The 72,089-nt window shown below is 37.9% G+C and overlaps 1 protein-coding gene, 1 long non-coding RNA gene and 2 other non-coding genes across 5 annotated transcripts; 1 reads left to right on the forward strand and 3 right to left on the reverse strand.

Moving 5' to 3' along the window:
• Positions 1–9,597: 9,597 nt before the first annotated feature.
• On the forward strand, positions 9,598–10,206 carry LOC141632961 (uncharacterized). Its single transcript, XM_074445460.1, has one exon. The coding sequence runs from the start codon at positions 9,598–9,600 to the stop codon at positions 10,204–10,206; it is 609 nt and encodes a 202-aa protein (XP_074301561.1).
• Positions 10,207–10,788: 582 nt separating this feature from the next.
• TRNAS-CGA (transfer RNA serine (anticodon CGA)) lies at positions 10,789–10,870 on the reverse strand. The gene has a single exon. It is a non-coding gene; the product is annotated as a tRNA-Ser (tRNA).
• A 15,721-nt stretch (positions 10,871–26,591) lies between these two features.
• On the reverse strand, positions 26,592–26,698 carry LOC141634573 (small nucleolar RNA R71). Its single transcript, XR_012539300.1, has one exon. It is a non-coding gene; the product is annotated as a small nucleolar RNA R71 (small nucleolar RNA).
• Positions 26,699–27,425: 727 nt separating this feature from the next.
• Positions 27,426–29,702, reverse strand: LOC141627218 (uncharacterized). Of its 2 annotated transcripts, XR_012536779.1 has the most exons (5): positions 29,596–29,702; positions 28,902–28,953; positions 28,715–28,774; positions 28,491–28,589; positions 27,426–27,661 (listed from the first exon to the last, which is right to left on the reverse strand). It is a non-coding gene; the product is annotated as an uncharacterized LOC141627218 (long non-coding RNA). The 2 variants fall into 2 exon arrangements; XR_012536778.1 differs by lacking the exon at positions 29,596–29,702 and having other exon boundaries at positions 28,902–29,170.
• Positions 29,703–72,089: the final 42,387 nt, after the last annotated feature.

Raw genomic sequence — 72,089 nt, forward strand, 5'->3', positions numbered from 1 at the left:
ACATCCCACACGAGGCTAGGCCATGGCTCAACTTGGTCACACCTCAACCCGCGACTAGGGCTACAATCATCCCTAGCCACAACCCGTGCCCCAGCCAAGCCACTGCCCATGCCACGGCTAGGCTACACGGCCACTGCCCAGACCCAAACAGCCCCTACCCTTGCCCAAACAGTCACCATTACCCACCAACTCAGCCGTGCTCAACCCGACTGCAACCTGTAATAAAAGCACGCCGTGGCCTCTGCACAACCAGGCCACGCCGCCCAACACTCTCCCAAGCCGAGGCCAACACCAAGCCAAAAGACGGGTTTAGCAAATACTACAACGACCTAGCCAATATGAAATATTAACACGACATTAACAAGGTAAAAGCACGCAAATATATACATGAGACGGAAGTTCAACATCTTACAGACCGCAACAACACCCAACACCATCTAAAATGGTCTCCAAATACCGCCCAAAAACAGAGTTCAAACACCCCTTCCACGGCTCCCAAAAACAGAGTAGAAAACAGTCTAATTGATTCTAAATTAAGACGGAAATGAAAGAAAAGTTGAGACGAAAACAAGTACGACTAAAACGTGAATAATAATCATTTAATTCATCCTAACCATACTCGAAAAATGTCATGTAAAACAGGTCGTTTCTAAGACGGAATTTCAGTCACTAATATACCCTTCATACCCGAAATCATACCGAAACAACTATGGAAACTTACTTCAGCAAGCATGTGAAAGGCTAATAAATCCACATATTCAACCACACATACGAGAAAGACATAAAGAACTAAACTTTACGACAAATAAGAGTATAAAACCAAGTAAAAAGGGCGAAATATCAACACTTTGTCGAGTAACCTATCACCGTTACCTCGAAAGCTTTTTAATCTTTAAGTAAATGGTCCACAAGGCATGCGTTTTTCTCCGGGTCTTCAAATTATTCATTAGAAAGTTGAAGGACGGAAAGGGGAAAAGAATGGCGCAAAAATCAAAGGAAACGGTTGAGAAATGAGGGAGAAATCTGAGGTTGAAGGAGGACGATTAATGGTGGTGGTGTTGTTTTGATTGTTACTGTGTGCTTGTTGCTGCTGCATTATTGCTGATTTTTCGAAAACAAAAGAAAGGAGGACGGAGGTAGGTACGGGAGTGTGTGAGGGTGAGAGTGAGAATAAAGAATCAATTTAAGTATAGAGTGTGAGTGAGTGGTGTATGTGTTGTCGATTTCCGATTGGTCCACAATTTACCTAGGTTCAAAAGTGAAGTGGGACGGTCTTTTACTAGATATCTGTCGGAGTACCTAGATAAGAACCCATAGTTGCCTTTGAGGACACATTAAAGAGCTTAAAACACTTTCTGCCAAAATGCCAATTGGACCCCGACTTACAATGATAGCCGATTTTTTGTCGTTGATCACCTGATCTGAAGCTTTACCATATCGTTTAATAATACTGCGGACTACCTTACATAAAAAATATAGAATCATCAGCAAATAGGAGATGGGAGACCGCTTCCACTTGTCGACTAATTTTAATACGATTGATGTTACTGAGTATTGTCTCATATATAATGTTCTGAGACCAAACTTCCGTACATAACGCAAAAATATATGGGGATAACTGATCTCCTTGACGTAATCCACATTGCGTCTTGATCTTTTTTGTAGGAACACTATTAAGGCGTAATTCATCAGAAACACAAGAAATACATTTCACAATAAGAACAATAAGACGCACCGGAAACCCCATTTTTGAAAGAGTAGCTCTAATGAAATTCCAATTCAACCTATCATAAACCTTGCTCATATCGGCTTTAAAAGCCATTTTGTTCTTCTTTGCAAATTATGAAGAGTTAATCTTGTGGAAGATTTCATTAGCAATAAGGATAATATCAGCAACACTTCTTCTAGATACGAACGCATTTTTGAAATCACCAACAAGTTTGTTAATCTTTGGTCGTGATTAAACTCGTTGTCAAAAGTCACCTAACCAAAACAATATTTGTAACTTTACAGACTACTCTTGGTAAAGAGGCAAGTAAAGGTCGAATTCCAAGGGACGGGTATTGATGTAGGATTTTCAATTGCAAATGGTTGTGTCTAAGGGTGTCACAATTAGGGTTGAGATAGGAGATCAACTAAAATAATCAACAATATAAAAGTAAAGTGATAAAAACAAGCAAGATGATTAGAATGAGATGTAAAAAATTGATTAAAAGCACTAGGGATACAAACATGTTCTCTACTAGATGCAAGCACTTATTATTGTGATAGGATCGAGTTAGTGTATATCTTACAATCCCTATGAAGGTTTGGGTTCCGGAGCCGAATCGATTAGATTGTACAACACCTACAAGTCGACTTAGTCCTTCCTATGCAACTATATTCATTGACTAATGAGACTCGAGTTGGTTTATGTTTTACTAGTCTCATTTAATGGATAGGTGATGGGTAAAAAATGCAAGGTTTCATAGGCTCGCATTTCATCAAACATAACATGTGCATAAGTTGGAATCACAACAAGCAAGCAAATTAATTATGAAAACATATTAGATTAAGCATGAATCAATATCCATGTTGGTTTCCTCTAATTCCCCATTAACCCTAGCTAAGGAAACTACTCACTCATTATCAAGTTTAACATGCTAACAAGGTTGTCAATCACATTAACAAGGCAAAACATGATGAATGAATGAAAATGATTAACAATAATTAAAGCAAGGATTAAGAGAATTATACCTATGGAGATTCCAAATAATAAAGCAAAGAATAATAGAAGTACTTGATGATTGATGGAAGGTTGTCAATCCTCCAAATAAACCCAAATAATCTTCTAATTACCCAAAATAAATGATGGACAGTAAAGAAATTAAGGAAAGATTAAGTATTGAGATTTGTATTAAGACTAAATTAAGAGTTGATTACAAGATTAAGGAATGATTACTAATTGATTAGAATTTGATTAAGAGAGCATTAAGAGAGCATGCTAATCTAAGTATTACAAAGGGGTATTTATAATAAAGATTAGGTACATAAATTAGGGTTACTAAGGGCTTAAATGACTATTAAGTCCTTAAGAAAAGTTGAGGAAATGCTCATCTCCAAGGAGATGAGCATCTCCGTTTTGCTAGTCCCGTATGGATATGCTCGTCCGGAGCGGCTTGGTGCTGGCACGGTGGGTTATGTTAGGAGATCCGAGCGGATCATTAGGGGAGACGCTCGGATTCTATGGCTTCAAGACGAGCGTCTTACGCTCGGGACGCTCGGATTGTGGTGCAGAGAGACGCCCGGATTGCTGGCAATCCGCTCGGATCTTGGTCAGACACTTATTTTCTCTTTAATCCTCAAAAATCCGCGGGGATCTTGTTGAGGATGCAAGGATCCTTTCATCATTTCTCAATCTACTTTATTATCTACATAGGCTTTCTAGTATCGTCTTCCCTTTGATGCTTGGTCATTAGATGCGATCAATTTGGCTCCATTTCGCCATGTAAATGCAAGGTTTGCACTCCTCTCCTACCAAGGAAACAAAAACTCAAAGAATATGCAAAATGGGAAACTAAAGATAGTAAATGACCCAATTATGCACTATAAAGCATAGGAACGAGGCTAATTCGGGGACTAAATGTGCTCAAATATGAGTCACATCAAACATCCCCAAACCAAACCTTTGCTCGTCCCGAGTAAAGAGGCGACAAAAACTAGGACCCTTATTCAAACTAACCTACTAATATAGCCGATGTGAGATAATTATCGAGTCTCACTCCGCCCCTTCAACTCACAACAAGACAACCATTAGGTAGGGTGCCTTCTTGCAAGGCAAGGTGGGGCTTGTCAAAATGGCGATACATCCAAGCATTAAAGCACACAAAACAAGTAACGGATGCATCTACAAAAATGAATAGCCACTTTCCTCATCTAAGTGGCGGAAATTATCTAAAGGGGAAGCAATCTAAGGGTACACATTACATCATAGATACGGTTTCTTCAAACTACTAAGCCTAGAAGGATACCAATAAATCACCTCCAAGTTGTGTCAAGCTAGGGAACCTTTGTCCTCAATCGTTAAATGCTTTCGTCACGAGTAAACTCCCTATGGTGTTAGAAACACTGGAGGATCACGAAATTCCCCTTCTTGTCTAGACAAGATGAAGTGTCGTCCCCTCTCTGCCATGCACAAAAGTGGTTACGATGGAAAAGGGATCAATAGAACTTGAGTTTCATATGAGAGTTTGCTTTTTGTTGTTGGTTCCCCCCCCCAATTTGTGGCATTTGACATTTTGAGAACATTTCTTTGATGTTTGGCATTTTCAACACTTGACAATTTCAACTTTTTCTTGCATTTCTTTCGAACATTTTCAAAGTCGCCCCAAATTTTTTTCTCGGACTTACGCGTGGTACTTTTGTTTCTTTTCAGGTACCTACGGTAGCACTGCTGGCTACTGAAACCTCCTAGCTAACTCGGGTTTTGGGAGGTTTCCTGCTGTGCCTAAAGTCTTGTGAGTTTCCGAGTCCTTCTTTTATGTTAATTTTAGTTATAATTTCGCAAAATCCCAATTTCCTTTGCTTATCTTTCTTAAATGATTTTGCACAATGGGGACATTGTGTGATTTGGTTTGGGGAAGGGTTTTGCGTTGCATTCATTCTGCTTTGCATTCACGTTTACACTTTTGTCTTGCATTGTTGTTTATTTTCTTATATATACAAGATAAATCCAAAAAAAATTCAATTTCAAAAATCCAAAAAATGCATGTTTATTTTAGCATATAGGTTGAGTCGGAACGGTAGTATTTCAATGATGACATTGCATTTTCATCTGTTTATGCCTAAGCCGTGCTAAATTGACATGTTATTCGTAGAATCTTTTGCATAGTCTACGAGTTTTCGTTAATTTATTCGCTGAATCTTGAGACTTCACTAAGATTTTTGGCAAACTACATTATATTCTGAGTTTTAGAGCCCTATAGCTGGTGACATCCATGACCAGTTCATTTATGAATGTGAGTAGTTACTCCTTATGAGACATGTTATATCAATATGCATAAATATGAACTTAATCTGCTTAATACCTGTATGCATTCGGGTTTGTGGTCAGTTGACACATGTGGAAGAGGTTCCCCTTTTATTCATTTTACCCATAAGCCCCAAAAAAGCCAAATTTGCTTTTTTTTTGTCCCATAAGCTACATTCCATATTTAGCCTACCCTTGCTGAGCTAGTATTGGTAGTCGTTCGGGAATATCTTATTGCATTTTGGTTTTTATGTCTCGTGTTGAGAATATGTTGGTGAAATGTTGAAGGGAAAGAAAAAAAAAACAGAAAACAGGAATTCGGAAAAAAAAAAGAGAGGATCAGTCGATCGACCGTCCCACTTGGTCGATCGACTGCTTGCTGCACTAGCGGATGAAAATTCGAAAAATCACATGGTTGAAGTTTTGAGTAGATGGTGATTTTATTCCCATGTTTTATTATTATCATTTGGGGAATTACAGTTATTATTGGAGATTGTGAGAATTGTGCTAGTATAAGCACCGTTTTAATTTATTTTGAGTCTAAAGTTGGGATGTTGTTATAATTTGGTTTTCAGTAATTACTAGATTGGCTATAACTCTGCTTTCCCAAATTCATTTTAGCCCCTTCTTATCCATACCTCACATATCCAAAATTGCCTCGGCATGTGTCATGGTCTTTTATGGTTGGAATGCAAATGTACGGTTGTAGAGATTATTTTCATATTAGATTGCAGGCATGTTCTTATAGGTCGTAGTTGGGTGAGTGTCATTACAAAATTACTTCTTTCTATCTTTTACATATATTCACCTGTGCTTATGTGTGATATGAGCGACCCGTGAGAGTCCATAATGATAAGTCTCTATAGTTGACAGTTCAGCAATTTTTAACGACTACATAACTCGTTTGCATGATTCATATTGCTAATTGATTGTTAGTTGTTGCATTAAACTGGTTTAGGCTTTATAGTTGCATTTCGCTCTGAGATTGAACTCGTTCCATTAGGTTTTTGGATCGAGTCTAGTTCTTGCTTGGGGACAAGCAAGGGTTTGGTTTGGGGAAGTTTGATGCGTGTCCTAAATATGATGTTTTACACCCTATTTCACACGCATTTAAGAGCTCAATTATGTAGTTTATGCTACTATTTTCCCTATTTCCGTCTACTTTCGTGTTTTTGTGTAATATTGCAGAAATGTGAAGAATCTAGCGGAAATCGAGCCGAATCCGTCCCTAAGTGCTTGGCATAGGATTTGACATGAAGATTTGACTCGGGAAATGAACTTGCTGCGCGTAGCAAGGCCTGAAAGATATATTTGCGAGAGTTTCAGAAGCGGATTACCAGCTAACTTAATCTATAGACTGAACTACATGGTCTATAGACTGTCAGAATGCTCAACAGTTGACTGCAGAAAGAGCAGCCAGTCGATCGACTGGTCCTAGTGGTCGATCGACCACACCACGAGACTGACGCGCAAATTAAAAGACGAGAGTTAGAAGCCCACTTGTAATTAGGTTTTAGGAATAAGAATCACGCTATATTCCTATATAACGTGAACCCTATGTTTCAGAACGGGCATCGGGTTATTTTCGGGATCGAATGAATTAGGGTTCAATACACAGTAGTTGAATTTTGGATTATTTCATTAGTCTAGATTAGTTTTCATCAATAAAGTTTTCTTTTCGCATTAGGTTTTGGGCTTTTCTCTTCAATTCTTCTTTACGGTATTCCACTGTTCCTTTGTTCAATTTCGTTGCTTTAATTCTTCCGTAGTTTAGAATTGCGAGTTTAGATTTCCCAAAGCCAAATCCTCGTTTCATGTTAGTTATTTATTTAGTTAATTCAATTATGAATTCAATTGCTTTATTTGTTAATTCTATTGTTGTTATTATCACCATCATGAGTAGCTAAATCCTATGTGCTAAGATGTAGGGGATCTGTAGGTTAGACGGTTTCAACAATAGTTAACCTGTTATCGGGCTCCGGTCGATCGACTGACTTCGTTGGTCTATCGACTGGGTCCGTAGGTCGATCGACCGCCCTGCATGGTTGATCGACTGCCACGTGTTAGATTAGCTTCGATTTAATTAATTTAATTCCTATATTTGAGGAATCGAGTGCACGCGACTAGTTGAATGCTTAGGAATTGACCGACCCGATAGATCGAAAGATAGTGGAGGGAAATAGACTACTTAATTAAGACGACTAAATTAATAAGATCGAGAGATAAGTTAATTTAAGCTTTAAGTATCATTAATCAAGAACGAAAGTTAGTATTAGTGAGACTTAGGGACCCGTAGCTTAGGCCGAAAGGTTGTTACCTGTTAAATTGGACCGAGAGGACTTTTTATTTTCCCGTCTAACATGCTTAAATCAGTTTACTTAGAGTTACTGCCGTCGAAACTACAGTGAACCGACCATATTAGCATCCTTTTAATATTTGATTCATTTATTCTCTTTAATTGCTCATTTATTTGCTTTAGTTTAATTTTAATTTTATTGCCCTTTAGTTATAGCTCATTCAAATCAAACCCCCCGAAACTGTTACTTTAGACTTAGATTAGACAACTTTAAATTGCTTGCCTCCTTGTGGTTCAACCCTGACTGCCACTATCTATAGTAGTAGTTTGGATTATAAATTTTTTTTTTGGTACTCTACGACGGTATCATGTTTCATGGTAGAAGACAATCAACAAAAATGCAAGGTCGAAGAGAAGAATCTCCAAGATGCAATGTTTATATCTACCCAGGTAAATTTCCACGTTCTCGTGACGTGAGTGTGTCTTGTTGTAGGTACTCTCCTAAAGCTCAATTACTGAAGAAAAGAAAAGGACCAACATCCTCAATGTGTTACTCCAACAACAACTCTTTGAAGAAACCTCGTGTGTTAAGTAACCCCACCCCAAATTTAAGTGAATCCGTTTTTAAAATAATGCTCAAAAATAAAATATTTGTCGTTTTGGGTCGGTTTTGAAAATATTTGTCAAAATGGTGTCCACGTAGGCTCGGGTTTTCAAAACCTAAAACACGGAACAAACACGCCATTACCAATGGCGTGTTTCAAGGGAGCAAGAAAGGCAGACTGGCAGAAAGTGCATCAAAACAGACACGCCATTGGGACTGGCGTGTCTATGGTAACACAAACGCCATTTGCAATGGCGTGTATCATAGACGTTAAAATCTGATGCATAAATAAATGAGTCTCTCACTTCTCATCTTCTAGTACTGTCCCATATTGGATCTTACCCATCAAAAACCACTTTCCCCTCCCCCTTTGAATTAAGGTTTGATGTCAGGGAACAAATTACACCTAAAGTGGGTGAATTTTGTTCCTTGAATTTCTCTATTATGTTGTTGTAATTTGTGAGCTCAGTGATGATTAAGACGTTGAGGGCCAATTCTACCTTCGATTACTCGCCGTCACCGCAATCGAGCCACCATGGCCCCACCCTAAATCAACCACAAGCGAACCACCAACCGTTCTCCTCTTGCCAATTTTCGGATCCCCAAACTCGATATCAATCAATATTTCGAATCGACATCAATCACCATTTCCAATCGCCATCAACTTGGTCTGGTGGCCGGATTTATGAAAAGGTGAGGTGTTTTGGTTTGTTGTGGAAGTTAACAGTAGATGAAGGTATGAAGTTGAGGATTTATGGAGGTATGAAGTGGTTGAGAGGATGAATTGAAGAGAATGGTTGATTTTTACACTTTGACTTGGTTTATTGGAAAAGTTGCAGTATACTTTATGAGGGACGGTTTGGTTTTCATTGCAACTGAACAAACACGCCAATAGCCTTGGCGTGTTTCTTGGATAAAACCCGCCATTCGTAGTGGCGTGTCTTGCTTTGTTATTTTATTTTACGACTGACCTTCTTACTAACTTATAACACGCCATTGTCAATGGCGTGTTTGTTCCGTATTTCAGGTTTTGAAAACCCGAGCCTACGTGGACACCATTTTGACAAATATTTTCAAAACCGACCCAAAACGACAAATATTTTATTTTTGAGCATTATTTTAAAAACGGATTCAATTTAAGTTTAAGTTTTTATATCAATAATGTAGTATTAGCACCGGACCTATCGAGTCTTATGTGCTTTATGTAAAAAACTTTCTTTACGGCTATAAAAAAAAATAAAAAATAAAAATTATTCGATACAACCTGAAATTATGGCCATTGCTACACTAACAGTCAATTTATATAATCGGCATTGATTTCTTAAAATCAGGTAATTGATTTACACAACTTTGACAAATAAAATCATTATTAATTGTACTTCTTCTCAACCACAATTAGCTACTGACAACTGAGGTTCTTTTAAGCTATGCATCAAGTTAATCACATGCGACGTACCAAAAAGTAAAAAGACTCAATTATATGCACGAGAAACCATAGTTTCATGTCCTTTACAAATAAACTGATATAACCACCTTATTTATTCATTTGTCATCAAACTGCATAAATCATACTTCTTGTAAAACAAAACTTAGTATAGGGTTGAAATGAAGACAATCAATACAAAACGACCGAGTAAATTAGATCTCGATGCTCCCCTTTTATCAGCAAGACGCTCCAACCTCGCAGCCATGGCGAGTCTTAAAATTTCACGCTCAAATTCGCTGAATGACTCTTGTTATAGAGTGCCGTTTCTGTGGGAGCAGAGTCCTGGGAAACCTAAACACAATGCAAGCAGAGAAAGTATAGTAGTAGAAAATAAAGGCTTGCCTCTTCCAAAGCCACCGCCTATTCGTTGGCAAGTAGTCCCAGATAATGACGAGGAAGAAGAAGACGACATTGGCATAGACTTGTTCTCCCTAGTCGGATCACTGAATACGACTAGTGAAAGAGATGATGTAGATGAGAACGAGAGCGACATTGATGATGAGAAGAATTATGGAAGTTTGTCACCGAGTTTCATGATTGAAAGATTTCTTCCAGCAGCTGCGGCCTTAGCTGCATCGTCATTGTCTGGCTTATCGGATGACAATAAAAAGAGGAAAATCTACAGGGGTAGTAAAGTCAGTAGTATCAGTAAGGAAGGACCATGTACTCCAAGGGTGGCAGGTGAAGCATACTCTTCATCAAAGGGTTGTGGACTTGAAGTCTTGTTTCCTTGGCGAGTGAAACACAGGGTTTGTGGAGTTAAGAGCCCGGTTCGAGAACCTCGTCCTAGGCTGAAATCTGATAGAATTTAAGACGGGCAAATATTATCTCATTCACTGAGTTTCTCCATGCTATATATGGATCATATATCTTACATTTAATTTTGTACACAACCCTTAAATCTTATATTTCGATATCTAAACAGATACAGTACTGATATATATTATTCTTAATACCCATAGTATCACCATTCTCGATTGGTTATCCGGAAACAACCTTTTTTTGTCGGTTTAACATCTAGATAAGGCTGCATGACTGCGTTCATCCAAGCCTCGTAGTAGCAGTAGTACTTGTATTCACAGTAGAGTACTATACTATCAAGTATCAATATATTCAATAATAAATGATTCAATATATGTAGTTCCTTACTTGATAAAATCTTAATTTAGCCGTACGAAACCGTAATCACAGGCCACATGGGCAACTTCTTAACTCCATAAGTTGTTATGTGATTATGTGACATTAGAAATAGTAGCAGTAGAACCATAATGAATACCTCTGTACTAGCTCCAGAGTGCTAGTGTTGGCCGTATCTAAACGAAATTGGTACAAAAAGAAATCTAAAAGCGTCAACAGCAGGATTCGAACCTGCGCTACAAAAAGAAATCTAAAAGCGTCAACAGCAGGATTCGAACCTGCGCAGGCAAAGCCCAACAGATTTCGAGTCTGTCTCCTTAACCACTCGGACATATTGACTTTGTTGTTAAATATCTTATTTTTGTATATATAATATCAAAATTATAAAGTGTGATTACCAATCTTTTTTTTCTAAAGGTTTTTTTTGTCAAACACCACCTTATAAAAATGTGTTTTGCGAGACACCACGTTTAATAATTTTTTTGGTTTTTTGCCACCTTTAAAAATAAATAATTATTTAACAATACCAAATGGTCGGAATCTGGGCAGGAATAAAAAAAACTCCGACATTGACTTGCAAATTTACCCTCCATTTAGCAGATATTGAAGAGATACAACCCACTTCACTCTTGCTTCTTTAGCTTTTGATAGATTAAACCTCAAATGTAAGAAGTGGACTAGTGAATTATAAGATAAGATGAATAATTTTAACTTTTGGTATTGAATTAAGAAATTGGTGAAGATAATTAGGGGAAAAAGAAACATTAGATACCAACACAAACTCATAAGAAAAGAGAAAAAGGTGAAGACAAATGAAGAAGGATGAAGGAGTGTCGAGGAAGGAGGGTGATAATGATGAGGAAGGAAAGTGACGGAGTGAGGAGGTAGTCAAATATGAAGTCAATGCCGGAATTATTTTAATTTTAGTCAATCTCCAGCCATTTGGTACTGTTTAACAAAAACAAAATTTAAAAGGTGGTAAAAAATCAGAATTTTTTTTAAGATGGTGTTTTACAAAGTGCCTTATATTAAAGGTGGTGTTTAACAAAAAATCTTTTTCTAAACTATTGGTTGCCCAGTCGGTTTGTTTGAAGATCTGCCCAAATTTACCATATTTTGAGTGTCTTTAAACTCATATGAAATTAGTATAACACCTAGAGGTGGACTGTGGGCCGGTTCGGTGCGGGTCGGGTCGGGTTGGTAGAGAGGGTGCCCGACCCACACCACTGGGCCGAGGTGTGTGGTGGGGCGGGCGGGCTCGGAAGTGATGGCTCTGAATCGGCCGGTTGGGAAAATGGGGAAAGAGCGGCGGGCCGGGCGGGGTGGGCGGGTTTGGGTAGTGTGTCTTTGGGGTAGAGGAGCCGGGGTGGCCGGAGTATAGGGACGGGCTGGGCGGGCCAGGGGAGCGGGCCAACGGGCTGAGGGAATGTTGACCCGATTGGGCGAGTCGGGCCAATGCGGGCCGAGCTGACCCGCACCAAAGTTCACGTCTAATAACACCCGTGAAAATTCACAGGATTGTTTTAATTTTTAGAAATTAAATCTATTTAGTAATTTTTTGAAAAAAATGTTATATGATATATTTGATCATTACAAAATATATAATTAATACGTTTATATATATGGTACCCGACCCCTGTCGACATATCTATGTCCAATTTCTAAATTTTCTTTGTATCGAATAAAATTGTTTTGAGTTCTTTAATTCACAAATTTACAATTTACGATACATGTTACTTTCGTCACGGATATTTTTTACTCTTCAACTTTTATCACAATTTTAAACTTCACCGTTGATCATTTTTATGACTCATTAGTATCTTTGAATGAGGAACGATGCTTAAACTTGGTTTGGAGTCTAAGCAATGGTACTATGAAAATGTCACTGTGTGGTTAATGAAGGAGATCATTGTATGATAAACAACAACTCTCCTATGGTCATGCCTAAAATAAACGTAAATAATTCATCGTAACGAATAGGTAACATTTTCAATTTATTATCAATATTTTATTTTTATTTTTTTGGTCGGCAAGAGAGGCAAAGCCCCGAAAGAGAAAACGAACTAACTAGCAACTAAACGAGAGAATGCAACCCCCAATGAATCTTCTTTAAGTATAGTACGAAAACCGTAAGGTAGATCGTCAATGAACGTAGTAGAAGTAGCAGAATGAATCTCAGCATTCGCTAACCAGTCCGCTGCACGATTAGCTTTCCTAAAGACATGATCAACATGAATCGTCCAGCCGTCTAAACCAATGAGGTCTTTGCAATGAAGGACAAGGGGTCGCAAATTGTTACTAAGAAGGTGATCTTGTCGAAAAAAATTAACACAGGTTTTATTGTCCATATGGACCAAAACCTTCAGGAATCCTGGCATACTTGCCTGTTCCAGCCCGACGACAAGAGCACGCATTTCAGCCCGCATAGAAGTGCAAATGGAAATTAAAAAGATAAAAGCTGAAAGAAAATTACCCGCATCATCTCTAAATAGACCTCTGCTTCCTGCTAGGCCTGAGTTTCCTTTGGAACCTTCGTCGGTGTTGAGGAGAACCCAACCATGACGAGTACTCCACCGTATATAACGTTCCACAAGTGCAGATCCTGGACTCGGGATAAATAAAAAAGGGGTCGCATGCCTTTTTTGACATTTCAAACTGTTGGTTTAGGAAACTGATCGGGTCAGTTGGATTATCTTGTGCTTTATTACCAAAAACGTTACTGTTCCTCCAACGCCATATTTCACCAGCAAGAGATGGCAAACTTCATGACCAGATTGAAGAGGCAAGGGAAGAACCATTGCTTGCATTTTTTGAAACCCAAACCGGGAATGGATCTATACAAAAGGCGTTATTAGAAGCCTAGTCTCCAAATTGTGACCATATGTCATCCGAAACCGGGCATCGACGGAGAAGATGATTAGTATTTTCATCCTCCAAATTACATCTTTGGCAAATAGGATCATCTGTCAGCCCACGCCTTACTCGATTAAAATTTGTCATAAGACGACCATGTGCAGTGAGCCAAATAAACATTCGAATACGTTGTTGTACCGGTAATTTCCAAATAAGGTGCCAAGTTATAGGATTTGATTCCGGTGGAATATTTGCATGTTTAAGTAATACAAGAGCGAATTTAATAGAAAACTTGCCATCAGACGTACCGTTCCAATAAAATTCATCTTCCACATATGGGTCTGTAGTTAGGGAATAAGCAACAATTTTCTTCAGTTCTTCTTGAGGTAGGTAATTTGAGAAAATATCTCATTTTCAATCTGAATTTTCATCCCACATCTCATTAAATATAGCTCCAAGGATAGACTCAGAATTGGGTTGTATCATTTTATCCGATAGACACCCTTTATCCACCCATGAATGATCCCAGAAAAGTGTTCTCCGCCCATTTCCTACAACTAGAGATGTACCGTTGTAAATATATTTGGCATGTGCTGTAATTCCTGCCCATACATTCGATATGTTTGTATTAGGCTTGAACATGTCGATATCACATCTCCCATTATAGTACTTACTACGTAGGACACGCGCCCAAAAGCTCGTCGACTCCGAGAGGACATTCCAGCGAAGTTTAGTTAAAATGGCGGTGTTGGCATGGCGAGAAGAGCGGAACCCAAGACCCCTCATCGACTTAGGTTTCTGTAAAGTTTCCCAAGAAATAAGATGTACCTTTTTCTTCTCGTCATTACCGCGTCTATAGGAAACGCCTAGTCTTACGATCAATACTATATTAGAGTGATCGTGGTAGCTTAGCGATTTGCATACGATAATTTGCCATGGACAATAATGTAGATTGGACAAGAGTACTCCGATAAATTCTTTGTTTGCCAACCTGCTAGTCTCTTATTAAAAGTTTCTTCAAGATGGGCAAAAGTCTCTTTAAACACCCGACCATTAATGCTCAGTATACCCAATAGGTGCCAAGGTCCGGAGTAAATTCAAAGACTAGGATATTCAAAATTTCTTCTCTATTTGTCAATGATGTATTAGCTGAAAAGAAAACTTTTGATTTAGCTACAATTACTTTTTCTGCCGAAGCACGACAAAAATTATCAAGAACATATTTAATAACATGTGCTTCACCGGCTCTCGCTTCCGTAAATTAAATCATATCGTCAGCAAAGAAAAGGTTGGATATCTTGGGACCATTTTTACAAATAGGAATTGGTAACCAATCGGTGTACCTGACCCGTTCATCAATCGCTTCCTATAGTTTCTCCAAACACATGACAAGTAAATAGGAAGATAGAGGGTCACCTTGTCTAACTCCCCTTGTAGGAGTAATTTCTTAGTAGGCTCGCCGTTCCATAAAATTTGCATAGTCGAAGTAGTGATGCATTCTATAATCGTGTCGATGATAAGTGTAGGAAAACACATGCCAATAAGAGTTGATAAAATCCTATCTCAGACGATCATAAGCTTTTTCAAGATCGATTTTAATAACAATATACCCTTTACCGCCCTTTTCTTGCGCATAGTATGAATGGCTTCTCGAAATACTACGATATTATTTGTGATTTGATGACCGGGTACGAAGCCGCTTTGATTTTATAAAATCGGCTGTGGTGGGACCTTCTTAAGCCGGTTAGCAATAGTTTTGCTCGCAATTTTATAAGCAAACATTGCAAAGGCTTATAGTGGTAAGTATGATTGTGGTTGGGTGGTGTTGATGGTAAAGTTGATGATGGGTGTAACACACCCCCATCTACTAAAGTGTCTTAAGAAGGACCACTTAGCACATGAAAGTGATACCATCTCGGTTACCCGGAGTAGTATATATCAAATAGACCATGATAAACCATTTATTAAAGTAGAATAAAGTTTAATGATTACGTTGTTCCAAAATCCTCAAAACAAAGTACTAAACTACTACCAAAGAATAACTGTTTAAGACTCAGCGGAAGCTAGTAACGGAAGGGTTAGTACAATTAACACCTACTAATCACACTACTCCCTATTTGCCAAAAATATCAAATGGTTCACAATAATTTTGAAAAAAAAGAAGGGTAAGTACAATTACACGATCAACTACAACCACACAAACGGAGTGCAACACAAGATACACAATCAGATCTACCATCTCCAAACTCCATAGTTATCATTGGCTCTCATCGAAACGAGGCCCTACCAGGTTACCCATCTCAACAGGTAACCCACCCCTGCCGATGCCAAAACGCAGCGTGGTAATCAAATCCCCGCTCATCGCAACGAGCGAACCAAAGCTCGTTAATGTAAACATCCCCCTTTGTGACGGGAGTTACAAGAGGCGAAACAAGGGGGTGAAACCATCTCCCGACATGGCTCACAATATTCAAACTAAAGTCTCCAACAATTACAATCACAAAATACAATACTATAATAACAACAATCACCCAATGCAATTAACCACATAATTGTACTGTATAGGGAAACCCTACCTTATAACTCCAAAAGTAAAGCAAGACGGTCTAGAACTGCTCTTCTATGAAATCGTCACCAATACAATGATATACATGCAACTCAATCAAGGTCTATAACTAATTACTCCAAATCCCCCAAATGAACCCCTAATTAGGGTCTACACAAACTTTTAACGATAAAAAAAACCGATTAACAATAATTACAACTTACAGTAGATACCTCGTTTCTACACCTCCCGCCAACCACCCAGTGATGATTGGGCCGCATGTTTAATTACGCTAATTAGTATGAAAAGAGGCCTCTGCCTCACATATTTCTCACGTGAGTGTCCGCCCTTCTCTTCTCCCTTTGCGTTCTAAGACCGCGCTCTTAGTTTTCGAAGCCTACGTGCTTGATCAATTCAACCACGTAAGCTCAGTTCGTACTGAGTACCAGTCACGTTTGCTTGACCGACCAATTTGACCATTTTGCTTTAATCAACTCAATCAATTTGTTCTAAATATTATTTAGAGGGCACTTACATGTTACATCGAGTTGAGCAATCACTAATACGACAACTTAGTTAATCTCGCTTCGTCAAACATGTAAGTCCGAGGGTGTAAATCCCTAATAATTTACTGTATTTTATTTTGTATCAATTAATATACGAGTTTATGTCATAAGCACGCTCAAAACAGTTTTTAAAATCACGTTTTAAAACCTTTTTAACGGAACAGTACAAAGGTACCGTCGGGAAGAAACGCAACAGCTGTTATGCCTCCAAGAACATTTGCAGCGCCTGTTGCGCCTATTCTAGAGGCTGCTTAGCCGTTGTTGCTTTTCTTCTTCTTTTTCGTGTTTCTTCATTGTTTCATTCGAGGGTCTTCTACCGTTTTATTCCTTATTCCTTTTAAGTTTTCATCCTTTCTCGTTTCAAAATTTGTTTTATAAAATACTTTTCAGTAATTCCGACTTAAATCCCTTATAATTGATATTTGTGGGTTTTCGTCATTAAATTCAAACCCGGATTTAAGAGGCTCGATTTGTTCATATCAAGTCCCTTGAATTTGTCTTTGATACATAATTTTGGTTCTGTTTCTTCATCAATTTTTATCTTCCCCTTTCCGTCTTTAGTTCAACTTATGTATATAAATCCGTTTCCGACATCGCATAACAACTTGCTTATAATCTTTCGTTTCAAATTGGTTTTTATCGCTTTATGACGGTCCTTAATGCATGTAATCTGATTAAATCACTTTCACTCGAGTTGTATAACAATAATCAACTTTAATCAACCAACGAACGATAACAATTAACGAGTCTGACTTTCACAGTCAGAGCCAAACTCGAGATGAGATGCACGGTTTGATGCGCCTCTTCTAGGGGACGCAGCAGATGCTGCGCCTGTTCTGAGGTGGTTTCTGCCTCTGAACTCATCTCGTTCACACGTAGGCTTTCTAATTAGGTTTTACCGGCTATTATTTGTATAATCACTAATAATTCGACATATTTTCATACTTTATTTGTTTTATTTTCAAAATCCTTCTTTTTTCGATCGTGCTTGTGACGTAAATTCAAGTTATTCTATTGTAACTCAATTGTAACTTTATTTCTTCTTGTATCTATTTATTTATTTCGTATTATGTATGATTTATTTACTTGGAAATCGCATGTAATTAATCTAACCTCCTACTTTGACTCAATTAATTGCTAAAATTGTTTGTTTACCGACTTAGTCTAATCTCGCATGCTAGTTAAAACGTTGGATATAGCATAGCATGCATATAACTGACGATATATCAAGTATAAACAACTTCCCCGATCATTAGTAGAGCCCGCCATCGAGGTGGGCGGGTTTAGGTGTTCAAATAAACGAGCTTCCTAATACATATACTCTCACCCCTTACTCAAGATCTCTGTGAACATCCGCGTTCATTGGCATCACGAGAGTCATTATAGACATAGAATGCTAAGGGTAACGAGTTTCTTAGTGTTCATGTCACTACTTTGTGTCTTGACATGACGCGAAATCTTCGAACGGTTCCAATTTTCCATAAAAATTGGTGGTGACTTCATAAATGCAGGCTTGTCAAACCTTTCTCCGGTTTCAATGCCTTTCAAATCGGTAACGGCCCATGAGGTGCCTCGGCCTCGTGTCGGAGTTCCATGGGAGAAGTGTCGCAACCTCGAAACCAACGCGCGAGTAGACGCGGCACGGGTGGCTGTGTCAATAGTTTGGCGACTTCGCTGGGGATGATACACTTAGGCTAAGTCTAGTATTACCTAGGGTGAAACTTGAACAAGGTTAGGGAATAGGTTATAAGAGACAGTTGTCAGTTTTTATTACTCGACCTTTTTAGATCGTTTTAGCCAGCCTTCCTAGGGTTTTAACCCAAACCAATTCGACCAATCGTCCTGTCTGGACGGTGCAAGTTCCTATTTGCATCCAAAGATGGATAGTGATTGACGTCAACCATACCACGATGCTTACTCATGTTCGCATCAAGGGCTTTGATACGTGCCTAATGTATAGTCTTTTTGGCCTATTTCAGCACGTATTTCTATGCATTTCTATACTGTTTTTATGGTATTTTGCCCCGAATTGGCTACTTTGGTGTATTTTGTCCTTTTTGTAGGAATGATCGCGAAAGTAGTGGAACCATACCCCTTTCTGTCCTTTTTGCATGCATTTAGAGGAGACGGGATTGTCCGCAGTAAGATATCGCACTTGGAAGCGTCATGGCACGCATTACGAGGCACTTGGGTGAAGACGAGAGCTGAAATGAAGACATAATCACTCGATCGAGAGGTTTCCCGATCGATCGAGTGGTTCCTACACCCTAATGCTCGATCGAGAGGTTTCGATCGATCGAGTAAGCCGCACAGAGACAAGTCCTCGATCGAGTAACCTGATGGTCGATCGAGTAATGTTTGCTGAGAAGTTGGTCGATCGAGTGTATTAATGCACTCGATCGAGTGGTTTCGTCCTAATGGGCTTTAATTCAGTCCGTGTGTTTAATTATTTCGCTAAACATTGTTTGTTCTGCTATTTAACCTATGATTTATTAGATTATTGGCATCTCTTTTTACTATCTTTCATACTAGAAAACGACGGAAACTTTAGCACGTTACTTTATTCTCTTCACTGTTGCTTTGCTTTGGGTTATTGTTTGCTCGGATTCAGTTGTTCTTTACGCCGGATTCGCACTGATTGTAATCTTTTCTCTCCCTTTATTAACAATAATCATTTGTTGCTTTAATTTCTCTTTTATGTTCTTGTTTTCCTTTGCCCTAATTTCCATTATTGCAATTTATTGTTATTTCATTATGTCTTCTGCTGGGAATTTAATTGCTGTTAGTTTAATTACGAACATGAGTAGCTAAACCCCTTCATGTTGGGATTAGCGGATCTGCGGTATAAAGATGACGATGTAGTGAATGAATTAGATGAACTGATTAAGAGACTCTGTCACTATAGCAATTTAACTGTAATTCCCGACCTAGTTGAGTGCACGCTTCTATGTCACCCATTAAACTGGCTAAAATTAATCCTGGATCGAAAGATTGGACTAAATAGGCCTGCTATAAACAGTAGACTACCCTAATGAGGACGAAAGTTAAGTTAGTGGTATTTTAGGATAGAAAGTGGACCGAAAGGACCTTTTAAGATCCGTCTCACATTAGTTCGTCTGAGTCATTTACTGCTGAGTTATTGGACTACCGTAGTGAACCGAAATCCCGACATGTCCCTGTCTTCTTGATAGTTTAATCATATTTTATTGCTTTGTTTACTCTTTGCCTTATTTCTCTTTCCTTTCAACTTCGTAGCTTAGAACCAATTTCAAACAAACCCCCAATTGTTACCATAGGATTAGAAATAGACAGCTATAGTTGCATTACCTCCCTGTGGATTCGATACTCGATTGCCTCTGCTACATTTTAGTTGAGACCGTTAGGTTTTATCTTTGATAGGGTTGCGATAGCCGTGTCAGGCTTTCACTACTCGTGCGAATGGACTAGGAACCGACCCGACTCATGTTTGGCACGGGCCTCTCCACAGACCATGGTATGATGGCTTGGTATGACAACCCACCCTTTAAACTAATATCTTCTAAAAGCACTCAGCATATCGTTATAATGCCTATGTTTGTGTTTGTAACTTGTATGTTATCACCTTATGTAAACAAAACCATGATGAGATTTTCAAAAAAATTTTCTTCAAAATAAAAAAATCTTTCTTCAAAATAAAAAATGTAAATCTTTCAAAATGGTCTAAAAAGCTCAAAATCAACAAAGTCAAGTCGAAACTTTGTCAAAATTTCAAAAAAGTCAACCATTTCAAAAATCATATTTCAAAGTCAACACTCCTATAATCACACACAATGATTGTTTAGGACAACATTTCAAAATCAACTTTCTTTCAACTCCCTTGACACACACGTGTCTTTTTAGTCAATCCACGAGTCTAGCCTTGTTTGGGTAAGTGTGCGAAGTAGTCGAATGTGTATTAATTTGTCGTCGATTCTTATCCTCAGTCCAATATGGTCAGAACAAATGAAAGCGTAACAAGCGTCCATGGTCCCGAAGAAAATGGTAATAGTCAACTCCTGGCCGCACTACTCTGTCGTCATGCTAGTAAGGATGTTGCCTATACTCGTCTCCAAATGATCGAAAGTCGCATAGTGGCCGTAGAAGTTAGGCTCCCTCCTACAGAGAATCACACTCCCAATGTCCCATTGAATGATGATCCTGCCCCTTTTGTAAACGATTCTTCCCTAATCCTCACTGAAGCTGAAAAGCGTCTTCAATACTTAGAAGAGCAACTGATGTAGCTCAAAGGGGATGACATTTACAGGGAAAATAACCGAAAGTATGAAGCAGTAAATGCCCAACTACAAACCAACTTCAACATGACTCACATCCCAAGCTTCAAGGGGCACTAAAACCTTCTGGCTTGTTCTTAAGGATTTTTCGTTCATCTCTTGACACCATTCCCAAACAGTGGTTTTACTCTTTAAACCATAAGAAGATATCTACTTGGGATGATGCGGCCATCGAGTTCACTAAGAAATACGCAGATAATGCCGAGATTCAAGTCAACGTGCGCACTCTAGAGGTTCTTACCCAAAATGAAAAGGAAGGGTTCACCGACTTCCTAAGTAGGTGGAGGAAGACTAGTACCCAACTTATTGAGCGTCCAGACGAGGCCACTCTTGTGGAAAATTTCGTGATCAACCTAAGGCCTATCTATACAAATCACTTGAGGTACCAAAACATCAAGTCTTTCAAAGACTTAACAGTGTTAGGTACAAGAATCGAAGATGATATTCGGAAAGGAATCTTGTCCAAAACAGTAGGACGCGGATATCAAGGGTCCATATCAACCGAAAGTCGTTCCTACGGCTCCACCAGCAAGACTGACGATGTCAACCTCGTCGAGTCATCCAAGAAAAATAATACACCAAGGAAATTCACCGACATCGATGACACATACACAAATGCGCTGAAAAGGTTGATGAAGCAAGGAATAATTCAACCAATAGGACCTACACTTGACCCAGAAAAAAGTCCAAATTCTGGGATGATAATGCTTATTGCGAGTATCACAGGGGCAAAGGACACGACATAGAAAACTGTTATAGGCTGAAACATGCCCTCCAAGATATGATTGAAGATGGACGTTTGCCTATCTCTCCTGCAAGTAAGCCTAACAATACAAAGAATCTTTTTGGGATTCTAACGATCTCGGATGAGGAATCCACTTTGGATTGCTCACACCTTATCTCTTCAGTCGAAGATGAGATCAATATGGTCGACCATGGAGAAGCCTACTATACCATTGCAGAATTTGTAGGATGGGCAAGAAATGTGAGTAAACAGGTTGCTGAACTAGAAGATGTCGTATCATCTTTGCGAATGTCAAAACTCCCAGCACCAAGAACCACACAAAATGGACATCACCTTATCCTATGAATCTACAATGCAAGAAGTCATCATGGTAGTTGACGATTTGGTTCAACAGATTATCCATCTGGAATCCGAAATCCTATACCTCAAAGAGCTCAATACTCTCAATGGTGTTTGGGCCGACGATGACGAAGATTTTTCCTGAAAGTACATCCCTTGGTCAAGACCTTAGGGGATCCTGACGTAGATCACCTAAGTCGATATGGTCGCCGATACCAAAATGTGACTCTAGTGCAAATAAATAATTCAGCTACAAATGGGAATGTCATATCTCCAAGAGAGAATAATGAAGATTCAGCTACTGACCACCTTATGAAGCAACTATAGAAGACAAGGCTGATCTTTCAGTCTGGCATCCAGTTGCTAGTTCATTTCCACATCGACAAGCTTTGCTACAAGCATTGGCTAAACTCAACATAGCACATGACTCTACTCCAGATGATGTGGTCAACCTAGTCCTCCAGGACTCAATCAAGCTAAGTAACCCAGTTACTTTCTCAAATGAAGACTTGCCACCTTTCGGTGTCACTCATAATCTAGCCTTGTACATTACGGTCACATGTCTAAAAATGAATGTACCCATGACACTAGTGGATGATGGTTCCGCAATCAACGTCATAACACTGAAGACAGCTTACAAGCTAAGCATGAAAGAGCCCGAGTGGACTCTAACTAATCAAGGTGTTCGCGCATACGATGGGACGCAGGGCAAAGTGATAGGTCTCATCACTCTTACTATAGCCACTGGACAAATCAAAAGAAAGGTCAAATTCCAAAAATTAGACATCGTGGCATCCTTTAAAATACTCATAGGAAGGCCATGGATTCACGCTCCAAAGCTGTAACATCCACGCTTCATCAAAATATCAAAATTCCTCTATATGGCCGAATAGTGACGATCACTTCGTCGCCTATCAAGGCAGTCATCGAAAAGATGTCCAGCAATTAGGTCATGTCAGACCCATTGCACGAGTTAGGAGGATTTCAAATCATAAACCTTGTGGAAAGTGAATTGGCACCTCTATACTTCAACCCCTATTCTAAACTAGTGGTTAACCATATACTCAAATCCGAGCGATACTTCCCAGGAATGCCACTAAACCCTATCCGGAACAACACTTTCCCACCATTCAAAGAAGGCCATTCCCAGAAGATACCACAAGGTTTGGGATACAACCCTACCATAGCTGAGGCTATCGAAATGCTCACTCAAGTCCACGATCGCAAAAATCGAGGAATACAAATGCAACCATATCACCCAACACTGAATGGGTACTTCGTTAAGGAAGGAGACCATGAAGCTTTTCACGGATTTCCAGAACCTTGGATGTTCAAAGGCAACAAGGTAGATTGAATCGAAGTGTTCCACGATTGCTATTTCATTCCTCAGGAAACGGTTCCTACCGTAAAAAATCGTCACACACCTTGTCTCGACGAACAAGCCATTAGCCTCTTATTTGGAGAAGATCGATTCGTTAAGGTAGCCCAAGACATGATAATTACCATGATACTTCGGGATGACCATTTCAACCCTGCAGTACTCTATCACGAATGCAAACCTAGCCAATCAACAGAAAGGATAGAGAAAGTAAATCAAATGGACCAACAATCAAGGAAGGCTCTTCAAGCTCACAACTGGAGAATGAGAGTTGTTCAAAGGAGAACTAGAAGACGACGAGTTCAAATCTGAGTCTGAGTCGGAGTCGGAAACTGAGTCTAAGGCTAGGGAAGTCATTATAGAGTCTCCTCCTGTTGTCGCTCCTCATCCCTTTGTTTCTCCTAGTTTAGCACTGTCTAGTAACACTAGTTCAGGGAATGCCCCAGCAACTGTCCCTTTACCGCCACTGACTACACCACATATGGCTTCTTTGTTTCAGCTATTTTCAAACATTAATATGAATAAATCGGATTCTGCTTACTCTTCGTGTTATCATGATTGCAATTCTATTTATGATAATACTGAGGATGATCCTGACCCACACTCAATCAAACTACCTCCCTACATAATTAAAGAAATGCTAGAGGAGGGTAAAGGGGCACTAAACCTATCAACGTAGGGACAGACTTAGAACATCAAGAACTTAGAATAGGGACGACCCTAGACCCAAATGAAAGAGCTCGCTTCATCGATTCTTCATGAATTCAAAGACATCTTCGCTTGGTCCTACAAGGATATGCCAGGGATATACAGGGATATTGCAGAACATCGAGTCCCAATCAAACGAGGTTTCTGATGTGACCATAATTAGCGCATATTTAGCCCCCGAATTAGCCTTGTTCCCATGCTTTTTAGTGCATATTTGGGTCATTTATTGTCTTTAGTTCTTTGTTTTGCATATTCTTTGAGCTTTTGATCCCTCGGTAGGAAAGGAGTGCAAATCTTGCATTTTCATGGCAAAACGAGACTAAATTGATTGAATTCAATGACCAAGCATCAAGGAGAGACAAGATTAGAAGGCCTTTGTACATATTATAGTAGATAGCAATGACGATAAAGGATCCTTGTATCCCCAAGGAAATCCCCAAGGATTTTATGAAGAAAAGGGAAGAAAAGAAGAAGGAACAAAGCTGAGCAGCAATCCGTGCGGATTGCCCTGAATCCGCCCGTCCTCCACAGCACAATCCGTGCGTCTTCTGCCAAAGACGCCCGGGTAAGCAGCCACCAGAATCCGGCCGTCTTCTCCCAAAGACGCCCGTCTTCCCCTGCTACAATCCGCCCGTCCCGACACCAATACGCACGGATTCCAGTCCAGCACAATTTCGTCTTCTTCAAGCATCCGTGAAAGAAGCCCTTCCTTCGAAAAATACCGGCTTCTCCCCGCTCAATCTAAAAAGTGTAATTACTAGTTTAGCCCTTAGTTAACCCTAATGCATCCACCTAATTTCCACTATAAATACCCCATTAGTCTAATTAGAAGAGAAGGTTCTTCTTATCAATTATTAGAGTAATTAATATCAATCAAATCTCTCTTTAGTATTGTAATCAACAATTAATCAAGTTTTAATACAAGTTTTATTTCCTTAATCTCTCTTTTGTTCATCCTTTATTTTGGGTAATTGAAGATTATTTGGGTTATTATTGGGAGATTGACAACCTCTCAATCAAGCATCAAGTACTTCTTTTATTCTTTACTTTATTATTGGAATCATTAGTAGGTATAATTCTCTTAATCCCTTTTTAATTATTGTTAATTACTTTCATTTGTTTATCATGTTTCATTTTGTTGGTATGATTGACAACCTTGCTAGCATGATCAACATGATAATGAGTGAGTAGTGACCTAGCTAGGGTTAATGGGTAATTAGGGAAAACCAACATGGGGAATGATTCATGCTTAAATTAATATGCTTTCATGGTTTATTTGCTTGCTTGTTTTGATCTCAACTCATGCACATGTTATGTTTGATGAAATGTGAGCCTATGAATCCTTGCATTTTTGACCCATCACCTATCTTTTCAATGAGACTTGTAAGACATAAACCAACTCGAGTCTCATTAGACCATGCATGTTGTTGAGTAGGAAAGACTAAGTTGGCTTGTAGGTGTTGTACAATCTAATCGATTCGGCTCCGGGACCAAAACTTTCCTAGGATTGAAAGATATAACCCAACTCAATCCATCACAACAATAATTGCTTGCTTATAATTTGAGAACATATTTGTATGATCAATTCCCATGATTCCCCTATGACCCCATGATACCCTAGTGCTTTTTATCAATTGTTTACAACCCATTCAATTCATCATGCTTATTTATTTTCATTGCTATTTAGTTAGTGACCTTCTACATCAACCCAAATTGTAACACCCCTAAGACACCACTAGTTTCAATAAAAATCTCATCTCAATTCCCGTCCCTTGGGATCCGACCTTTACTTGCCTCTTTACTAATTGTAGAGTTATTCGTGAAGCTATAAATTGTGTTTTGATTCGGACGTGGCCCAACGACAACATCTATTCAATTGTGAACACGAAACGGACCGATCAAAAAGGCGCCGTTGCCGGGGACGGTGTTAACTTGATTTAGATATTCTTATATTGTTATTAGTTGTGTCTTTCTTTGCCTTGGGGAAGTAAAACTCCTCAAGGTTTGTTCTAATTGTTTTCGAGTTGTTTGATATTTTGCATGTCTAGAAGGTCACAAGCTGATTTGTTACCTTTTGATCGCGAAATTGAAAGAACCTTGACAAACAATAGGAGATTTGCTAGGAGGAATTTGAGAGGTATTAGTGAGGTTGTGGATATTCAACCAACTATTGAGTTCATCAACCCTTTTGCAAGAGAAGGTGAGGAGAACCCAACACAAAATACCCCACAAAATCAACCTACAATGCCTAAGTTTTCATCACATTCCGTACCCACCGAGGAGAACCTACCAAATGGTACTCCCACACCACAACATTTTACCGGAAATTTTATTGCCAAATCCGCCTTTATCCAATTAGTTGAAAGGAGCCAATTTGGGGGGATGCCTAGTGAAGACCCTCATTCTCATATGGAAACCTTTTGTGACTATTGTGATGCGATTTCTCAAACCGGTGTAACTCAAGACCAAATTCGATGGGTCTTATTTCTTTTTTCTCTAATTGGCACCGCGAAACAATGGTTGAAGGGCCTTGATAAGGCCACTCTCGGAATTGATTCTTGGAAGAAGTTGGCTCTAGCTTTCTACAAAAAGTTCTACCCACCGGAAAAGACTAACATGCTAAGAGCTCAAATTACGGGTTTTAAGCAAAGGGATGAAGAATCTTTGTATGAAGCTTGAGAGCGGTTCAAGGGAATTTGTCGCTCATGTCCTCACCATGGACTTAGCCAGTGGTTCTTGGTACAACAATTTTGGAACGGTATATATGAAGATTCAAGGAACATTCTCAACATGGGATCAAATAGAATGTTCACCGAAGTTGATGACAATCAAACATGGAACAAGATTGAGGAAATGGCGGTCCATAACTCACAATATAGTAGACCTCGGAAGGCTACTAGAGGAGGAAGGCATGAAGTGGACTCCGTTACTCAATTGGGTGCTCAACTTAGTGCTCACATTGACAAAATCAATTTGAAGTTTGAAAAACCTATGACTAGACTTGAAGAAGCCTCAAAATTCACTACTACAATTATTCTCAACGAGGACGGTTCAAAACCGTCCTTAACTGTTAATCCAACCGTCCTAAATTCACCCGTCCTCGTTGCCTAAGAGGACGGTTAACTCTAAGTCAAACCGTCTTGTTTCGTTTATAAAAGCAGGACGGTTGTTTATCTGAACCGTCTTCTTTTTATTTTCTAAGAGGACGGTTGCTAATCTGAACCGTCTTGTTTTTGATATATGGCTCGCACAATTTTTGTGCCAACTTTATGACGCTTTGTCAAGGAACCGTCTTCTACACATTTTTGCTCCAATTTTTGAAATCATATTCACGCCAATTTTTCAAATCAAATTCACGCAAATTTTTCAAATCAATTTTACGCCAATTTACGAATATACCCTGCACAATATTGGCACACATCCATTCGCTTTCACACAACCAGATTTTTGAAAAGAAAATTATTTCATTATTCATACCGTATACGACAATAGTCGTATAGCTTAAATATTATATCTGGCTACATTTCCAAAAATCCAGCAAATATTCTTACAATTATACTCTAAAACCGAAAAAGTTTCACTAAATACTCTAGATGCACCTAGGAGCAACACTATCTCAGCCAACCATAAGCCTAGCAGCATCTCCATCTTAGCCATCTTAGCCAACCACACGCCTACTAGTAATTCTGCATTCAACACACAAATAATGGAAAATAAGCTACATATTGTCGTGTTTGTCAACTGCAAAAATAATGGCCACACAAAAAATACTTGCATAATGAGCACAAAAAGAACACAAAAATACTTGCATATTGTAGTTTTGTTGAAATATAAAATAAAAAAGAACCCCGATAGCAAGTAAATCAAACTTTACCAAAGATATAATTAAAATGAAACTAAGAAAAGCATATACAAAATATAATGTAACACTCTTCATTTAGTTCATTAAAATACCAAGAATAATCCAAGATAGAAGAAACAAGAAGCACTTGTAAAACCAAAAAACAATACCATCAATCGAGCAAAGATTACACAATCAAGATCTTTAGTCTAATATGATAAAAGACGTCAACTTTCTAGCTGATGAAGTAGTTACACATCGAAATCTTTATAACCCAAAACTTGAAAAGTAATCATACTAAATGGGTTTCAAGCAAATTATTAATTAATAAAATTTGAAATCCAGTAAGTATGAAATTTAAGAGTTAAGGAAAAGGAAGAGATGTACTAAAGTTGAACAATAGCAGCCTCAATTATAATTAGATTTAGCAAATGACTAAATGAGAGGTGATTTTATTTGTTTTCCTTATTTGATAAATGGGATTAGTTAGTTGAAATGCTTGCAAGTAGTTGGCGATGTGGACGGAAGGGCTCACCCAATGTTAAATAAGTTGAAATCAAGGCATAGAAGATTGAAGATTCCTTATTAGATAAATCAAGGGCCATGCGTCAAACTAAATGATGAATGAAAAAGAAAACCGATGCAATCATTAGGACATAGTAGGATATATATACCTTTTCCTCCACTACCAATATCAAATTCATCATCTCCTTGAAAAGCACGAGGGTTATATCTGTGAGATAGCAGCTAAGAGAGCAGCCAATAATAATCACCTGACAATTAGAAAGGAAAGTATACATATTTAGTTCCTCCTCTGTACCATTTGTGAGAATAGAATAAGAGCAACATATTTTAAACCATTAAAGAGAATAGAATAAGAACAAAATTTGGATGTTACCATTACGTAGTGAAGTTTTCCCATCTGTAATTATGAATTGAGATCTTTTTCAGCCTCGGACTGTAAAAGGAGAACAATAAAATCTCTCAATACAACCTTTCTTTGAAGACAATATATTCCAAGAGTTCAAATAGGCAAAACATTAGAGCTATTGTCAAGAAAGCAACTTGAAGCTACTGAAACTCACCTGTTGGGCCTCAAGAACATGCTCAAATGCAATTGTCTGCTGTTAACTAATCCTGCAATTTTTCAGAGTATGACAATTCCTTGTTAGTCCTTACTTGTATACTTGAGTATATTTAGCTAACAAGTAACAAAAGCCATATAAAGACTAAGTGCTGTAAATTATCATAGCATTCTCTGCAGGACTCTTGATTTTAATGCAGTTGTGGATTACAGTTTAAGGATTGCAGTTCTAATGAGGCATACTCACTCACACAGAAGATCAGAGTCGGAACAACGTCTTTGTGACGACGTATGGTAAACTAATAGTTGAAGAATAGGAACTAAACTTTATTGAAGAATCTAAAACTGAGAAAACTAATAGTTGAAGAACAGCGCCTAATTTGAGTTTACTTGCATCTGTTGCTTTATAGGATCACTAGGAGTAAAGATGAAAGATGTGGCGATGCTTGCGCAAGCACCTGCCGTGCAATGACCAATAGAGCAATGCTCCTACAAGAATAAAACGTAAAAAATTACATGAGAAAATTAAGATGAAATATTTAAAGTAATATTGACAGGTAAAATTTGAATACTAGTAAGGACTAGATATGTTGTCTAGATCTGCATATGCTATTATCAATTGAGGGCCACCCAAAAGTGTATTGATAAAAAGCAGCTGTATGTTTAATCAACATTGGAAAGAGAGAAGTAACAACCTTAGCCAAAGAAGGAAGCAAAAATCCCTTCACCGATTCATATATGAAAGTGTAGATGGCAGATATAGGTGCAGACGATGTGATATTGCTACTTATTCCACGATAGAGACCAGATAATCCCGTAATCGCACTTAAATGAAAAAACAGCTTCATAAATGCACCACCAACACCACCACCACCAAACATAAATCCTGAATGCTCCCGTCAAAGGCGGGCTTACCCCTTTATTAACAACACAGGGGGGTTATTTGCAGATGAACCTAACGACAATTATGTCGAATATTTCATCAAACGATTATTGTTTCACAATAAAGTGAGCTTCTTAAATGAGAAAAAAATATTTTTCAAAGAATCGACCCTAGCATGGCGTAAAACCATTGCCAATAGAAAGGATGCTAGTTATACCGCTTCGAGAACATACCTCTCTCGGTTATTATTGATTGCCCAATGTAACAAAGAGACTTCATTCACTTGACAAGATCGCAACACTATTTTAATTGTATCTACCGGATGTAAGCATAAGATAACCACTATGCCGCATACAAGGCTCGTAAAAAAGACATACTCATGTTCGGCTAGTAAGGGACGAGGCCTGTTCATTACAGTTGAGGAGCTCTTGCTATGTACTTCACCCTGGATATGATTCTTCAAATTGAGGCATTCCATGTTTAACCAAGTCATCAGCCTGACCTTGATGAGGGTTAGCGCCTTTGTAACGACGTATGGTAAACTAATAGTTGAAGAATAGGAACTAAACTTTATTGAAGAATCTAAAACTATTGTTGCCTGTGTATCGTTTACCATAATTCACCAATTTTATGGCAAATGATAATCAATTTCTCATTATAAGGGTCGGTCTCATGATAATCTAACTATAAAACTGTCTTATACGAAAGAGCTTGCAGTAAGAAAGATTGATAAATACAGCAAAATCAACAATTAAGCATATAAGCACAAGCAGAGTAAGGGAATTGGGGATAAGCACAAGCAAATTAACGAAAAATTGGAGCAATATAGCACAAGCAATTAACGAATTGTCAGAAATTAAATGCAGAATATGATATATAGAATTGATTTCATTGTTCAATTATGATAGTCACGAAATCTATTTGTAATAACTAAACGATATATCAGATACATAATGAAGAATATGACGATTGACACACACCTCGATAAGGCGATGAACGACTGACGGTGATCGTGCTACGCTGTTGCTTTAAGGCGATGATGAAGAAGAATGTTGAGGCGGTGGTTTGCGAGGCGCTGGTGGTTGCGTCAGAGTTGAACGACAGGCGATGAGGTGGTTTATGTTCTTTAGGGTATAAACAACAAGGGTTTTGTGTATATCGTATTGTTTGAATAAGCAGGGGTTATAGGATTGGGAATTTCGATCATCAGTATTAAAATACAAGAAGACGGTCGAGTAATATAACCGTCTTGTATTTTAATAAGAAGACAGTTTAATTGACCAACCGTCCTTGTTACTTTTACAACGAGGACGGTTGTCTCTATTAACCGTCCTAAGTATGTATTCACTAATGGCGCCAAAATTTTTGACTGATATAAGACGGTTCCGTGTCCAACCGTACTCTAAGGGGCGTCCTCTTTGAGTAAAATTGTAGTAGTGAAATCACCAAAGCACCATGTTAATGCCATGATCAATCCCAAGTGGGATATGTGAGAATTGTGGAACTTTGGGACATGACAAAAGTGAATGTAGGGGAACAAATGAACAAGTGAATGCTTTCCAAGCATACAAAAGTGGTACCCCTTATTCCAACTATTACAATGGAAACACCATATTTCATCCAAATCTCTCATACAAAAGACAAAACATTCAAAACCCTCAAACAACATACACCCCACCTCCCATGAGAAACCAAAATGAAAGACCCTTTTACAACCAAAACCAAGGTTACCAAAATCAAAATCCATACAATCACCAAACTGACCAAGGTTTTGATGTTCAAAAAGCGGTCCTCCAAATGCAAAAGAATCAACAAGAGTTTTTCACTCAAATGCAAAAAGTTAGTCAAGCAAAGGAAACCACCATCAACAACATTCTAGCTCACACCAAGATGTTGGAAACCCAATTGACTCAACTAGCATCGTCAAGCTCACAAAGACAAAAGGGGCAATTACCACCTCAAAGTAATCCCCCAAGACATAAAACGGTTAGTGCCATTCACTTGAGAAGTGGTACAAGGTATGAAGCACCGAAGAAGCAAGTTGAGGATGAAGTTGTGGAAGCTAGTGATAAGGAAGAAATTGTGCAAAACTCCAAAGATGGAGAATCATCAAAAGAAGAAATTTCAAAGAAAAATGAAGACAAGGTCAAGGAGAAGGAGCCCAGTGTGATTAGACTTCCTTTTCCAAGTCGTCAAGCCAAGCCCAAATTTCATGACCAACTTGGAAAGTTTATGGAAATCGTGAAGAATTTGGAAGTCTCAATTCCTTTCACGGAATTAATCAATCACGTGCCGGCCTATGCGAAATACATGAAAGACATCCTCACAAAGAAGAAGTCGATCCGGAAGCTTGAGACTATCGCCTTCACTAAGGTGAGTAGTGCAATACTTCAAGGGAGTTCACCTCCAAAACTCAAGGATCCGGGAAGCTTCTCAATACCGTGCACCATTGGCGACACCACGATCAACAAAGCCTTATGTGATCTAGGGGCTAGTGTGAGTGTTATGCCGTACTCGGTGAGTAAAAGGTTGGGGATAGGAGAGCTTAAAAGCACCAATATCACACTCCAAATGGCCGATATGTCGACGAAGACACCGCCATTAGGGATATGGGAAGATGTCCCCGTACAAATTGGGAAGTTTTTCATCCCGGTGGACTTTGTCATTGTTGATATGGAGGAAGATTCCAACATTCCAATCATTCTAGGAAGACCCTTCTTACACACCGCGGGTGCAGTGATTGATGTAAAACATGGTGAGCTCACTCTATAAGTGGGAGATGAGAGTATAACTTTTAATCTTGACAAGACTATGAGAGCTCCCCGTTTACATGAACCGTGTTTTATGATCGATCATTATAGTCGGAAGGATGAAAGGAAGAAGTCGGAACTCCAATGGAAGAAGAAAATTGAAGATGCTCCATTCAAAGAGCAAGTGAATTGTGACAAAGAGAGCTTGCAAAGCTCACCAAAGTCAAGCAATAAAGAGGATGGCCTTATTGGCCAAGAAAAGGAAATGGGAAAGTTGTCTCCATCAAATCAAGAGATTTTCAATGATCAACTTAATGAAGTATGTGGTCTTTGGGACGACGAATTTGAAGGGATTTTTAATCCCTACATTGGTAATGCCATCGATCAAGACCGACAACAAGGGCAAAGGTCTATTGAAGACCTCTATCATGATAATGAACAAGCTTTTGATTACTTTTTCAAGGTGTTGAGCAACATCAACAACACCTTGAACATGCCCCCTTGACATCTCATCAAGAATGAGAGTTTGGTGGAGTCCTCCCTAAACCGCCATTTATAAATATTTCTAACTCCCTAACTTACATTTCAATTCTTATATTACATTTTTTGTTATTCTTGGATTTTTATACTTTGATCAAGATAATTATCATGTTTGAGAGAAGTGAGGGAGGGACTAATAATTTCAATTAATGTGTAGTGCTTTAGCTTAGTGTGGGAATGGCAATTGCCTAGGCTATCGATGCCTTAGTAGTGCCCCCACAATGAAGAACACGAGATATGATGAAGAATGGAAAAATGGCAAGGGATTGGCAAAGTACACGGATGGAACTGAATCCGGGTACAAAGGGGTCGAATCCGAGCGGATTCAAGAGAATCCGCCCGTCTTCAGGCAATCCGGGCATATTGGATAGAAGACGCTCGTCCAACATAAGCTGAATTTTTGAAATTTCTGACTGTCAACGAATCCGGGCGTCCTGCATTCGAATCCGCCCGTCTTTAAAAATCCGCCCGTCCTGAAAGGAAGACGCCCATCTTCTTAGCTGAAGAAAACAAGAAAAATCCCTGTAAAGGAATCCGCCCGTCTTCTGTAGAAGACGCCCGTCCCGTGTTTGCAAATCCGAGCGTCTTCACTGAAAGACGCCCGTCTTTAGGCGAGTTTTTCCCAACCCAGAAAAGGCCAAATCTGGGCTTCCCGAGCAGAAACCGCCCGTCTTGCCCCTGCATTTCAAATTTTTCGGGTTTTATAAACCCCCTCCCACATTCATTTCTTCATTCCTTCATTCATAACACTACTCATAACTCAAAAACCCTCATCCTCTCCATTACAAAAACAAGATTCCTCAACAACATTCACCAAAATCAAATCAAAACATCCTTTTAACAACAAATCAATCACTCCTCTTTCAACAAAAAATCAAAACCAAGCACAAAATCTTCAACCTTTGAGTCGATTTTTGAATTCATAAAGGCAAAGCCTTTCATCTTTAAATCGATTTGGGTGCACTAGAAATTGAAGATTTTTCACTCTTTTCTTGGTTTATTCATCAATGGCAAGGACTAAGGGAGCAACAAAAGCAACAAAGGCAAAGGCACCAAAGGCAAAGGCACTATCATCAAGACAAAAGAGTCTTCAAGCAAAGAAAGCATTGGCTATGGTGGTAGCTAACCCAAACTTGGAAGTACAACAACAACAACCTTCCATGGAAGCAACAACATCTTCTACTCCGGAAATTGCTCAACTTTCGAATTATCCGGAGGTAATTTTCATTTCCAAATCCCATAGGGACACTTTTGCCAAGTTTTCTAGGAAATCATTTGTATCCACCAAGTTTATTTATGAAGATACCTTAGAAAAGTTGGGTGTCCTTGAGCAAACTAGAGCCTTCTTCAAAGCCATGGGTTGGAGAAATTGTTTGAATCAAAAGAATTGACATACCCCTCCCTTACCTTAGAATTTTTGAGTTCTTTGAAAGTTAACAAGGTTGAGACCATGGAGACCATCGAGTTTCGTCTAGCTAATGTTAGTAGGCGCATCTTCTTTGAGGAAATGGGTAAAGCTTTGGGTCTTAGTGATTCACCGAGTTATTTTAAGAATGTTGGCAAGTATGACCCCGACCCTCTTTGGGAGGCGATTTCCGGAAGGAAATTTGAAGACTTTCATGCTAGTCGCGCTCTATTAGTTCACCATCCGAGCATTAGAGTATGGCACAAGGTCGTAGGGAACACCATCATTGCAAGAAAAGACACCAACCATTTCACCAAACTCGATTTTGTTCTTCTTGAGTCGGCTTTGAACGTTGGTATGGAATTCACCAAGCCTTTCAACTCTCTAAGGCTTTTGGTTGATAGATGGTTAAATATTGATTGTGGGAAGAAAGGCACTACCGTTATTGTGAATGGAGGCCTAGTCACTATCCTAGCTAAATACTTCGATCCAAACTTCAACAAAGATAACAAGTATGAGGCGAAAGAGGGTGGTCATCTCATTGATATTAATACTATGATATACAAGTACAAGTGGGTTACCCATAACCCTCTTGACACCAAGTATGGATGGCTCACTAGTGAGGCTAGATCTTTCACTTTGCCTTCAAAGATTTGTCGATTGAGTGTCCACCGGACCAACTATCTACTTCCCTTTTCAAAAGAGGTCGAGTACATTATCCGACAACAAAAGGGTGAAATTGAAATGCCCTCCTCTTCCATTGTCACACCACCCTACCCTTTCGAGTACCAAGAGTTCAAGCCCGAAGGCGTTGAAGCAAGAAATGATTATTTGACTCTTCTCATGCAAGAGATGCACAAGCAAGCTTTGGAGGATCGGAAAAATGCTTACTTAGCCCAATATCCACCCCTCTTACACTTAGCTAGGCAAGGACTACTTGACCCATCATGTCCTTTGCCTAGTTGGGCGGATAGAGAAGTCTTCTTTCCGAGTGCATCTAGGGTTGTTCCGGGTGATAATGAGGTTGTCGGTAATGAAGAGGTTGATGATAACATTGATGAAGAAGCTAGTGAAGAAGGAGAAGAGGATGATGAGCAAGGTGAAGAAGAAAGTGAAGAAGAAAGTGGTGATAAGACCATTTCTAGTGAGGAAGGTGAAGATAATGATGATATGATGGAAGAATAGCAAGCTTTAGAGGCTCCTACCCTCCTCAGGTTTGTCTATTTCTCTCTTTGTTCTATTTATTAATCTTGATCATTGTTGGAGTAGTCCTAGCACCATAGAGGACTAACACCTCGGCCCCATTGAGGTGTTCTCATTTTATTGTTCCCACCTTTCAAAATCCAAAATGACAAAATTAGTTTCATGCATTGCATAGTGTGTGCATGAACTACACCCAACCTTAAGACATTAGCAATAATGTCTAGATCAGTTTGGGGAATTTAATGCATACACAACGGGAGGTAATCTAAATTATCATCTCCGTCATAAACAAAAACCATGCATCATGTAGTGTAGATTAGTGTAGCTTGCATTTAGTGTAGAAATCATGCATCATTTTTGCATAATTTCCCATCATTTTGGCCATTGAAGACAATGCCCATATTAGTGTGGGGATGGGGAATTCTAACTTAATTTTTATTCAAAAATCCAAAAAAATTGAAAAAATTCGAAAAACCATAAAAATTTGAAAATTGAAAAACCCAAAAACATGTTTATTTCTTTGGTAGTGTAGTTATGTATATATTGTATATAGTGTTTGTTCTATCCTTTTTCACATTGATTGACTACGCCACATCCGAGACTGGAGGATCATGAAGACCGCATGGTATGATCTTTCCAATCCCCTTTTTCCTCTTTATGTTAATGACTATGTGGCTTTATTTTGATTGATGCGGTATAACAATGTGAACTTAGGACTTACATTTAGTTTATATGTCATATTAGTTGGTAGAATCACTTGCATTAGGATGTATATAATAGTTGCATCATGGCATGTAGTTGCATTTAGATGAAATATTTTGAAAAAGTGCCTAATTGAGAACTTTGACAAGAGCAACTAAGCCATTACAAATACTTTTTCAACTTAAGACTTTGCCTACTAGAATGGTTGTAAAACACCCTAGATTGTGTCATACTAGTGTCTTTTGACCCATGATCCAAAGCCTAGTCAAGGGTTTGCATGTGAGTCACCTATTCCAACCCCGTGATGCGATGTGGACTTAGTCAACTTGTCTAGGTGACCTTGATTGACCTTGTGGTAAGGCAACCCAAAAATACTTTTCTATCAATAAGTTTGAAGTGCTCATTTCGATGATTTTGTCATGTGGAAGTAATTTATTGCCAAGGAAACCTCAAATGTTATGAAACGTTGAAATGTTGAGAAATTTAGTTGTTTTGATGGAGGCGTACCACTTCGATGTGCTTTGGAGAGGGATCCATTGAATTGGGCCCCCACACGGTTGTGAATTCGACCGCTCAGAGACAGAGTGGCTATCACCCCGAAAAGCTATTGTCTAGAGGTTAACCGGTTGCCTAATAAGCGATTGGCGAAAGCAAAGGACACTAGCCCGGAAGGGAAAAACCCCATCTTAAATTTTTGAAATGTGAAAGTTAAATGAGGACAATTTTGAATACTAGTCATATCCACCCTTTGTTTATAAAGATTTGAGCATTTCATTCCCAAAAAGCCTTTTGTCAAACCACTTTGTCGAGCTTGGGACGATCCATGACCTTTACTTTTGTAGAGAATTCGAGACTTGTCATGTCATATGCTACTAGCATCATAGGGATCATCATTCCACCACCATCCGATCGCTCTTGACGAAAGCATTTGGAAATTGAGGACGAAAGTAGTCTAGTTTAACACCATTTGAAGGTGATTTAGTGCCATCCTCTTAGCCTTAGTAATTTGTTGAACTAGTATTTGTGACGGATTATATGCTCTTAAATTTGTTCTCTTTTAGTGCCTCCGCCACTTGATGAGGAAGTGGCTATTCCTTTTGTAGATGCATCCATTATTTGATTTTGTGTGCCTAATGTTTGGATGTGTCGCCATTTTGGCAAGACCTACCTTGCCTTGCAAGAAGGCATCCTACCTCATGGTTGCCTTGTTGTGAGTTGAAGGGGCGGAGTGAGACCCGCTAATTGTCTCATATCGGCTATGTTATTAGGTTAGTTTAAATAATGGTCCTAGTCTTTGTCACCTCTTTACTCGGGACGAGCAAAGGTTCGGTTTGGGGATATTTGATGTGACCATAATTAGCGCATATTTAGCCCCCGAATTAGCCTTGTTCCCATGCTTTTTAGTGCATATTTGGGTCATTTATTGTCTTTAGTTTTTTGTTTTGCATATTCTTTGAGATTTTGATCCCTTGGTAGGAAAGGACTGCAAATCTTGCATTTTCAAGGCAAAACGAGACTAAATTGATTGAATTCAATGACCAAGCATCAAGGAGAGACAAGATTAGAAGGCCTTTGTACATATTATAGTAGATGAGCAATGACGAGAAAGGATCCTTGCATCCCCAAGGAAATCCCCAAGGATTTTATGAAGAAAAGGGAATAAAAGAAGAAGGAACAAAGCTGAGCAGCAATCCGTGCGGATTGCCCTAAATCCGCCCGTTCTCCACAGCACAATCCGTGCGTCTTCTGCCAAAGACGCCCGGGTAAGCAGCCACCAGAATCCGGCCGTCTTCTCCCAAAGACGCCCGTCTTCCCCTGCTACAATCCGCCCGTCCCGACACCAATACGCACGGATTCCAGTCCAGCACAATTTCGTCTTCTTCAAGCATCCGTGAAAGAAGCCCTTCCTTCGAAAAATACCGGCTTCTCCCTGCTCAATCTAGAAAGTGTAATTACTAGTTTAGCCCTTAGTTAACCCTAATGCATCCACCTAATTTCCACTATAAATACCCCATTAGTCTAATTAGAAGAGAAGGTTCTTCTTATCAATTATTAAAGTAGTTAATATCAATCAAATCTCTCTTTAGTATTGTAATCAACAATTAATCAAGTTTTAATACAAGTTTTATTTCCTTAATCTCTCCTTTGTTCATCCTTTATTTTCGGTAATTGAAGATTATTTGGGTTATTATTGGGAGATTGACAACCTCTCAATCATGCATCAAGTACTTCTTTTATTCTTTGCATTATTATTGGAATCATTAGTAGGTATAATTCTCTTAATCCCTTTTTAATTATTGTTAATTACTTTCATTTGTTCATCATGTTTCATTTTGTTGGTATGATTGACAACCTTGCTAGCATGATCAACATGATAATGAGTGAGTAGTGACCTAGCTAGGGTTAATGGGTAATTAGGGGAAACCAACATGGGGAATGATTCATGCTTAAATTAATATTCTTTCATGGTTTATTTGCTTGCTTGTTTTGATCTCAACTCATGCACATGTTATGTTTGATGAAATGTGAGCCTATGAATCCTTGCATTTTTTACCCATCACCTATCTTTTCAATGAGACTTGTAAGACATAAACCAACTCGAGTCTCATTAGACCATGCATGTTGCTGAGTAGGAAAGACTAAGTCGACTTGTAGGTGTTGTACAATTTAATCGATTCGGCTCCGGGACCCAAACTTTCCTAGGATTGTAAGATATAACCCAACTCAATCCATCACAACAATAATTGCTTGCTTATAATTTGAGAACATGTTTGTATGATCAATTTCCATGATTCCCCTATGACCCCATGATACCCTAGTGCTTTTTATCAATTGTTTACAACCCTTTCAATTCATCTTGCTTATTTATTTTCATTGCTATTTAGTTAGTGACCTTCTACATCAACCCAAATTGTGACACCCCTAAGACACCACTAGTTTCAATAGAAATCTTATCTTAATTCCCGTCCCTTGGGATCCGACCATTACTTGCCTCTTTACTAATTGTAGAGTTGTTTGTGAAGCTATAAATTGTGTTTTGATTCGGACGTGACCCAACGACAATATCTATTCAATTGTGAACACGAAACGGACCGATCAGTTTCATGCCGGTAAAACAAAAACTTGGTCGAATGAGAATAGAATGGGCTCTCAAGATCAAGGAGGAAGTGGACAAACAGTTCAAAGTTGGGTTCATCAATATTTCCGAGTATTCAAACTCGGTGGCTAACATAGTCCCCGTACCCAACAAGGATGGGTGAATCCAGGTTTGTGTTGATTTGAGGGACCTAAACAAGGCCAGTCCAAAAGACGATTTTTCACTCCCACACATCGAAATACTAGTAGATAATATATACAGCGGATCATGCACTCCTCTCTTTCATGGATGGATACGCGGGGTATAATCAAATCAAAATGGCTGAAGAAAATATGCACAAAACAGCGTTCGTCACCCAATGGGGTCCTTATTGCTACACCATTATGCCATTCGAGTTAATTAATGCTAAAGCAACGTATTAACGCTCCGCGACTACCCTATTACATGACATGATGCACAAAGAAGTGGAGGTATATGTTGATGACATGATTGTCAAGTCCAATGATAGGCAAGGTCACATCGCCAACCTTCGCAAGTTCTTTCTCATATTGCGCAAGTATAACATGCGACTTAACCCTCAGAAATGTGCGTTTGGAGTCACTTTCGGTAAGCTATTGGGGTATGTAGTCAGTCAAAGGGGAATAGAGATTGATCCATCCATGATCATGGCTCTAATCAAGATGCCACAGCCACAGACAGAAAAGAAAGTTCAGGGTTTCCTGGGCAAGGTACAATACATTAGTCGTTTCATTTCGAAACGCACCATGATTTGCGAACCTATATTCAGAAAGCTCAAGAAAACGGACCACACGATGTGGAACGACGATTGTCAAAAGGCTTTGGACATAATCAAGGAGATATGGCTAAACCACCAGTCCTAATGCCACCAGAGAAAGATCAACCCTTATCTCTATACCTCACAGTCACGAAAACGGCCATGGGGGCCATGCTCGCACAAGTCGTCGGGAAGGAAGAAAGAGCTATCTGTTATCTTAGTAAGAAGTTCTTTGAATATGATACTAAGTATACACCACTTGAGAAGACATGCCTCGCTCTTGTGTGGGCAACCAAGAAGCTACGCCATTATATGCTTAGGTATTCCGTTAAGGTGTACTCAAAGATGGATTATGTCAAATACATTTTCGAGAAGCCTGTCTTAAATGGACGTTTGACAAGATGAACTTTGATGCTCTTAGAGTTCGATCTCAAGTACGTACCCCTGAAGGTCATCAAAGGATGGGCAGTAGCCAAATTCTTCGCAGACAATCCCATTCATGATACCCAAGTAATAGATACATGGTCATTTCCAGATGAAGATATTTTACACACCGATGCAGAATCGTGGGATCTCTACTTTGATGGGGCTTCTAATCTAAGAGGATATGGTATAGGAGTGTTGCTCATTTCTCCTGAAGGCGAGCATACACCCATTTCTGTCAAACTCGACTTCGAGGTGACCAATAACGCAGCAGAATATGAGGCGCCTCATCGGTTTACAAGCAGCAGTCAGTCTAGGTATCAAAAGACTCCGAGTCCATGGCGACTTATCTTTAAACATCAATCAAATCACTGGATCTTGGAAAATCTGAAGTGAAAGTCTTGCGCCATATCAAGCCAGGATAGATCAAGTGGCTCAATTCTTCGACCAAGTTATTTACTTAGATCTGCCTCGAGAAGAAAATTAGTTTGCAGACGCTCTTGTGAAACTTGCATCCTTGATCAACATGCCCGATGACATGATAGAGATGTCGTTATGTATTGAACGACGATCTGAGCCAGCCTATGTGCATTTTATCACCAATGAAACGAAAATCAAGAGGAACCCTGGTACCAAGCCATCCTAAACTAGAAGCTCGACGGCATATACCCACCCGATATGTATAAGAGGGGATAATGAACGATTCGTCTATTAGCATCTCAATGTGTCCTAAATCAATGGGAGTGATACAAAAGAATGCCACAAGGCGTCATTTTGCTTTGCCTTGATCATTCAAAAGCGAAGAAATTTATGGAAGAAGTCAATGATGGAGAATGTGGTCCTCATATGAGTGGGACAATGATGGTAAATAAAAGCTTGCGTCTAGGGTACTATTGGACAATGAAGGAGACAGATTTCATCAAATACGTAAGGCATTGTCATAATTTCCAGATCTTCGTGAATGTGTAACACGTTCAACCATCTCTGCTATATACAATGACATCTCCTTGGCCATTTTCCACTTGGGGGAATTGACATCATCAGGAAGATCACTCCAGCTGGGACGCGTGGTCATTGTTTCATTTTGGTAGCCATCGACTACTTCACAAAATGGGTTGAAGTAGCGTCATATTCTACCTTAACATCCAAGCACGTGTCTAAGTTCATACAAACCAATATCATTTGTCGGCATGGGTATCCACATGAGATAATCAATGACAACGGATCCCATTTTCGAGCCGAAACCGAACAGTTGTTGGCCAAGTACAAAATCAAGCACCACCATTTCTTGCCCTACCGACCTCAGACTAATGGTGCGGTAGAGGCAGCCAAAAAAATTTCATCATGATCCTCAAGAAAATGATCGATAATTATCGAGATTGGCCTAACAAGATACCCTTCGCGTTATGGGGATATCGAACCTCAGTCAAGAACGCCCACTGGGGCTACTCCTTTCTATCTAACTTACGGCATGGAAGTTTTATACCCAGTAGAGCTAGAGATCCCATCTCTACGTACTCTACTCGAAAGACAAATTCCAGAAGCAGAATGGAATAGGGACAGATATGAAGAACTCGTCCTCTTGGACGAACGAAGACTACGTGCCTTGCCTAATGTTCAAACATATCAAGCGCGGATTAGAAGAGCCTTCAACAAGAAGGTCAAACCTCGGGACATCAAAGAGGGAGATCTAGTGCTTAAATCTGTTCAAGCTCTTCTACTAGTCGACCCAAGGGGAAAATTCAAACCTAATTGGGCAGATCCTTACTCAGCCAAAGCCATACTCTCAAGGGGTGCGGTTAAAATTACAGACATAGACGGGAACAAATTTTCAAATCCGACTAATTTAGACGAACTCAAGCGGTATTACCCTTAGAGTAGAACTAAAAACACGCAACGCGGGACCCACGTGCCGCTCTTACCACACGAAATACATGGCACCAGCCGAATATCGATACTCGTGCCACCTCGCTCTTGTGTTTTGGCATTATTATTTATCCTGAGTATCATCAACATAACTTAGCTGCATTTTTAAGAGTAAGTAAAGCACCATACTTATTCCCTATGTTCACTACAAGCTCTTGCTTCGAACATTTATTCTTTTATATTTTCTATTTTCAAACTATGTTCTGGGTTTGATTTAATTTTCAATGAATACGTAGGCAATCCTTCACATGACACAACCCAATCAATTTATAACCAAAATGTAAATAGAAGGACATTTGCTTTGGCACTTGTAATTCGAAAGAATAAATAAAGGGGAGCTGATTTTAAGTTCCTACCTGAAAACGATCAGTTTACTCATCTATTAATAATACGCCACATAATATATAAATGCTGAAATAAAATGCTAGACTAGGATTTTAAAAATCTCACCATGTATTACAAATGATATTATTAATAGTAAATAATATAAAGACTGAGGCTATTTCTATTCTTCCATCTTCCCTTTGCCTTTGTCACTTTTGTCATACTTCTTGTCTCAACCTCGAGGGGGACGCTCTTGCATTATCTCTGGCTAATTAACAACAGTCTTTCTCGAGGGCTAGTTTTTCCATTTCGATATACAATAATCTTGTCAACGGAAGCATTATTTGGTTTCTTCTTAGGTCGGACAACTCGGAATCCAGCTTCTTCTTCTTCTTCTTCAGTCAAGTATTTCTGATTCTTTTTCGCTACTTCATGAATCTTGTAGTCAATCGGCTCATGCTTCCTCAACTTCTCGCACTCTTCTAAGGTGCTAGCCTTGACCCAATGCAAATAAGAATCTGACACCCACAACGAACCAGCTGGGATAGGCATAACCACATGTTCCGTTAAGCCTAGCGCAAAGCCCAGTCACGGCAAGTCTTAGAAGTATGTGCCAAAACAGCTTGTGGAATGGTGTCAAGCTTAAGGATTTTCTGTCTCATGCCAACTTTCCTCATTAGCCTCTCCGGGAAGATATGGATCATGAACTCCAGGCCTGTAATACGAACAGATCGAGAATGATCAAAAGATGATAATCTAGTCAACGCCCTGAGGTGCCCCCAAGGGATAATCCATCTAATCAATGGGCCTCCTTCATTGTTTAGTTTGTTCTCCCAATAGTTGCAAACTCGACTAAAATCAACCATGTACAACCTTGTCCTCATCACGATCGATCGTGATCGATATCCAGGCACGTAAACTGGGGGCTCGATCAATCGAAGCCTTTCCATCAGCCAAATATGCGAAAGGAGACATGTATTAATGTCCCCGTCTCTCGAAAAAAAGAAAAAGAATAAACAATAAAAAAAATGAAAAATGAAAAAAACAAAAGAAAGAGAGAAATAGACGAGAGCATTTTTACCTGTAAGATGATAGGACTGATGTGACTCATATTTGAGCACATTTAGTCCCCGAATTAGCCTTGTTCCTATGCTTTTTTGTACATGATTGGGTCATTTACTATCTTTAGTTTCCCATTTTGCATATTCTTTGAGGTTTTGTTCCCTTGGTAGGAGAGGAGTGCAAACCTTGCATTTACATGGCGAAATGAAGCTAAATTGATCGCACCTAATGACCAAGCATGAAGGGGAAGACAAAACTAGATGACCTATGTAGATAATGAAGTAAATTGGGCAATTGCGAAAGGATCCTTGCATCCCCGGATTGATCCTCGCGGATTATGAAGGAAGAAAAGAAGAAAAGCTGCCTGCCATGGGATCCGAGCGTCTCCCTTCACCACAATCCGAGCGTCCCGTGCTGAAGACGCTCGTCCTGAAGCAAGATGATCCGAGCGTCTCCCCTGACAATCCGCTCGGATCTTACTACAGGGAACCCTTGCCTATCCCGAAGACGCTCGTCCCGTGCCAAGACTAGCAAAATGGAGATGCTCATCTCCTTGGAGAGGAGCGTTTCCTCAACTTTTCTTAAGGACTTAATAGTCATTTAATCCCTTAGTAACCCTAATTTTTGTACCTAATCTTTAGTATAAATACCCGTTTGTACTACTTAGATTAGAATCAAGTGGTAATCAATTAGTAATCATTTCATAATCTTGTAATCAACTCTTAATCTAGTCTTAATACAAATCTCAATACTTAATCTTTCCTTAATTTCTCAATTGTTCATCATTTATTTTGGGTAATTAGAATATTATTTGGGTTTATTGGGAGATTGACATCCTTCCATCAATTATCAAGTACTTCTATTATTCTTTGCATTATTATTTTAGAATCTCCATAGGTATAATTCTCTTAATCCTTGCTTTAATTATTGTTAATCATTTTCATTCATTCATCATGTTTTGCCTTGTTAATGTGATTGACAACCTTGTTAACATGTTAAACTTGATCATGAGTGAGTAGTTTCCTTAGCTAGGGAAAACCAACATGGGGAATGATTCATGCTTAATATAATATGTTCACATAATTTATTTGCTTGCTTGTTGTGATTCCAACTTATGCACATGTTATGTTTGATGAAATGCGAGCCTATGAATCCTTGCATTTTTTACCCATCACTTATCTTTTAAATGAGGCTTGTAAGACATAAACCAACTCGAGCCTCATTAGACCATGCATAATGTTGAATAGGAAGGATTAAGCCGACTTGTAGGTGTTGTACAATCTAATCGATTCGGCTCCGGGACCCAAACCTTCTTAGGGATTGTAAGATATATACTAACTCGATCCCATCACAACAATAATTGCTTGCTTATAATTTGAGAATATGTTTGTATGATCAACTCCCATGTATTCCCCCATGAACCCATGATACCCTAGTGCTTTTAATCAATTGTTTACACCTTCATTGTATCTACCTTGCTTTGTTTTTATTGTTGATTAGTTCTAATTGATATCCTATCACTACTACAAATCCAGGCAACCACAACGGCCCTTTAACAACTCTTATTCACGAAAATCACCAAAAGACGTAGTAGAATGGATAATTATCTTTGCGCGAAATTTTACTAAACTTAATTACAACGGTTATGTGTCGTTAACCATTGTTATTGGTTTTAACAACGGGTCAAACTTGCAAAACCGTTGTTAATATAAAAACTAATAACAATAGTTTACTCTGTAATACATTATAACCGTTGTTAATAATTTGGCCCAAAATTAGTGAAAAGTAATTACAACGGTTATATTAGTACCCGCTGTTATTATATTTTAAAAACGTTTGTAGATGCAATAACCGTTGTTATTGAAGTTAGTTCTAAAGAACAACAGATCGCTTTATTCTGCTATACGCTACAAAACACAAACAAAAGCTAATTAATACTGCTACACAAATATCATCCTCCAATCCTCCATGATCGTCTCTCTCTGTCTTCATCTCCGTCACTGTTGTCACCGTCTTCTCTCCCTCATCGTGTTTATCAATCAGGTATATATGTTTCTTAGCTTATTAACTATTTCTTATTAAGATTTTCAAGCTATATATGGATATAGGATTGTTCAATTTCCTGGCCTATGAATGTCGATTATTTTTGAATTTGTGAATTTGTTGGGTTATTATCTAATTTGTTGATAATTTAGCTTAGTTGATTTTCTGAATTTCGTTTATTTGTTTGCCTATTATTGGATTTTCTGAATTAGTTGCCTATATATTACGAATGTAGAAAAATGACTCGAACTTCGATGATTGCTGCAAATATGAGTGACCCCAACTATAAGGATGGTTTAGCTGAATTTTATGAAGTCGTTGCGAACAATTTGAAAGGTTCTTCTAGTATTCCATGTCCTTGTGAAAGTGCAGACCACTTGAAGGTTGGGTCTATAGATAATGAAGAGAATGATGATGAGTCGAATGCTTTTCAAGATGTAGGTGATGACACTATTAATTGGGATGACCTTAACAACATGTATGAGAAGTTGTGTGAGTCTGAAGCACCTCTGTATCCTGGTTGTAAGTTCACAAAAATGTCGGCTGTGTTGAAGTTGTATAATATCAAGGGGGCAAATGGGGTGAGTGACACGTGTTTCACTAGTTTTTTAGCCTTGATAAAGGAGTTGCTTCCAGATGGTAATGTTCTACCTGTTAAGACATATGAGGCTAAAAAACTAATAAAAGGAGTGGGTATGAAATATGAGAAAGTACATACATGTCCAAATGATTTCATATTGTATCGGAAATTATATCAAAACTTAACCAATTGCCCTAAATGTTTGGAGTGGCGTTATAAGGATAAGGAAGGCATCCCGGCTAAGGTGTTGTGGTATTTTCCAGTGATACCAAGATTCATAAGGATTTATGCGAATCCCGATGATTCAAAATGTTACCTTGGCATGAGACTAGAAGAATAAATGATGGAAAGCCAAGACACCCGGCAGATGGTATGAAATGGAAATGGTTCGACGCTAAGTATCCTGAATTCAGCAATGAACCTAGAAACTCGTCTAGCATTGTCCACTGATGGAATGAACCCACACGGAAACATGGGTGGCCAACATAGTACTTGGCCAGTAGTGTTGGCTATTTATAACTTGCCTCCATATGTGTGCATGAAAAGAAAGTATTTGATGTTGTCGTTGTTAATTTCCGGCCCTAAACAACCTGGAAATGATATAGATGTCTATTAGGAACCTCTTTTAGATGATTTGCGAATGTTGTGGGATAGTGGGATAGAAGTATTTGATGCATATAAGAACGAAACTTTCAATTTGAGAGCGATGTTATTGTGTACAATATCTGAATATCCGGCTTATGGCAACCTTTCTGGGCACACAGTTCATGGGAAAGAGGCTTGTCCATTGTGTGGGGAGGATATCGAGTCTGAATACTTGAAGTCATCTCGTAAGTATGTGTATATGGGAAATAGGAGGTTCTTGTATCATGACCATTGTTATCGCAAGATGCAGAAAGCATTCAATGGAAGATAAGAACTTCGTCAACCTCCTAGAATTTTGAGTGGGCATGAAGTTTATCAGAAAGTAAAGCATATTGAGATAGATTATGGGAAGAAGAGCGGCTCTAAATTGTCTATTCGTGGGTATAAGAAAATATCCATATTTTTTGATAAACTTTCATATTGGCATGACCTGGAGGTCAGGCATTGCCTCGATTTCATGCACATTGAGAAAAATGTATGTGATAATATTATCAATACCCTTATGATTGTTCCCGGTAAAACAAAGAATAACGCCGCAGCTAGGGAAGATATGGAAATGATGGGTATTAGGCTAGAGTTGGCACAACAGAAGAAAGGTAATTGTACATTTTTACCGCCAGCAGCTTATACCCTTTCACGGAATAAGAAAAAAGCGTTATGTGCATGCTTGAATGGAATTATAGTGCCACATGGTTATTCGTCGAACATCAAAAGCCTAGTGTCGATGCAAGGCCTAAAACTCAATGGGTTAAAGTCACATGATTGTCACACTTTGATGCAACAATTACTACCTGTGGCTAATCGTTCCATTTTACCTGAAAAGGTAAGATATGCTATAACTAGATTATGTCTCTTCTTCCAGTCCATATGCGAGAAAGTCATCAATCCCGATGACGTGGATTCATTGCAGGACCTCGTTGTAACCTCCCTTTGTCAGTTGGAAATGTATTTTCCACCCTCTTTCTTCACTATCATGATTCATCGGACCATTCACTTGGTTAGGGAGATTTTGTACCTTGGGCCCATGTACTTGAGATACCATTATCCTTTCGAAAGATTGATGAAAGTCAACAAGGGCTATACATCTAATCGGTATCGTCTGGAAGGTTGTATTGCTGAACGCGCTATTTTAGACGAAGTTCTTTCATATTGTTACGCTCATCTCTCCCCTGAGGATTTGATTGGCGTTCCTAAGAATTGTCATAGTGACTGGATGACCGGAAAAGGTATTAGGGGTCGGGTTGAAAAAATTGTGACACGTGAAATGTTGCATTTAGCACATACGTATGTGCTAAACAACGAAGATGAGGTGCAACCTTATATTCAACAACACAAAGAAGAGCTCAAATACGATCACCCAAACAAGACCGAGAAGTGGATTGCAAATCAGCATACGAAGACGTTTGGAGAGTGGTTTAGGAATATTGTCTTAGAGTATACGAATCAAACTGGTGATGACATCTCTCCTAGGTTACTACGTCTTGGTTTAGGTCCAAATATCAGGGTCACCTTTTACAGCAGTTTTGCCATTAATGGATATACTTTTTACACCCGCGAGCAAGATGAGTTGAGCACAATGCAAAATAGTGGTGTGAGTTTTGAATTTGAGGCAATGCACTTTACTATTTCAAACGATAAAAAGCCTATTTTGGGAAAATGCCTTTATGATGGTGTTATTCAAGAAATATTGGTATTAGATTACACTGATTTCACAATGCCTTTGTTTCGATGTAACTGGGTTGATAACAACATCCATTGTGTCCGAAAGGATAATATGGGATTTACGTTGGTCAATCTGGGTAAGGTTGGCAATAATAAGGATGATCCTTTCATAATTTCATTCCAAGCTAAACAAGTGTTCTATGTCACCAATCCTATGGATAAGAAGTGGTCTGTTGTACTGTCTATAAGGAGTAGAAAGAGTAGTCCATCCGATAATGGTGATGATTATTAGGATGTCATTTTTGAGGGAATGGATCACTCTACCACTATATCTTATTTTGACGATGTTGACACTGATCATGAGGACACTGAAAGCATCTATATGTGTGATGACCATGGTGAAGGTATTTGGGTTAACGAAGAAACTATGACATCCAAGAAACGTCCCCGATCCTGAGATGGTCTATAATGTAAGTTATTAGCTTTTATTTTTAGTTTTATTTTTTAAATATATATATATCTTCCTTTTATTTTATTTTTTAATTTTTTTATTAAATAATTATCTCCACTGAACAGATTTGCATTTAGGAACTGCATATTTAATACAAACGTAAAGCACTGATACTCTCGACGCTACTTATACAACAGTACTGGAAATCTTACAAGACCACAAGGTTACACATTACCTTTATTTAAGTTGCCTTTTCATACAGGCCCACGACACTGCTTATGATAGGCAGATACAGACACACAAAGTTTGACACTCAACAAATAACACACGACGTTGCTTAGAAGTTTCAGCCACAGACACGGACACATTTTGTAGGGGTTTTAGGGGTACATTGCTTGGAAAACAGCCACAACCTGGTTGTAGGCATCGACGCTTTCTGACTTGGCTGACTGCTGCCCATCAATGATGGTCGCATACGGCACTTGGACATAGTCCACGGTATTCTTCAGAAGCTCGGCATCCTCGTCTGTGGCTACCCAAAGGTATGGTTCGAGTGTTGATCTATTCGGAGCATTCGGTCGTTCCGCCATGGCCTCCGAGTTGAAACATCATGTCAAGCTTAAATGCGATTCGCATGTGCACGTGATGTTCCAAACTGAATGAGTAGACTCCCTGTGAATCCCCATGGCCGCCATTGTGGCTTAATTTTTTTGGCCGACCGAGTATCCACTCAATAAGCTTATTCCTCAAAGGATTAAAGCTTTTGGCAGCAAATTTTCCATTGTCTATATCTATATGGCCTGGGGCATTCATCAGGACACAGTGATATGGACGACCAAAATTTTGAGTCATTTTCAGACCAGTAATTTGATGGTTTAATTTATTTGTGAGTTGTAGGGAGCTAATGGATACTGAGCTAATGGAATGCCGAGCTTCTGAATTTATAGCAAGTTTGAGATATGTTGCTAGAGTGTATGTATGTTGTCTTTAGCTTTTCGTAGCTTTAAAAAGCCAATAGAAGCAATGGTCATTGTTAAAGATTCCCAAATTTGCATGGCATGGTAAATTTTGTATATATGCAGTATATGCATGCTGGTGGTGTTGTCTTATTTTCTTGATCTTATTATTAGATGTGGATGCTGTTGTTGAAATTGCTGATTAAAGTTGTTATGCTGCTGTATTGTTACAGGTTTGGACTGTAATGCAATTACAGTAATTTTTTTTAAAAAAAAGTGTTAAACAATAACAACGGTTATATTGACATTAGCCGTTGTAATTACTTTCAACAACGGTTATATTGACATTACCCGTTGTTATTACTTTCAACAACGGCTGTAGTACTTCTACCCGTTGTCATGGTTTTTTAGACATATTTCATTTTGGCGCAAATTGGGTGAATTTATATTACAATGGGTATATTTTAACCGTTGTAATAAAGTTATGACAACGATTGACTTTTATTGACCCGTTGTTATTTAACATATCACAACGATTTTGTTTTAAGGACCCGTTGTTAATAGTCTGTCTTAATAAAAAATTAATTTACAAACACATACAGGTATACAACATACCACACAAACACACACAACATCAGTTCAACCGTTGGTATCCTGAGTTTATTCTCTCTCCCCCGCTTTCTACATTCTCATTGCTGACCGTCGCCCAGATTCCGACGCCCAGATTCTGTTACCTTCCCTTATCATCCTGCTCGTTCTCTTTATCATCATCATCATCATTAGGTATGTTCAATTTTGTGTTTCGTCATTAGGGTTTAAGATCATCTTTTTTGTTTTTCATCTTCTTTCTTATCATTATCATCCCGCATCATCTACTTCATTCCTCTTATTAGGGTTTTAGGATTTTAGAAGCTCAAACTGTTGTTTTAAATTTTCATTCCTCTTTAGGGTTTTAGATACTCTGCATGTCATTGTTCATTTCCTATTTCATTCATATTTAGGATTTTAGGATTATCATAGGTGAAAAACGGAAAAGAAGTCAAAAGAATAATAAGCCTGGGGATAATAAGCCTGGTGAGAGGGGTGCTACGAAGTGCCCTACAGCCCTTGCAGCTATAGCGGCTAAACAGCCGCATAAAATAACATGGAACGCGAAGGGTTTCCCTACTTGTCCAAATGCGAAAGATTTATCCACTTGGATTGGATGTTGCACAAGACAGTTTGTGCCTATCCATTTAGATGAAATTAGGAATTTGAATCCAAAATTGGCAGAGTTATTCTTAGATCGTATAAAGGAAGCCTTTGATATTGCCGAATGCTATGATAAGTATTTAATACAGAAGGCAGGGAGTGTCTTCAGGCAGTGGAAGTATGACGTTGGTAAGTATTGGTTGTATATGGACAAGGAGACGGGGGAGATGCGTAAGAGCCCACCGTCAAACAAGTGTCCCACCATCACTCAGGAACAATGGGATCTTTTCAAAGCGATTCGAACTAGTGAGAAGTTTGAGGTTAAATATCCTCGCCTTTTAATGATTTACCTATCATTTTTTTAATTAATGAGTTCTCTATAATCTTTTTATTATCTCATCTATTTGCGCTTTTATATAATTTGAAGGCCATTAGCAAAAGAAATCGTGCTAACATTTCATGCAATAAGGGGAAATGGTATGGTTCTCGAGGCGGTTACAAATTGATAGAAGACCAACTCGTAAGTAGCATGCATCCCCCTGTTTATTTGATTTTTTTAATCACACTTGGACTTGATACACATTTATATATATAACTGTTACCATGTTAATGTGTAGGTGGCAAAGGGGTGACCAACTTGAATCGGCATGTAACTTATAAAGAAGGGCACACGCCTAAAAGATCCCGACCGTGTGACAAATATGATCAGGAAGTGTTGGCCAACATAGTAAGCATTATTTTATTAAGACGAGTTCATTACTAACTTTATTATTTTAGTCGCAAATATAATTTGAAGTTTATTTAATATATTATAGGAGAAGGTATTGAAAGAGGTAGAAGAAAGGAAATTCACTCCCAATGGTCGTGATGACGTTCTTGCTAGAGCGATCGGCCGACCCGAACATCCAGGTCGATTGAGGGGCGTCCCGTTACAGGTTGGAGTCACGAAATATTATGGGGCAACTACCCCGAAAAAGAATAAAAGGAAGGCTAAGGCTAAGAAGGCTGACATGGTACCATTTATTCTATTATTTTTATTTAAGATCACATGTTATTGTTTTAAACAAATTGCTGAAACATTACATTCTTGGCACGCAGGTTCAGTTATTGGCATCCATGATACTAAAGATGAATTCTGAAGGCAAGCCTTCCGAAGAAGAATTGAAGATGATGGAGGATGTCATTAAAAGGGGTAAGGTACAACAGATTGGTCAAGAGGCCAAGAACACTACTACCTTGGCAATACATGAGAATGAAGTATCGGTCAACGAGATTCAGAAAGATCAGGTACCTACTGCTTCTGAAGTTGTAACAACTAAAGCCTATAAGGTAAATATATGACTTCCTTATTTTTCTTTTCTTTTTTTTTGGGTAAGATCAGGGGGTGTGTTCCCTGCCAGCTCTAATGCTATAACTTTTGACATCGTGCCATTGGTTAATTTTATTAGGTAAATGAGTCTGAAAAGGAGATGCAACTTGAGTTATCCGCCACAGCTGACAATAATCAGGGGATGCAACTTGAGAAGACGGCTGATGGAAAACAGGAGCATACATCTCCTTCAAATCAGGTCACCGTTTTCGGCAAGGTATGCATGAAGTCTTTAATTAGTGAAATTTATATGAATTCTATTAATTTTTTTGGATATAATATATAATGTATGTGTATTCTTCAGGCCGTAAACAGGAAGGTAGTTATTCTTGCTGACCCTAAATCCGCGAAACCTGTGCGTGTTGGCCGGGGTCTCATAGACTTTCCCACCAAATCAGCGGAAACTTTATTGGTTCATGGCGAAAAACTTTTGCCGAATCATAGAAAAGTGGAGATAACTCAAATCTTAGAAGTCCATGAAAAATTTCAACTGCCCGTCCCAGTTCGTGACGACATTACCATTCTGGCAAATGCGGTTTGAAGTTTCATCCAATGGCCGAAATCTCACATCTTCCTGGCTCGTTCATCTCCGCCTCGACCGAAAGCAGTTGGGGTTACAAAAAATACCTTTATATGTTACATTTTTATATGTTAAATGTTTTTATATGTTAAATTTATATGTTAATTTTGTTTTTTGTAGGGAATAAAAAACACGGATAAGCCGGATAAGCCTAAGTCCCCAGACATGCCAACTACCTCGTCGAAACAACAACTTGATGAAGTATTTAATTAACTTCTCCATTTTTTTTAAAAACCTCCCTTCATTTATATTTTTTCTGTATTTCTAAAAAGCATGTAAATTTTGTGTAGGGGGACAAAAAAGAGCAGGTTGATGAGGTATTTAGTTAAGTAGTCTTTTATTTTTTTTACTCAAGCTAGGATAAGTTACCTTTGGATTTTTTATTATTTTATTTATCTACATATATAGGCTGGTGGTAGTAGCACAAAAAGAGAAAAGCATTATTTCCCCGCACTGAAAGATGTTAGAAGTATAAACTCCACTAATTTTTCTGGGAGCGATTTCATGCTAAAAGTAAGAACGCGGACGATGAGGAAACTGTATTTGGAGGCTAGCCGTCGCATAGAAAACGAGCAATTGATAATTATTTCGCTCGATGAGGATATTTTAGGGATTGAGCACGAAGCAATTCTGTCTTGGGAGCTGCTAGCCATTTGGGCTGACCTTGACGAGATTGATGTCCAACACCTATTTGTTTGGATGAAGTAAGTTTCTTAATAAATCATTTCATATTCTAATATTCTGATTAGATAGTGTTTTAAGTACCGGAATTAATACCGTAATAATGTAGGTTCTTGAAATCGAGAGTGATCCCCGAGAAAAAGATTCAATGTGATCAATACGGATTCATGTGCCCCTATATTTTATCTATGCATATCGTGTTGATTCCGTACGAAGATCACGTAGATTATATTGCTCGGGAATTGGCGACAAACAAAAAGATCATATTTGCCCCTTATAATGAAATCGGGTAATAAACAAATTAATATTACGATTCCACCTACACTTGCATTTTCATAACTAATATATGTACTTGTTAATAATGATGATGTCTCTTGATGTAAGAGTCATTGGGTGCTAGCAGCCATCATGCCGACCAAGAAGAAAGTTTTTTGGTTGGACTCTTTGCATAGAGAACCAAACGAGATCTTTAAGGGCTTGATTATTAAGTAAGTTTATAATACTGATTTATTTATAATAACATTAAGTTTCAATTTTTATTTATAGCAAAAAGCTCATTTTTGCCCCAAAAATATGAGTTTCTGCCTCCTTTTTTTATATATAAAAAAAGGGCCTTTGAGAAGAAAAAAGCTAACGAGGATCAACCCACGAAAGGTTTTGATGATGGCCCTACTTTTGTTACAATAACAGGGGTACGTGATCAAATACAATACCTTAAGTGCAAAAATCTGTCTTTAATAATAATACGTGCGCAAATACAATACCTAAAGTGCAAGATTCTGATGTGGGCCTTCTCGTCTCTTCGTTTTTTATGTAATAATAGGTCCCTCTCCAGCCGGATAGCATACAATGTGGATACTACGTTTGTCGGTTCATGTTGGAGGTTATTATGCGAAGATATATCATTATTCCAGAAAAGGCTAGCACTTTAATAACGTGTTTATTACTTTTTTTAAATTAGAGCTGATGTTGTCTTGCTTGCTGCTATACCAGAATGTTGCTATGTTGAATGATGTATGTTGTTACACTAATGAACAACACTAATGCTGCTGTCAATCAATAATGTCTTGTCTTTGTTTTTTTCGTAGTATGTAATCAACGCGCCACAAGTACCTGAGTACAAAAAGCACCAAATAGACGAGGTAAGGGATTTGTTGGGTAAATACGTCTTAGAACATTGCAATAAAGACTAAATGAATGATACTTAGAGCTTAGATCAGCTTAGTAAATTTTTTGTTGAAGTTAGGGAATGATCTTTGTAGATAGAGCTAGGGGGATGCACAGTTTTAGGAATCTTAGTTCATGTAAAGTGATCAAATTGTAAGTATATATGATGCTGCTGTTGTGGTTGAATTGAATCTATTGAGTTCTGATGAACCCAGCTTTGATTTATGTTGGTGCTGATATTTGCTGCTGCTGATATATGCAGGATTTTGAATGGCATGAAACAAATTTAATGTTTAAAAAAATTACGAAAAGGTAATAAAAACGGTTACTAAAACAAAAACCGTTGTAAATACCTTTCACAAATACCCGCGCATAATATTCAACAACAGGTTTTAAAAAAAGAACCGTTGTAAATACCTTTCACAAATACCCGCGCATAATATTCAACAACAGGTTTTAAATGAAGAACCGTTGTTACTAACAATTTCAACAACGGTTATTTTACGTATACCCATTGTTAAAAGTCTTCACAATTTTGGTGGGAAAGATACAACAACGGTTTTTTATATGATAACCGTTGTTATATCCTTCCCACCAAAATTTTTTCAAACTTTCCACAACGACATACTCGCAACAACAACGGCATTTAACCGTTGTGAATATTTTCCACAACGGTTTTAGTAAATAACCTAACCGTTGTAAATACCTTTTACAACGGCCTCTTTAACAACGTCCGCTTTTTGTTTTAACAACGGTTTTTACCCGCTGTTATAGCCTGTATCTGTAGTAGTGTATCTCAACCCCAAATTGTGACAGCCTAAGACACGACCATTTACAATTGAAAATCCTACATCAATACCCGTCCCTTGGGATCCGACCTTTACTTGCCTCTTTACAAAGAGTAGTTGGTGAAGTTATAAATATTGTTTTGGTTGGGTAACTTTTGACGACGAGTTTTAAACCTTGGAACCAAAAATGGCGTCGTTGCCGGGGAAGGTGTTAACTTGATTTGATTTTCATTAATTGTTTTTAGTTGTGTCTTTCTTTACCTTGGGGAAATAAAAATCCTCAAGGTACTTCTCACCTTTTTTCTCTTAGTATATTTTGTAAGATGGATATATAGATTGTTTTGTTGAGGACCACATGAGTATCCATTTCATCAAAGACCCTTTGCAAGCATTGGAAGCCTTAGAAGCAAGTAAGGCCAAAAATAAGCATTGGGAATTGGAAGTAGATCTCCTTGAGGCCGCTCTAGCTAACAAAGAACTTACTTATGAGCAATCCACGTTGATACATGACATTCTCATAGAAGCATCCCAATCCATTGAAGAACAAGCAATCAAAGATCATACCACACAAGCCGAAGAGGTAGATGAATTTGTCATGGAATTTGAGTATGATGAGGTTGATGAGCTTGAAGAACAAGTCGAATATGCTATGAGGATGGAGTGTATAATGGAAAAGGAGCAAATCCTTAATGATACTTCAATGGAGGAAAGTGAGGCACCAACTTCAACTCTAAAACCTCTTCCCCCAAATTTGAAATATGCTTACCTTGATGAATCTAGAACTAAACCCGTGATTGTTAATGACAAACTTGATGAGAACCAATTGGAAAGTTTGCTTGATGTGTTAAAACAACATGAAAAGGCTATAGGTTATAGTCTAGATGACCTTAAAGGGATAAGTCCCAATTTTTGCATGCATAGAGTTCATCTAGAAGCGGAACATAGGCCTACAATTCAATCCCAAAGGAGATTAAACTCCCACATGCAAGAAGTTGTAAAAGCGGAGGTTATGAAATTACTTGATGCGGGAATCATATATCCTATATCGTATTCTATGTGGGTTAGCCCCGTTAAAGTGGTACCCAAGAAAGGAGGTACCACGGTGGTAACAAATGATAAGAATGAGCTAATACCCACAAGGAAAATCACCGGTTGGCGTATGTGTATTGACTATCGTAAATTGAATTACGCAACAAGAAATGATCATTTCCACCTACCATTCATTGACCAAATGCTTGAGAGGTTAGCCTCTAACATATTCTTTTGCTACCTTGACGGGTACTCGGGATTCTTCCAAATCCCGATACACCCGGATGACCAACACAAGACCACTTTCACATACCCTTATGGTTCTTTTGCATATAGGAGAATGCCTTTCGGGCTATGTAATGCCCCCGCTACTTTGCAAAGATGCATGATGAGTGTTTTCTCCGATTATCTAGAAACCATAATGGAAGTTTTTATAGACGATTTTAGTGTTTATGGAAAAGACTTTGACTCATGCTTGCATAATCTTTCTCTTGTATTGCAAAAATGTGAAGATGTTAGTCTTGTTTTGAATTGGGAAAGTGTCACTTCATGGTCAATGAAGGTATTGTTTTGGGTCATTTAATCTCGGAAAAGGGCATCGAAGTTGACAAAGCCAAGGTTAAGGTGATAGAGAAACTTCCACCTCCCGTGAATGTTAGACGGGTCAGGAGCTTTCTTGGTCACGCGGGTTTTTATCGCCGTTTCATAAAAGAGTTTTCAAAAATTGCGAAACCCCTCACTCAACTTTTGCTCAAAGATGACCAATTCCAATTCACTGATGAGTGTGTTTAAGCCTTTAATAGAATCAAGGAAGCACTTATCTCTGCATCAATCATCCAACCACCAAATTGGGAATTACCGTTTGAGATCATGTGCAATGCAAGTAACTACGCTGTTGGAGCGGTTCTTGGCCAACGGGTAGGAAAGGCTTTACATGTTATCTATTACATAAGCAAGACTCTTGACTCTACACAAGTGAGCTACGATACCACCGAGAAGGAACTCCTTGCCATTGTCTATGCCTTAGACAAGTTTTGTTCCTACTTGCTTGGATCGAAAGTGATTGTTTTCTCGGATCATCGTGCTCTTAGACATCTCTTGATAAAGAAATAAGCAAAACCAAGATTGTTGAAATGGAATTTGCTACTCCAAGAATTTGATTTAGAGATAAGAGACAAAAAGGGAGTCGAGAATATGGTAGTGGACCACTTGTCAAGAATTCGATTCCATATTGATGAGGGAAAGACACCGATCAATGACTCTTTCCCCGATGATATCTTAATGGCCATTCAATCACAACTTGAGAGGCAAAACACACCATGGTTTGCCGATTATGCTAACTACATTGTGGGAGGAGTCTTTCCTCCAAATTTGATTTACAATCAAAGGAAGAGATTCTTGTTTGAAGTAAAAAGGTACTTTTGGGATGATCCCAATCTTTACAAGGAATGTAGTGATGGACTTTACCGAAGATGCATACCACAATGGGAAGTTCAAGGTGTTTTGGAGAGATGCCATTCGTCCCCATATGGAGGACATCATGGAGCACGAAGAACTATTGCTAAAGTCCTTCAATCGGGTTTCTTTTGGCCTACCATGTTTAAAGATGCTAGAGAATTTATTCTCCATTGTGATCCTTACCAAAGAACCGGGAACATCTCTTGGAGGAATGAGATGCCACAACAAGGAATATTGGAGGTAGGAATTTTCGATGTATGGGGAGTTGACTACCAAGGACCATTTGTATCATCTCAAGGAAACAAGTACATTCTTGTATCCGTTGATTATGTATCAAAGTGGGTAGAAGCAATTGCTACTCCAACCGATGACGCCAAAACGGTCACTAAACTCCTCAAGAAAACTATCTTCCCAAGATTTGGAGTTCCTAGGGCAATCATAAGTGATGGAGGGACACATTTTCATGAGAAGAATCTCACATCCCTTTTGGCAAAATATGGTGTTCAACATAGAACCGGCTTGGGATATCATCCTCAAACAAGCGGTCAAGTTGAAGTTTCAAACAAAGAGATCAAACAAATTCTTGAGAAGGTTGTTAACAAGACCCGTAAGGATTTTAGTATGAAGCTTGATGGTACTCTTTGGGCTTATAGGATGCCCTATAAGACTCCCATAGGAGCCTCCCCTTACAAACTTTTCTATGGAAAAGCATGTCATCTACCAATTGAGCTAGAATACAAAGCTTTTTGGGTAATCAAAGCTCTCAATCTTGATCTTAAGCTAAGTGGCCAAAAGAGGATAATGCAAATCCAAGAGTTGGAGGAATTCCGACTACAATCCTATGAGAATGCCAAGATCTACAAGGAAAGGACAAAGTTACTCCATGATAAGAGAATCAAGCAAAAAGCCTTGCACAAGGGAGACAAAGACCTTCTATTTAACTCCCAATATAGGCTCTTCCCCAGGAAGTTGAATTCTAGATGGATGGGTTCCTATGTGATTACCGAGGTAGGAAAATATGGAGACTTTGAGATAAAGTCGGAAGATGGGAACAAATTCAAAGTCAATCGCCAAAGGTTGAAACCGTATTATGAAGGAGCATTCATTGGAGAAGTCGAGGTCACCTACCTCGGACCTCCCCCTCAATGAGAAAATCATCAAAGAAAGAGAGTTTGGTGGAGTCCTCTCCAAACCACCATTTGTAAATATACTAACTCTTTTCACTTATATTTTTAACTTTACTACATTTTAATAAGAAGCATGATTCTTGACATGACAGTAGGTGATGGGGGGTCACTAAACCTTTTTGATGAATGAAGGATTTAGAAATTCAAGTGTGGGGAGGCACTCTTATCAATTTTGGAAGAAGAAGACCAAAGGAAGAGATTCCCACGGGCAGACCTGAGCCCGTGAGAAAAACAGGCAACCCGAGCGTCCCAGTATGGATCCGAGCGCCTTAGGCATATATCCGAGCGTCCTAGGCGCCATCCGCCCATCTTGGAGTACCTGGAAGTTGGAGAAACTACACTGACAAGCAATCCGAGCGTCCCCAGAATAAGCCGCTCGTCTCAAGAAAAGTCGTTCGTCTCGTTGGGAATCCGAGCGTCCTGCATACTTCAAAATATGGGATTTTACTCTGACCACGGATCCGAGCGTCACGTATTCGATCCACTTGTCTCCTGGAGCTATGATCCGAGCGTCCCGTGCTCGATCCGCTCGTCTCCCTGTCGTCCTGCTCTTCTATTTTCTCAACAATTAAAACACCTCCCCACCACACATTTTGTTCCACCTCATCCTTCCTTCCTCTATAAAACATAAAACCCCCTCACATATAACCCACAACACATCAAAATACATCCACTTATCTCTCTAATTCAAAAACCCCCAAAACCCAGGGTTTTCAAAAAGGACGCCAAATTACAAAGAACATTCTCATCAACAAATCAAATTCAAGATCTATTTCAAGATGAGACCAACAAGGTGTTAGAAATTATTAATCTCATTAATTTACATATTCATATATGTTCAAATTTAGTTAGTCATAAAATAAATTCTAGATCTTATGCATGCCAACTAAAATAAAAGAGTGAAGAAATCGTCTTTCTTACTATGGAATTCGGATTAAAGGGCACAAGTAAGATCTCCTTCTTACTTGTTCTTGAGCTTTCCTTAAAAAGGATGAACAAAGGATCCAAAGTAGAATCCCTCCCAAAAGTGAATACCCAAGGAAACCTCTTAATAACTAATATTATTTTGTACTAGAAAATAATAAAAGTCATACTTAAAAATTGATACAAAATAATTTGTAATGCTCTTGAATATTTCGGTCAAGAGGAAATGATAGTGTGAGTTTTCTATCTCTAAAATATTTCACAAAAGTAGAGAATTGATTTTCTTACTCTAGAAAATATTAGGTGGAAAATGAATGAATAAAATTGAGAAATCCATATGGTTGATCTCTATAGAAAACCGGTTGGGGGGGGGGGGGTCAATATTGGGGAGCCAATGCATGGTCTTGTTCTTCTCAAGGCAAGACTAGGCATGCATGGCTAGATGGTAGTCTTTTATCATTATGTTTTCCACTAAGATAAAAACACAATATAAACCCAACACTCCCTCCATTTTTGGCACACTTAAATAAAATGGGAGATCCATTTTATTTTGTCATTTGTCAATTGTGACAAATGTGACATGTTAGTTGACATGTGAAATTGTAATGTATTTTTAACATATTAAAAATCAACATACTCATAAAATATGTCATATACAAAATCGACTAGTAATTCGTAATTACTTGTACCAAAACGGTTTATCAAATTATAAATTACAACATCTTGTATTTATAATAAATTATTCATTCAATTTCAATTTCAATTGTTTCGTAAACAATAATTTTATCTAAGTAATAAAACAATTCGATTACTTAGACCGTATCCAATTTAATCGAATTACAATAAGACACGTTAACTTCACTCACAAAATCATCCATGACCTTTAAGCTATTTAATTAACTCGTATCGGCATACGATTAATTAAATAATCAATTAAGAGTATTTCCCTATAGGTATGACCTAAGTGGATCAACTGATCACCACCGTCGCACGACGGTAATGTCAAACTCTAGTCAGCCAATCATTACCGATATGTGTGGACCAGTTGACTATAAAATATTACAACCCACATGTATTCTTAAAATGAGATTTAAACATGTGATCATCATGATCAACAGTTGTGATCGCATTATTGTCGGAGGACACTTATTCCAACAATCTCCCACTTTTCTTGGACAAGTGTGCGTCACCAATTCTCTTGTCCTATTACTATCTCCCACTCAATGCAAGGTGTCTTTCATGTCGTACTTGCAAGTGATCATATCGAGAGTGGTTTCCTCGATCTGGAGAATAACTGATTGGCCGGAATCATCTACCATAGATAACTTCCGGGCGTGGCCACGCATTTCTAGTTCATTACACCTCGAGTGGCCTTGAGATATTGTTATAACCCTGACAAGGGGGTGGACAATTCCTATTGCACTTATTCCGTTCGACTAGCCACAACCATCATAACCAAAAATATACCCATTTTACTCCATTTATAAAGGTCGTATTAATATAAATCAAAGTCAATCTGAAACTGTGCCACCTTAGGTAAACAGTCTTTAGTCAAAAGAATCGACTTATTAGAATACTATAGTAGCTCTCGCCACGGCCAAGCTATATAAATTTGCCAGAAATCTATAAGCGGTCATAAGGCCCGACAAAGTGTTCCTAACAGTCTGCCTATGTGATCGACTAGTCATCTCACATGACTCTATGGCACTTGAACTTGCCATCAATCGCATCACACTCTAGTCACTTCGAGACGTCACCTCATACAAGTGACTATAGGCGAATACCATGTTAATCCGGGTTCACTTTAACGGGGTTCAATATTGTCTCTACAACCCGTTTGGATGTAACAAAGTATATAAAAGGAGTTTTCAGATTTAAAAACTCGAACGACAATTGTGATTTATCACATATGAATAGTCAATACCTGATTATTACTTCATATTTTTATAATCCATTTTTATCTTATATGTAGTTGTTCATCTCAATGCAATTGAAATGACATAGGACATGACTCATCATGTTAAGCCTATGAGAAGGCTTTGGTTAGTAGGTTTTATCAAATTCTTGTACCTAACTCAACCTTACTACATACTCGTTTTCCTTTGTAATGTATACATTTGCATTACAAAACTTTCTGAGTACGTGTCTAGATCCAATCTAGACATATGCCCTCTAGCCTTAGAATAGCTCCCACTGTTTTCACAGTGTGCGGGACTCATCCCTCTTGCACATCCGATGATTGCAAGTGTACTCAATTTCCGTTGTAAATATTTCTTATTGTTCTTTATTGCCTAGAACGATTCTAGCAAATCTATTTCTTAAATAACATAGCCATAATGGTTCCTTAACCATCCTTAATGTGTTTTGATTATGGTTTTGTCGGAAACCATGCGCAATCTCAATTGTCAATCATTTGTGTAACACCCTTACACAAAATTGCATTAAAAACACTTTGCTTTACATCCTCAATGCTTCTGCAAGCACTTAAGGGTAATATTTATGGCTTACTTGGTAACTATTACTTCAATTCAATTTGAAACAATTCATCATACTCAAAGTATATGAAGTGTTATACATCATTTCCTATTTAATTGATCCGACAGGGGAAGCAAATGGAATTAATCAAATATGTTCAACTCGATTGAACTAATCATGAATCTTATCAACATAAGACTTCTTATTTGACGCAAATATCATGTAGATTTATCTCCATAAATCCGGATATTAAAGATTTATTATAATACTCCATAAGTGTCAAATCATTCCCAATGATCAATATGTCATCCACATATAAGACTAATTAAAATTTCCGTAACTCTCACTAAACTCCATGAATAAACACAACTTCTCGACTTATCGAGAAAAGTATTATAACATGATCAAAACATTGATTCCAACTCATTGATGTCCTACTTAAGAGCCTCTCTTAAGTTTCACATTATCTTAGGATTGCAAGAATCTACAAAACTCAAGACATGTATTGAATACATTCCTTCTAATTGAAGAAGTGGGTTTTAGATTCACTTGCTATATGTATATCATCATAATGAAACACAATCCCTAAGAAGATACAAATAGACTTAAGCATTTCAACTAGTGCAAAACCCTTTGCCACCAATCAAGCTTTGATATCTAACAATTCACTTGGAATTTATTTCGGATTTTCATGGCTCTAAGCCTTGTATTGAGTTGTGACTTAAACACTCTTATTTAAGTCATATGATCATTAGTTTCTAGAAGTAACTTGAATCAAAGAATTTCTTTGTAAGTTGCAAGCTCTTTACTTTCTAAAAGTAACATTAATTCATCATCTTCAACAAGTGATGACTTTAACCTCCTAGGTTTTGAAGAAACAACGTTTTACACAAAACGTCTCATGTAGCCAAGAAAGACCAGTTTCTTGCGACATAACATTCTTTATGGCTCTTGAAATAATTCTCCCACTCTGTCTTTTAGAAATAAACTTGTATTCTAGAAAGACAGCTTTACGAGCCACAAACTCGTTGTACTCGTGATTATAGTAAGGAAAAATGAGCATTTGTTTCTTGTGAAAACTTACAAGAATGGTACCCTACCATTTCATATCTCATATGATTCGTTTTAGATTTAGTGGAAAAAATATTTTAGACAAAATGATAAAATCCCCAAAAAGGATCAAGTAACTCCAAGTAACTTGGTTGAAGTCCAAACCATATCGAATAGCGTTTGATTTCTTTATCCAACCACACATTATCCCATAATGTGTGTTAAGAGAGATTAACTTGTGATACTATATCACATTTCATTTGGCTTATATCAAAGTCTTCACTTTGATAATCCCATCACGACTAAATCGTGATTCCTTGAACTCTTTGAACTTCTTCAAAGATTTCTCTATTTACCTTATTAAGTGAACACATTAGCGTCAACTTAAATCATTGGTAAAAGAAAATGATCAACCTATTTTGGATCAATGATTTACAACCTCGATCTCCTTTTCAACCAAAAGGCACGAGACATCTTGCTTTGAATACAAGATACGCATATACCATAAGATTAACAATCTAATGGTTTCAAGAGTACTCGATAACTCTTTGCGTTCATCATTCCAGAATTTAAGGTTTAATCTTGGGATACCAATTTGAGTCTTGTATCATCTACATGATGTATCATTCTAGTTTGGTTTAGAATATAATCACCTTGATAATGGGCTAGCTATACATCAAATCATGGTGTATAGGGTCACAAAAGTGAAACCTCTTTTTTATCTTAACAAGTTTATATTCTTATTTGGAGTTTATGCACTTAATAGTCACAATTAAGTACAACTTTAAACTCAAAAACTAGATTGAGTACACAATGACTCTATCTCTCAACATCATTGTTGCTAGTTGTCATATTCTTATCATCCTATGTATCAAATACAATGATGAAAACCTCCACTGGTTTCTAATTTTGACGAAGTAGTACTAACAAAATTTATGTTAATCAAATAAACATTTAAAGAAGAAGGTCCCATTAGATGTCCCACAACTAACTTGTTGATTCTTCAATAATTTGGGGTAGTTTCCTTTCTAATGTCCAACATTTAAGACAATCGAAACTTTATCGGTCGGGATTAATACGTTTAGTATCGTTATTCTCAATAACTTTACTTTTATCATAACCTTGTATCAATTCCATTCTAATTTTACTTCTTTGAACCTCACCCGGTTTAAGAGAATGCTCCCACTCATTTTAATGAATCTTTGCTTAGAGAATCAAAAATTTAATTTCATGAAGACTACTCTTCAATTTATTTGTTTAGTCTTAAAACTTTCATTGAAGTGTTTGCGTTATTTTGGTCAATTACGATTTCTTACAAATCTAATTACCAAAACAATTTAACATTTTAAAGTACTTAATTCAATTAAGTATATGAATAACTATCCATTGTGATTAGACATGTTAGTCAATAATCCAAAGCCTTTTTGATAATGAATAACTTCTATCTACACTTTTCACAAAAAGATCTTTAGCAATGGTTCATATGAGGTTTTAGAAGCAAATTCATATTTGTCTTTAGTTATGATATTTTAATGGAGATTTGAATCAAAAATCGAAATGATATCGTATATGAATTGTGGTAAAGAAATAGAACAATATGATAACGGAATAGTGGAAAACTTAACATTTATCGTTTTATTAATACTTGTAAATAACAAGTAAAGCATTTACATAGTGACCTCTACCCAACTATGATAAATGATTCCAAGATCCAAATTCATATTAGCTTGGGCACGGGGTAACCGATTCATCCCTCATCAATATAACTCGGTGGATTAACTTTTTAATCGATTCTACTTTTACAACTCTCGGTCGATAAAATTACTCTAATATTTATCTATAGCCCGGAACACATGCGACTACGGTCACGAATACTTCCGTTGAGCTGAATCCAAATTTCAAATAAATGTCTCCATGATCCAAATTCACATTAACTTGGGCACGGGGTAGCCTATTCATTCCTTATCAACATGAATTCGGTGGATAGACATTTATCACTACTTCCCCTACGTAACAAGGTTTGTACCCCGGTGTGGCCGAGCGCACTCCCTCACAAAATACGTTTTCATGGTTTCTACTTTTTGGTAAGGCTAAGTCTCAATTGTTTATTTTAGCGAGAGATCATGTCAATTTATTATCTATCACGTTTTAAGTGAAGTACGATAACTGTAATTAACACGGTCGATAAACTCGATTAACATGCATGTTTAGTTATGACGATTTAGCGATGCATGCAACCTATAATTAAAATGCAAAGCATAAAAATAAAATCCTAGTATGGCCTTCCTAAAATAGTAAATCTCATAAACTATTACAAATTCGGAAACCAACTCCTTTGGTCCCTTGAACTTCGGTCTTGGCACGCATTTCAAGGCAATACATTCTTTGATGGATCGCCTTCTCGAGTGGCACCGTCTTCAAGGAACTCCGAAATAAATAAATTACATAATAAATTACATAATTTCCTATTATTCATTTTTAATTAAAAAATAAAAATAAATCTATTAAATTACAAAACGGTGATACGAGATCACAATAAATTACAACTGAATCGATATTCCGATACATTTCGGGTAATATCAATTAAAACTAAGGCCATACTAAGTAAAATTACATAATAAATTACATAAAATTAAAATATGACAATCATAAATAAAATGCAGCATTATAATATGTATGAACATGCCCAATTTTATGCTAAATCACCTTTAAGGAGCCAATATCGTATAGTAATCGGTTTTTACGGATTTGCGTGATTTAACCTTTTAAAATCACAATAATTACATAAAATCATATCTATGTACAAGTTAATTACCCTAACCATCTTAGGTCTCAAAATTAGTCTCCACTAACATTTGACAATAATTAACCTAGATTTCTTAATATTGTTCATGAATGGACCTAAAATACAAAATTATGTCATAAACTTCAAATTAAATCATAAAAATTTCAAATAATTTCAAAATTTGAAATTTAAACTCATGAACATTCTGGAAAAATACCATGACACTCATAATGTTCAAAACTTAGGTTAAAAAATTTCGAAAATTTATCGAGAAAAACAATGTTGCGGTTTATCGATTTTAACAATTATCACCAATGAGAAAAATTATTTTTATTAACTTTTCACTTTTAGATCTGAAATATATGATAAAATACAACATGTGACGTTTTTCCTTAGTCATGAAGTATGTTTTAGCAGTTTTACTAAATAAAGTCACTATTTATGTGATTTTTCATCAAAAATTCATAAATCATGCATAAAGACTTCATTATAGCCAAATATTTTACACACATCTTGTAAAATTGCATGTGACAACATACTAAATTTCCATGACCAGATTCGAAATATAACTCATATTAACCTATTTTCCCATTTAAATACGATTTTAACTTGAAAAATCCATATTTCGAGCAATACAACTCATTTTATTATGAAAATTTACAGGCTATATGTGAAAACATATCCAAAAACCACTGAAAAAGTCGAAGTTTAGCTATTTTTAGTCCAAAAATGACATTTTTATCATAAAAATCACATTTTAATGCCATTATTATATAAAATGAACAATACAATCCATAAATAAACAAAAATATCCGAAATACATTTTAGGACAAGAAACTTTAACATGAAAATAAATTTCGTGATATGTCATAATAAACACAAATTTATAAGTTTTGTTTGTTAATCTTATAACTCCGAAAAACAATAACCGATTTGCATGCAAACAACCTAAGGCTCATGTTACCGCTTGTTAGAAATTATTAATCTCATTAATTTACATATTCATATATGTTCAAATTTATTTAGTCATAAAATAAATTCTAGATCTTATGCATGCAAACTAAAATAAAAGAGTAAAGAAATCGTCTTTCTTACTATGGAATTCGGATTAAAGGGCACAAGTAAGATCTCCTTCTTACTTGTTCTTGAGCTTTCCTTAAAAAGGATGAACAAAGGATCCAAAGTAGAATCCCTCCCAAAAGTGAATACCCAAGGAAACCTCTTAATAACTAATATTATTTTGTACTAGAAAATAATAAAAGTCATACTTAAAAATTGATACAAAATAATTTGTAATGCTCTTGAATATTTCGGTCAAGAGGAAATGATAATGTGAGTTTTCTATCTCTAAAATATTTCACAAAAGTAGAGAATTGATTTTCTTACTCTAGAAAATATTAGGTGAAAAATGAATGAATAAAATTGAGAAATCCATATGGTTGCTCTCTATAGAAAACCGGCTGGGAGGGGGGGTCAATATTGGGGAGCCAATGCATGGTCTTGTTCTTCTTAAGGCAAGACTAGGCATGCATGGCTAGATGGTAGTCTTTTATCATTATGTTTTCCACTAAGATAAAAACACAATATCAACCCAACACTTCCTCCATTTTCGGCACACTTAAATAAAATGGGAGGTCCATTTTATTTTGTCATTTATCAATTGTGACAAATGTGACATGTTAGTTGACATGTGAAATTGTAATGTATTTTTAACATATTAAAAATCAATATACTCATAAAATATGTCATATACAAAATCGACTAGTAATTTGTAATTACTTGTACCAAAACGGTTTATCAAATTATAAATTACAATATCTTGTATTTATAATAAATTATTCATTCAATTTCAATTTCAATTGTTTCGTAAACAATAATTTTATCTAAGTAATAAAACAATTCGATTACTTAGACCGTATCCAATTTAATCGAATTACAATAAGACACGTTAACTTTACTCACAAAATCATCCGTCAATTTTAAGTGATTTTATTAACTCGTATCGGCATACGATTAATTAAATAATAAATTAAGAGTATTTCGCTATAGGTATGACCTAAGGGGATCAACTGATCACCACCGTCGCACGAAAGTAATGTCAAACTCTAGTCAGCCAATCATTACCGATATGTGTGGACCAGTTGACTGTAAAATATTACATCTCACATGTATTCTTAAAATGAGATTTAAACATGTGATCATCATGATCAACAGCTGTGATCGCATTATTGTCGGAGGACACTTATTCCAACACAAGGTCCTTACCTAGAGAAAGGAGGAGGGCTAGAAGAGTGATTGGAAGTTCCTTAACTTTCCACCTCAACACTCTAAGACGGGAAAATGAAGAAGTTGTAGATCTCTCAAGACTCATTGAATTCTCCAACATTGAATTTGTTAATGACGTCCAAAGGCTTGTCTTTCATCGTTTACTCGGTAAGAATATTCTTTCAACTAAATTTGTTTGCCATAACACCTTGAGAAAACTTGGCATCTACGATCAATCCGAGGCACTATTCGAGCTATTTGGTATTTCTTATATGTTCAATATGCACGAGCTCACCTATAAACCTTTGGTTTTTGAGTTTTTGAGCTTCCTAAAGATCTCCACTATAAACAATACAATTTGTGTGCAATTCCGTCTTGAGAATGAAACCCGGATAATGACATTGGTAGAATTTGCTAGTGTGCTAGGTCTCGATGTTTCGCCTACCCGAACATCTAGACCCCAAAACTACTCTATAACACCAGTTTGGCGAGCTTTAACCGGTCGCGACTTTACTTACATCAAAGAATGCTCGGCCTCATACATCCAAGACCCCATCATTCGATACACTTACCAGTTTCTAACGGGCACACTTCTAGCCCGCCGCGATCCCGCGGTCGTCAATGAACTTGACATTGTTTTCATGGAATCTTATCTCAAAATACAAGGGCGGAGTGGTTACCACTTTAATGCACCCCTAGTAGAAATGGGCCAAGTTTAGGAATGGGGACGATGATGGCAAGATACATATTGTTAATGGAGGGTTAGTAACCAAGCTTGCAAAACACTTTAACCCCAACTTTAATCACAACAATGCCTACACCCCTCTTCCCGGAAAAACAAGGATCAATGAAATGTTACTCCTACAGCAACATCATTGGATAGCCCTTGAGGGCCTTGAAAAAAGGATAAAATGGATCATCAAAGGGAGCACCTCTATTTACCTTCCCATGGAAGGACTGACAAGAATTTCACCTAGAAGAGGACCCCTCTCTCAAGTCCCGTCTTACCTCATCCCGACAAATGTGAACCGGGCTAACCAAGACCAACCTCCTACTCCACCTCCACAACAAGAAACCCAAGCAAATGACAATGAAAAAGTTGTGATCCCACCATACGCCTTCCAATACCAACCTTACAATCACCCGAACCCTTTCATCCTCCTTAGCGATGATTTTGTTACGGGCATACTACAAGACATGTATCTATGGCAATTTGAGGCCAATGTGGATAACTACTATGCTTTGTATCCTCAATTCCACCGATTGGCCGGCAAGGACACATTAGTGAGGAAGGAATTCTTCCCTTTTGGGACCAAATGAATATCCTCTTTCCGAATTCGGAAAATGCCAGTGGTGGAGCGCATGGTCAAGAAGAAGAAGAGGGTGAAAAATCGGGTGGTGGTGATACTGTGGAGTTAAATAGTGAGGAGGATGAATTCATGGACTTTCATGAGAGTGATGCATCAAGAGAGCCTTGGGATAACGACTTCGGAGGGGATGATGATGACCTTTGAGGAATACTTCATGAGCTAGGTGGAGCGGGCACGAGGCACCCACCAAGGCCAAAGTGAAGTCTCTCTTTTCCCCCATCATTTCAATTTCATGATAAGATTTTTATGTTTTGTTAACTCATTTCACAATTAATTGTTTCATTCTTGGTGTCCTTGTAAAATTGAAGGACTATATTTCCACCTAGGCAACATTTGGGTGATGATAGATTAAATTGTTCCCACATGAAAAATCCAAAATGACAAATTTAGTTTCATGCATAGCATTTTTATGCATGAACTCCCTCACTCTCACTTGGTTTGAGGAAGTTCAAGCATATGCATTGGAAGTTGATTTAAATTATGCTCTCCAACCAAACAAAAATTCATGCATCATATATCATAGCTTAGTTTGCATTCACTTTTGTATATATATCATATAGTTTGCATTTAGTATAGAAATCATGCATTTTCATATAGTTTGCATAATTTCCTATCGTATTGGCCATTGGGGACAATGCCCATACTAGCATGGGGATGGGAAATTCTAACATGACTTTTATAAAACAAAAATGATAAAAAAATTGAATTTTTTTGAAAAATACAAAAACATGTCTTTCTTATTTCATAAAAACATAAAAACCATAAAAATTTGAAAAATGCAAAAACCCAAAAACATGTTTGTTTCCCTTATAGTTTAGAATTGTATAAATTGTATATACTTGTTTGTTTGCTTGTTTGTTTATCCTTTCTCACATTGATCGACTACGCTACATCCGAGACATGAGGATATTGAAAACCGCATGGTATGATCTTTCTAATCTCCTTTTTCCACTTTATGTTAATGACTATGTGGCTTTATTTTGATTGATGCGGTATAAACAATGTGATTATAGGATTGCATTTAGATTACTTGACATAATATTTGGTAGAAGCATATGCATTAGGTTGTATATATGATAGTTGCATCATGGCATATAGTTGCATTTAGGAAAAATTTTGTGAAAACGTCTCCTTGGGAAACTTGACAAGTGTATATAGGCCCTTGTAGATACTTTTCTTCTCGAGACTTTGCTTGTTAGAATACTTGTAAATCACCCTAGGATGTGTCATGCTAGTATCGTTTGACCCATGGATTAAGGCCTAGTCAAGAGTACCTTGTGGTGTGATAACTCCTTGGCTAACGTTTATTCCAAGGTGACCTTTGAAACCATGCAACCATCTTCCATATTCTACCACATTTTTGTCAACAAAAGGGAATGGGCACAAAAATAGTTCAAATTTGAGTTCGAGAAAATAAAAGAATGAAAAAGTTTGCAATTTGCA

The sequence above is a fragment of the Silene latifolia genome, chromosome Y (genome assembly GCF_048544455.1).
Source record: "Silene latifolia isolate original U9 population chromosome Y, ASM4854445v1, whole genome shotgun sequence".
Classification (NCBI taxonomy): Eukaryota; Viridiplantae; Streptophyta; class Magnoliopsida; order Caryophyllales; family Caryophyllaceae; genus Silene; species Silene latifolia.

Coding starts and splice junctions, on each gene's coding strand:
- LOC141632961 (XM_074445460.1), top strand. CDS start 9,598: ATGGCGAGTCTTAAAATTTCACGCTCAAATTCGCTGAATGACTCTTGT.